Source organism: Phacochoerus africanus, chromosome 1 (assembly GCF_016906955.1).
Source record: "Phacochoerus africanus isolate WHEZ1 chromosome 1, ROS_Pafr_v1, whole genome shotgun sequence".
Classification (NCBI taxonomy): domain Eukaryota; kingdom Metazoa; phylum Chordata; class Mammalia; order Artiodactyla; family Suidae; genus Phacochoerus; species Phacochoerus africanus.
The window spans coordinates 254352892-254424980 of NC_062544.1; positions in this window are offsets into that span (position 1 = coordinate 254352892).

Below are 72089 nucleotides of genomic sequence, written 5' to 3' on the forward strand. Positions count from 1 at the left end.
AAATACACACAAATACACACATACACACATGTCAGGCAAACAAATTTAAGGAGCACTTTTCCCAGAGTTGTTTGCTTTTTTTTTTTTAAGGTACTTTGACTAAGAAATTTAAAGATTTAAAGATGAGGTTTTGAAAGGAATTCACAACAAATCTGAGATCAGTTTGAGATTTAAAGCTATATGTAATTAGAAAATAATTTGAGTGGCTGATAAGCTGTGTGCCATATTGTGTTGCCTGAAAACTATTTGCCTGATGTAGTAGTTACCAGCTGCATTGGCTATAAGATAACCTTCCTGCTCTAAGAGAATGTAAAAAGATTGGGGAAAACTTTGCTTCACCCTAGTTACTCACTAGGTATAAGGCAGTATAAATTATATTGAAATTATGAGTCAAAGTATAAAATAAGAAAAATACAGTATTTTCACCAGTAGTTCTCGAGGAAGTGAAGGGTTTTGGGATGATTAAGTCTCCTCATCATCTTAAAAAGGTTTCAAATATAGAGTGTGATGTCATGTTCAGTTAGTTATACATTCAATTGCATTTTGGGGAGGAAACGTTAAAATATGTAGTAAAATAAATATCTCCAGCATAGTTTAGTTTTTAATCTTGATTTATCATTTAAAGTCTCTTCCCACAACCTCCCTTATTCTTGGAGTCTAAAAACGTGTAACCCAGGCACACTGTTTTCAACTCATGAGACTTGCTAATTCTCAGGGGGTAGAGGAGGAGAATCTGCAGGTAGTGCCTGTGAGTAAAATAGAAAAAAATACCCATGAAGGGTAGCAAAATGTGCCACTCTTGGCACAAGGATTATTTTGTGCTTGCTCTTTTGAGGGAGAACAGATGTAGAAGGAACTCTGAAAAGAGAGCAGAAGAAGTTCTCTCATGGCACATTAGGTTAAGAATCTGGCTTTGTTCCTGAAGCAGCTTAGGTCTCTGCTATGGCGTGAGTTCAATCCCTGGCCCAGAGACTTCCACATGCTGCAGGTGCAGCCAAGAATTTTTTTTTAAAAAATGAGTCGAAGTCAACTTTTTTGTAAGGGGGATTTACAGTTATGGAGGAGACTTCCATTCTAACCGAGAAGAGGACAGCTCTAAATCATAAGATCTTTTTTCATGAAGAAACCTCCTCTTAACTCAGCAAAAATAACCTTACACATACCTTAACAAAAAAACCTTACATTTCCTGATAACCTTCTCATAACTTACCTCCCCACCCCTTTCTTTCATCTTTAGCTGGATATGGTATTTAAGCCAGTGGCTTGGCTACCTCAGAGAGTTTCTCTTCTTCCCAGAGTATCTCTCATTTATTCAGGAAGTACACATGTTAATAAATTTCTGTTTGTTTTTCTCTTCCTAATCTGTTTTTTTATCACGGGCTCTCAGCTAATAACACAGAAGGGTAGAGGGAAAATTATTTTTCTCTCATACAATAGTAAGATAATACAGTAGATAAAAGTCTCTTCTCAAAGAAAATGCATGTAGAACTTATTAGAAGAAAGCATTTATGTTATATAAATATAAGAAGAGGCACTAACCTGGTATGAAAGTTTCAGAAAAGGTCGAGCTAGCAATATGCTGTACATTGGGAGAATACCTGGTCTATAAAGATACTGAACATGTATTTTTAAGGTCAAAAAAAGTTTTGTTTTGTTTTTCCCATAAAGGTGGAGGAGCTCCTTGGTGGTCTAGTGGTTAAGGATCATGCATTGTCACTGCTCTGGCCTAGGTCACTGCTGTGGAGTGGGTTTGATCCGTGGCCTTGGAACTTGCATGTCACAGGCATGGCCAAAACCAAGAAATAACAATAATAACAAAAGATGGAGAAATAGCCTACTACTTTAAATACATTATGCACAATTATGGATAACAGGGAAATTAAAACAACACATCCAGTGTTTTGCTAAGTCATTCCTATCATGTAGGGTAATATTCAGATGCAAAAAGTAGACCAAAATTAATAAGAGGTAAATTAAGGAGTTCCTATTCTGGCTCAGCGGTAACAAACTTGCCTAGTGTCCATGGGGATGCAGGTTTGATCCCTGGTCTTGCTCATTGGGTTAAGGATTTGGCGTTGCTGTGAGCTGTGGTATACCACAGATGAGGTTCAGATCTGGCGTTGCTGTAGCGATGGTGTAGGCCAGCAGCTACAGCTCACATTTGACCTCTGGCCTGGGAATTTGTATATGCTCAGGGTGCAGCCCTAAAAAGCCAAAAAAAAAAAAAAGATAAATTAAGAAAATCATTAGAATTTTCTAGCCATCCAAAATAATTTCAGTTCTTTAAGATTAAATTTAATATAACTTAAGATATGAAAAGAAACTGCTGATATAATAAAAGAAGTAAACTATTGCTCACCTATAAGATTCAAAAATTTTAAGAGGGCATAACCTTACATTTATTTGCTTTAAACTCTCTTTTTTATAAATGAGAGAATTGAGGCATTGTAAATTAGGTCCACTGACATAGATCAGCCTACTGGGTAAATGCAAATCAGAAGTAGAATCCGGCATAGGCCAGCAGCAACAGCTCCAATTGGACCCCTAGCCTGGGAACCTCCATATGCCACGGGTGTGCCCCTAAAAGGACAAAAAAAAAAAGAAGTAGAATCCCCATCTCCAGACCATCAGTACACTGTTTTTAAGTGACATTATAACCTCTGAATAATAAATCAAATGACCACCTTTTGCCCAGGACCCATCTTTCAAATGGCTTGCTCTCTAATATTATAAGAAACTCTAGACTTAACATCTGTGTTGCCTTGGACCTATATATTAAGTGCTTTATATACCTCAGAATAAAATTTCATGAAAAGTCTGAAATATAAGTATTATTAACTTCACTTTATGACAAGAAAATGAGGCACATCATGATTAAATTTCTAGCCTAGTGTCACATAGAAGAAGAGTTGGAATTCTTCATGTATAAAAATAGTATTCTGTTCCTACTTTCTAATATGATTCCTTCACTTGACTTCATTTGATAAAATAAAATTCCTCTGTCAGCATGTCAACCAGCAATGCATGTGTAGATTTTTCCCATCTGCTGGTTTTCTTTTTAAATGTATAGTGTAGATCAGTGCATCTCAAAATTTATAGTGCCTATGAATCTCCTAGGAATCTTACTAGAATGCAGATTGTGATTCAGATGCGGCCTGAGATGCTCCAATTATAACACACTCCTAAGTGATGCTGATGCTGCTGGTGTACAACCCATGCTTTAAGAAACTATTCATTAATGCTGCTGTAACATCATGGTCTGTGGACCCCTAGCAGTCTGGGAACTATTCCTCTTTGGCAGTAAGATAAAAAACTTGTACAAGAATGTAAATCAATGTCCATCTTCTTTCATGAAGAATTTGTTAAGAAGAGAATGACAGGTGAACTAAACGGTGTGCTTAATGACATGGTGGATTTACATTCTCATGACTCAAGCATTTTACCTTATATAAAACATGGGATGTATAACAAACTCACTGACAAGCTACTTTAAAAAGCACATATATTGAGAGTTGATAGGGGAAGAGAATTTTGAATGTGGAGGATGAAGAATAAAATAAGCTTGTGGGTTTTTTGTTTGTTTGTTTGTTTTTTGTCTTTTTAGGGCTGTACCCACGGCATGTGGAGGTTGCCAGCCTAGGGGTCGAATTGGAGCTGTAGCCACTGGCCTACACCACAGCCACCGCAATGCAGGATCCGAGCCACTTCTGCGACCTACACCACACCTCACAGCAATGCCAGATCCTTAACTCACTGAGCAAGGCCAGGGATCAAACCTGTGTCCTCATGGATGCTAGTCAGATTTGTTTCTGCTGAGCTGAGCCACGATGGGAACTCTTAAAAAAAAATTTTTTTTTTCCAGATAAGTAGAAATAGCAAAAGCTGTGCTGTGAAGGGCCATAAAAACCGGTTACCTTGAGAGAGGACCACCAAAGAAAGGGAAAAAAAAGAGTTGGGAAAAGAAAAATAGTTGGATGGCAGACAAACTCTGCCTATAAAGTCAGTTTACTGTTGGCTATGGTAAAATGTTCTTCTCACCAGTCTAGCATTAGAATCTAGGAAATGGTGGTAGCAGCTCTCAGGTCAGACTGAACATTAGAACTGATCTTGAGAGCTTTAAAAATGACCTCCTTAGAGACTGTGATTCAAATGGTTTGTATCCAATTGCTTGATGATTAGAAATTTTAAAGCTCCTCGGGGGATCTTAATATATATCAAAGGTAAATATATAGGCAATATGGATAATTAGGCCTCAAGACTGACTTGTGAACCCATACGTTATTTGTAGTGTTTCCAAGGAAACAAGTGTTATCCAGTATTTAATATCATCAATTCTCCACAGAATTAAAAAGATATTAAACAGAGTGTGGGAGGATATAGCAAGAGAGGAGTGATTATAGGATACAACATGGATTCAGTGAGTACTTGTTGGGGCAAACTAGCTTTATTTACTTTTCTGGTGGTCATTTCATATAAGAAAATGGAATTAGCATGATAGTAATACTACTTGATCTTTCTTTTAGCACTTGATATAAAAGTGCTTTCATGTATATTATTATGTGTGATATTCACTAAAACTCTAATATTGGGCATATAATACATTATTAACTTATTAAGACTGAATTCCTGGGATAGTGAGGGCATTGCCTGCATTTATACAGGTAGGATTTATAAGCTCTCTTATAAATCTCAGATGAAGAAAAGCATTGATAAAGTCTTCCATTACAACTTTTGGGCAAGATGGAAAGATATGAGCTAGCATATAAAGCAAATAGGTGGATTTGTAGATTATTAAATAAATATATTTAAAGTGTTGATTAATATCAACCTTGATAATGTTCTATGGTGAGAAGTTCAGTCTGTCCTGTTGTATATGTTTAATTATTTATTATTAATGAATGCAATAAAGATATAGAAGTTATGGTTATCAATTAAAGCTAAACTTGACAGCCAGTATTCTGCATACCAAAATCCATAGTTAAAATCCTGACAGACTGGAAAAAGAGGTCAAAAATAGAAGAATAAGATTTTACATGCAAATGAAATTCTGTATTAGGTTCAGAAGTATCAGGCACATTTAAAGAGAACATATTAAGTGTCTTCAAATATTTCAAGTATTTTTATGAAGAGAAGTTTGATATAGTTCACATAGATCTCCATGACAGAAATAGGAGGGTGAACGGAAGATCAAGGTAGTTTGTAGCAGAACGTAAAAGGATTTTTGTCAGGAAAAAACATTTTTAGAAGCATTTTCCATATAAGGACCTGGTGTTCTGCCATATTATTCCATGTAATCCTTAGAGCACCACTACTGGAAGGTATAATAAGCCCATACCATAGTGAGGAAATTGAAATTATGTAGGTTATTACACTTTTGTAATAAGCCACTCATATAACAATAAACTCAAATTGGGATTCAAGTCTACCTGCTTCACTTTGCTAGAAAAAAATATCAAAATAATAAATATTTTGTTATGAGAATTATTCAAACTGAGTCCAGAGAGAAATCCTGTAAATAGGCAATTAAATTGCCTATTTGTTGTTGTTGTTGTAATTGTTGTAATTTCCGATACTCTTTAATTGTTGTAATTTCTGATAATCTTCCTCTTTTTTTAGGAATTACTTCCTCCTCAGTCACATAATTATCATGGGGATTTGAAAGTTTTAATATAATATGACCTGTTCCCTAGCAAGGTGAGATGCTTCCCACCTCACATGAGGCATAGTTATTTGACTGATCAAAGGGTGCGTGGGCATAGGTTTTACACAGGGCAAGGAATAGTTTCCAGGAGATTTCTAAGCTTCAAGAATATTATTATTCTTAGAAGGTGTTCAAACTAGCAAATCTAAAGCTCAGAGACTGACTGGTAAAGCCCAGGTTTTCTTTCTAGTTAAAGCTATCCTAGAGTTAAAGAAGAGGGAAAGGGAGAGCTCAGTGCATATAAGAACCTAGTTCAGTATTTCTGAGGCTGAGCTACATTCTGGTCATTGCTTCTTGACTGACACTTTGTCTTTGGCTTCAGTAGTTTGAGTTGGATTTCTCACCACTACAATGCAGGGTCTCCAGTCATTTTCTGCCAAGAATTCCAAGTAAATAAAACTTAAGATACAGAAATGACATTTGAGGGTTAATTCTTTGCATATATGTCATGATATTGATATAAATTATAATTTAATTCTTTCACAAAAACTATTACTTCATGATGTAAGCTTGGCATTTATCTCACCTTATTTTTCCTTGTACAAGTGAGATTGTGTACATGTAATTGTTTAATTTCTCCAGTCAAGTTGCCTTAGTAATAATGGTGTTGGGATATGGAAACCCAGGTTACCAATAAGGTGTATGTTACTTCACTGTGTGTGTGTTTGTGTGTTTGTAAAATGAGCGTTGTAATTTTAGTTCCTTGTGCTGCTCTATAAAATTAAACTTACATTCCTATTAAAAATATAATTGCAGCTGAAAGATTTTTTAATTAGAACATTTACAGCTATAATTCCAACATTTTATACTGGGGGCTTCAACATTAGCACTGCAGTTAATGTATTTAATGAGTTATTTTATATAAAGCTAATTAAAAATTTAGGCTGCTAGTATAATCTCTGGTCCATTTTACTCTCAACATCTCATACCGTATTCAGAATGGTGAATTAAATTATGATAAAATAGTTTGCATTGTGTCTATAACCATTAACCTTTTAGTGAGGTTTTCTAAACAGAGCCATGTAACAGAGGGTCAATTATTTGATAAGAAAGCCCTCTGATGGTTTTTATTCAATAATCTTATAAACATCACTCTTTGATATATATCTAGACTGACTTTTGGGATACATTTATTATGCCAATAAATTGACACTTTCGATCACCTTTCCTTAATGCCAAGAGAGGGTGGGGATATTAATCTTGTGATTGACTGTCATATACCTGAAAAATTTGAAAGAAATTACTTCTTACCTATGAAAGGTTGTCATATGTTTTTATGATTTGTTATTTTTGGTAAAGTTACTGTGCAGCATTTAATGTTTTGAGAAATGAAACAAAATGACAATATTTGAAATATATTTATAAATATGAGTATATGCATCTATAAATAAAATTATTAATCAAAATATTTACAATTTTTAAAGTTTTTTCTGAAAATATGGTCTTAACAATCATCATCAACACTTACTTTTCGTTTGGTGATTACACCACATTTTCTTGGTGGTCATAGTCTTTCCTAATTGTTTAATTTCTGATAGCACTGGGGACATGAGGGAGAGAATTATATTAGCAAGCAAAACAAAATCTAAACTAATCTGACTATTTCTCTTTAGAACAACAATCTCAAGTAGAATAATATTCAAATTTAAAGAGCTTAAAAATGAGCACTTCTCTTTATAAAATTCAAAATCCTGCACTTTTTTTTAGTTCCCATCGTGGCACAGCAGAAATGAATCCGACTAGGAACCATGAGGTTGCAGGTTCGATCCCTGGCCCCGCTCAGTGAGTTAAGGAGCCGGCGTTGCCATGAGCTGTGGTGTATGTCACAGATGGGGCTCGGATCTGGCATTGATGTGACTGTGGCATAAGCCGGCAGCTATCACTCCGAGTAGACCACTAGCCTGGGAATCTCCACATGCTGTGGGTGCGGCCCTAAAAAGACAAAAAACAAAAACAATTAAAAAAAAAATCCTTCACTTTTAGAGATACGATTGTGTTCAAATTTTCCCACCATTCTGTGAATTTTCCAATGACATTGAATATAGTATTTTTGCATCTCTGTATCTACTTATCTATGATTAAGTAGGTGTGGATTTATGTCTATGATATATCAACAATTTTGTAATTAATAAAAAACATTAGAGGAGTGTATTTCAAATACTAAAACCAGCTAAATTAGTGTTATTTTATTTGTGGCTTAGCCATAGCCTGAATGTTTGTATTCCTCCAAAATTCACATGTTAAAACCTAATCTTCAACGTGATGATATTTGGAGATGGAGTCTTTGGAAGGTGATTAGGTCATAAGAGTGGAGTCCTCATGAATAGGGTTCATGCTTTTATGAAAGAGATGCCAGAGAACTCTCCTTGCTCTTCCCCACATGAGGATACAATGAGAGGTAGGCAGTCTGCAGCCTGGAAGAGCCCATCCATGCTGTCACCAGAGCTCATCCATGCTGTCACCCTGATTGTAGACTTCCAGCTCCCAGAACAGGGAGAAATAAACTTCTGTTGTGTATATAAGCCACCCAGTTTATAGTATTTTGTTATAAAATTCTTAACAAGTTTACATATTTTGACATTTTAATAATGCACATAACCATGTGTAAATTATTTTAGAATTAGAATTCCTTTCAAATGTTTAAAAAAACTAGGAGTTCCCACTGTGCTATAGTGGTTTAAGAACCTGGTGTAGTGTATCTACAGCTCCTTGGGTCATTGCTGAGGTATGGATTTGATCTCCCATCCAATGTGGTGGGTTATGGATCTTGCATCGCCACAGCTGTGGTGTAGGTTGCAACTGTGGCTCAGATTTGATCCTTGGTCTGGGAAGTTCCGTAGGCCACAGATTTAGCCAAAGAACAAAAACAAAAACAAATATGTCTGTGTGTGTATATATATAAAATGAATTTCCAGAAATCTTTTTTTTTTTCTTTAGGGCCACACCTGTGGCATATGGAAGTTCCCAGGCTAGAGGTAGAATATGAGCTGTAGCTGCTGGCCTATACCCACAGCCCCAGTCACAGCAATGTGGGATCTGAGCCACATCTTCGACCTACACCAGAGCTCATAGCAGTGCCAATCCTTAACCCACTGAGCAAGGCCAGAGATAGAATCTGCATCTTTATGGATCCTAGTTGGATTCATTTCTGCTATGCCACAATGGGAACTCCCTCCAGAAATCTTTATGAGAAATTTCTGGTGATACAGAAGATCGGCATAGAAGTTGAAGCATGTAGGGTATTTTTGTGTTACCTCTTTACATTAAAGACAGAAAAATATTTCATTTTTAAACATGAGAAAAATATACATTTTGAAAATCTAAGTTGGAGAATATGTATATTTTGATTTTTTCACTAGTTTTATTGAGATGTAATTGCATAAAACATTTATTACTTGTAGATGTGCAATGTGATGATTTGATATACATATATATTGTGAAATGATTGCCACAAGTTCAATTAACATCCATCACCTCACATAGTTAAACACTTTTGTGTATTATGACTTTTAAGATTTACTCTCAGCAACTTTGAAATATACAATACAGTATTTTTAACTGTATTCATTTTGTTGTAAATAAAATCTCCATAATTTGTTTATTTTAAAACTAGAAGTTTGTACCTTTGGCTCCTTTAACCCATTTTCCTCTCTCTACTTTCCCCCATCTCAGGCAACCACAAAAATGACCTCTGTTTTTATGAGTTTTTTAAAAAATATATTCCATATAAGTTAGATTATACAGTACTTGTTTTTCTCTGTCTGATTGCTTTCACTTAGCATAACGCCCTTAAAGAGCCACCCCTGTTGTCGCAAATGGTAGGATTTCTTTCTTATTCATGGCTGACTAATCTATGACAATTTCTTTATCCACTCGTCCTTGAATGTACACTTAGGTTCTTTCCGGGTCTTGGCTATTGTACATAATGTCATAATGAACTTGGGAATGCAAATATCTCTTTGGGTAGTGATTTTTTTTTTCCTTCAGATGTATACCCAGAAGTGGAATTTCTGGATCATATGGTATTTCTATTTTTAATTTTTTAAGGAAACTCCATACTTTTTTCCATTGTGACTGTAAAAATTTACATTCCTACCAGCATGAAAGGGTTCCCTATTCTCCACATCCTCATTAGTGTTTGTTTTCATGTTTTTGATAATCGCCATTCTAATAAGTGTCAGGTAATATTTTACTGAGGTTTTCATTTTCATTTCCCTAATGATTAGTGATGTTGAGCACTTTTTCATGTACTTATTGGTCAGCTATATATTTTCTTTAGAAAAAATACGCATTCCTGATCTTTGCCTATTTAAAAATTTGGATTATCTAGGGTTTTTTTGTTTGTTTGTTTGTTTTTTGTTTGGGGTTGGGTTATTTTTGGGGGTGGGTTCTATTGAGTTGTATAAGTTCCTTCCATATTTTGGATTTTAACTCCTTATCAGATTTGTGGTTTACAAATATTTTATCCTATTCTGCAAATTGTCTTTTCATTTTGTTGATCGTTTCTTTTCCTGAGTAGTGGATTTCTACTTTCACATAGTCTCACTTATTTATTTTTGATATTGTTTCTTTTGCTTTAGATATCATATCCAAAAAAATCATTGCCAAGACCCATATCACAAACTTTATCCCTATTTTCTTCCAGGAGTCTATGGTTTCAGGTCTTAACATTTAAGTCTTTAAACCTGAAATTTCAAGTTAATTTTTGTGAGTATTATTTTGAATGTGATTATCTAGTTTTCCTAACATCATTTATTAAAAAAAACTGTATTTTCTCCATTAAGTATTCTTGGCTTGCCTGTCAAATATTAATTGATCATATATACATGAGTTTATTTGTCTCTCTATTCTGTTCTGTTGGTCTGTATGTCTATATTTTAAGCTAGTATCATACTTTTTTGACTACCATAGCTTTGGAATGAAGATGTGTGATGCCTCCGGCTTTGTTATTTTTTCTCAAAATTTTTTTTTTGTTATTGGGAGTCTTTTGTGGTTCTATGCACATTTTAGGAATGTTTTTCTTTTCTGTAAAAATGCCATGGGAATTTTGATAGGTATTGCATTGAAGCTATAGATAGCATTGGGTAATATGGGCATTTTAAAATATTAATTCTTCCAACTTACAAACATAGGATATATCTCCACTTATTTGTGTCTTTTTCTTCAATTTCTTTCATCAATGTGTCAGAGTTTTCAATGCAAAGATCTTTCACATCCTTGGTTAAATTTATTACTAAGAGTTTTTTTATAGTTTGTAAATAGAATTATTTTCTTTACTTTTTTGAGATAATTCACTGTTGGATAGAAATACTACTGCTTTTGGGTGTGTTGATTTTGTGTCCTTCAACTGTACTGGATTTGTTGATTAAGATCCAATAGTTTATTGATAGATTAGGATTTTCTACATATAAAAATCATGTCAGCTGCAAATAGAGAAAACAATTTTCTTTTCAAATCTTGATGACTTTTATTTTTTTTTCTTGCCTGACTGCTCTAGCTAAGACATTTAATACTGTGGTGGTATGAGAGGGCACCCTCGTGTTGTTCCTGACCTTAGAGGAAAAAGTTTTAACCTTTAACTATTGAGTACGGTGTTAGTTGTAGGCTTGTCATATATGGAGTTTATTATGTTGAGATACATTTCTTATACACTTGATTTATCCAGACTTTTCATCATGAATGGATATTGAGTTGTGTAGAACGCTCTTTCTGCATCTATTGAAATGATCACATGATTTTTATTTTTCATTCCCTTAATGTGATGTATCATATTTATTGATTTGAGTACATTGAACCATCTTTACATCCCAAGGATGAATTCCACTTGATCCAGCTTCCAGTATGCTGCTGAATTATATTTGCTGGTATTTTTATTAAGAACCAAGAATGCTGGCTTATAAATTTCTTTTCTTATAGTTCCCTTATCTGTCTTTGGTATCAGAACAATACTAGCCTCATAAAATGGGTTTCGGATTGAGAGTGTTCCCTCCTCTTCAATTTTTTGGAGGGAGAATTCATGAAGGATTGATGTTAATTCTTCTTTAAATGTTTGGTAAAATTCACCAGTGATGCCATCTGGTCCTGAGCTTTTCTTTGTCAGGAGGCTTTTAATAATGATTCAGTCTCCTTACTCGTTATTATTCTGTTCAGATTTTCTGTTTCTTTCTGATTCAGTTTTCGTGGGTTGAATGTTTCTAAAAATTTATGCATTTATTCTAGATCGTCCTGGAAGAAATCTAAGTTTTCTAGACTGTCTACACTGACTAGCACATCTGCATGTACTCCTAGGAAATAACATGTTGAAGGTTTACATTGAAGTAACTTTTAAACATTACATTATACTTAATATGTTACTGGCTATTAAGAAGGGGTCAGTTAAATAAATTATGGATCATCATAAAGTAGAATTTAGGTACCTGTATAAAAATAAAAGAAGTTTATATTAATAAAAATACATGTTATTAAATGGAAAATATCAAGGTGCAGAACAGTGTGATAGTATATGATATTTCTTATGAAATAAGAGGGATTAAGGCATATATCTTTTGTCACTTGTGTAAATATAGATATTGAGGAATAAAGACAAAAATAATAGTAATCCTTATTATAGTGTATTTGTATGTTAGAGATGAGAATGAGATAGATTTTTTTCATTGTATAAAAATTATATATAAATATATATCATATGTAATATATACAAAGAACATGCGATATGTACATACATATGTATATATCACATATGTATGGTATACATATACACATGCTACAAGTCTCCTCTTACACCAACCCCTGAAAATTAAGTTGAAGAAATTTACCTGCGTTATATGAAAATAAGTCATTTACTCTTTTTCTAAATAATTACCTCTACATTAAAGCAATATCTATGGAGTCAGTCTGGCATATTCTGTCCAAGTGGTTAAATTCTAGCTTTGTTGTCTTCATTTTCCTGACCTAATGCCAGTATTTGGACAGTGGTTCTTGATAATAAAAAGATTGCCCTGGGCTGGAGTCGTAGGTGTGCGCACAGGCAGACTATTATGGACTCATTCCAGGAACACTAGGGAAAAATCCATCTGCATAACAGGAAGTAAGACTGGATATCTATATTTGTACATTTATACAGGATATGTATATTCTCAATGGCCCCATATTTTTTCCAGTGTTCAGTATATTTTTGTACACTTCATGAGCTATTAAGGAATATATTTGAACTTGATTCTAAAGGCCTATAAAACAAGGGCACAGAGCCCTTGATAATAATTTATTTCTACAATGTTATAATGCTTTTCAATTATAAGAAACCAGCATCTCTATTTTTGCTTCAAAAAGGAAAATTATATATAGTCATTATATGTGTGAAATTTGTGAAAGATGCCCCAAATAATGATGTCCTATAATGCAACCACAGTGATGCATTTGACATCAAGAGAATAGTAATGCCGAGTTCTCACAGAAATGTCCCTTGAGCAATATGCAATCCTTGATAGCATGCTCAGCACATTATATAATTTTTTTCTTTTATGACATTTTATATAAAGAAAATGTTCTATTGTCAAGTGCTTTTTAGTAATTGCTATCATAACAATAACACCAAATAAGCTGGGCTATTTTATAATCCACAAAACACCTTCATTTGTATTATCTCATTTGTTTCTTATAGAGGTTAATAGCATTTTAAAGAAGTCCAAACTAAGTTTAGGAATGTCTGTTTCTTGTTCAAAGCCAAATATCTAGTAAATATAGATGTAGAGGCAAACTTAAATTTTTATGACATCTTATTTTGTACTCTCTTCATGATATTTTTTAGGTATTTCAAAAAATCATGTGTTCCAAAATAGTCTAAATCTCTCACCAAGGTATTAGATGTCTCACTAGGGTGGCATATATCTTAAATTGTAACAACTTGTCTTACTATGTAAGGGAAATTTTGAAACCTATCATATTTGTCAATAAGAGTATTAATATTTTATTATTATTATTATTTTAAGAAAGAAACTCCAATCCTGCCCTACAGTAGCCTGTGCCTGTAAATATACATAAACGTTTCAAGCACCTGAACATATAACATCATGAAGTAGGTTTTTCAAATTATATATCCCTTAGGAATTCTGGATGTCTTCCCCATTGTCCACCTTAATGTAGCCAAGGGCATATTGACAAGGAAGGGCCCCCAGAAAGCACAGCCAGAGCGTGCTTCAGAGCAGGAGTTTATGTCATGCCTGCACAGCTGTATTTGAAGAAAGGTATGCACTAGTAATTTCTGTAAATGTCTTCTAAATGGGATTGTTAGTTGCATATATATTATTTTATGCACACAACTATATTTTCATTATTAGTTAAAAGCAGAGGATTCATTGATTAGCTTCAGATCAATGGACAATGAGATGTTGTCAACCATCTTGACAGAAACACACACACAAGAAGCAAACATTCTGTGCTTTGAGAAGGTTCGGAACTGCATGAAATTTTGAGTCTGGGGGTGGAGCAAGAAGGCGGAGGAGTAAGAAGTAGTGCGTGTCACCTTCTCCCACAAACACATCCAAAAAACACATCTACATGTAAAACAACTCGCACAGAACATAAACTGAATGCTGGCAGAAGAACTTAAATCTCCAAAAAGGGCAAGAAATTATTGATATAACTAGGTAGAACAAAAGAAAAAAAGAGAGACAGAGAAAAGGAATCAGGATGGGACTAGCATTCCTGAGAGGGAGCTGTGAAGGAGAAAAGAAACCCATCTCCTGGGAAGCCACCTAACTGATGGAAAGATCAGCCGAGTCGGAGGGACCTCAAAGTCACAGATAAAAACACAGCAGCAGGACTGAGAAAAGCAAAGCAGAGTGAGAACCACAGACATGGTGCCTCTTGCATGATCTTCAGGTGGCATGGACAGAATGCGGCCATCAGAGGCCCCCGCAGACCACACAAGAAGCACCCTGTCCCACTTAGCCTATTCAGGTAGTGCTGCACGAGCTGCTCCTAGTTGTTGGGTCTTGGGAAGGGACAGTTACCAAGTGTCTGGGCACCACCCAGAGCAATTGGCAGTGGCAGCTGCAGGACAGGTGTATTCCCAGGGGGTGAGAGCAACAGCATATGGTGCTTAGTTGCAGTGTCCTCTTTTTTTCTTTTTTGCCAATGCCTGAGGTAACTGAGGTCGCAGGTGGAGCCCACTCACAGGCCCCCAGTGGTGGTGAGCCACGCCTCCCTCTGGCCTCCGAAATGATCGCTGTGGTCTGTCCCTGCCACCTATAGGTGGTGCAAGAGGCACCATGTCCCACTTAGCCCCCTGATGCCCTTAGCCCACATAAGAGGTGCCTGGCCACTGGTAGCCTACACAAGAAGGGACCAGGCTTTCGTAAATGAGCAAGAGGATTCTTGCCACCTGTAGCCTGTACCAGAGCCACCCCGCACTCTGAGAGCCTGTGGGCACATGTATACTCTGGTGCAGGGAATTTCCTATGGCAGTCTGTCCCTCCTCCTCTCGCCCTCCTCAACAATGGGGACTTTCCTCTCCTGCAGGTCCGGACCTTCTCCTGTGTTCCCTCTGCCATGGTGTTCCATTCCCTAACCCATAGTGTACTGCTCACCTGCCAATAGCACACTGCTCCTTAGCCCCTTAGGCTGTCTCCACATTGCCAACCCCATTCCTCTCCAACGGACAAGACAGGAAAGCAGGAGTTGCAATACTCATAGCAGACAAAATAGACTTTAAAACAAAGGCCATAAAGAAAGACAAAGAAGGATACTGTTTAATGGCTAAAGGACCCATTCAAGAAGAAGATATTACAATTGTCAATATATATGACCCTAATATAGGAGCACTCAGATACCTAGAACAAATACTAACAGACATAGAAGGAGAAATTACTGGGAATACAATCACAATGGGAGACTTTAACACCCCAATCACATCAATGGACAGATCCTCTAGACAGAAGATCAATAAGGCAAAAATGATCCTAAATGAAACAAGGGAAAAATTAGATATAACTGACATTTTCAGGACACTACATCCAAAAAAATAAGACATTCTTATTTTTTGACATTCTTCTCAAGTGCACATGAAATATTCTCAAGAATCGATCACATCCTTTGGCAGAAAGCTAACCTCAACGAATTTAAGAGTATAGAAATGATTTTAAGTATCTTCTCCGACCACAATGGCATGAAAGTCAAAATCAACTGCAGTGAAAGAAATGAGAAAAAACTAACTACATGGAGCCTAAACACCATGCTTCTAAACAAAAACAAACAAACAAAAAAAAAAAACAAAAAAAAACAATGGGTCAATGAGGAAATCAAGAAGAAAATTAGAAAATACCTTGAGAAAAGTGATGATGCAGACAGAACCACTCAAAATCTATGGATGCCACAAAAGCACTGCTCAGAGGGAAATTCATATCAACACAGGCCTTCCTCAAAAAAGAAGAAAAATCTCAAATTGACAACTTAACCCACCACAGAACTGAATTAGAAAAAGAAGAACAAACAAAACCTAAAGTCAGCAGAAGGAAGGAAATCATAAAGATCTGAGAGAAATCAATAAAAGAGAGGTTCAAAAAACAATAGAAAATAATCGATAAATCCAAGAGCTGGTTCTTTGAACAAAATTGACAAACTTCTGGCTAGACTCGCCAAGAAAAGGAGAGAAAAAAACCAGATACTACAGAAATACAAAAAAACATAAGCGATACTATGAACAATTGTATGCCAACAAATTTGACAACTTGGAAGAAATGGACAACTTTCTAGAGATTAACGGCGTTCCAAAAATGAATTAAGAAGGAATAGATCAACTGAACAGACTGAGCACTAGAAATGAAATTGAATATATCATAAAAACACCCCCTACAAATAAAAGTGCAGGACCAGATGGCTTCGAAGGAGAATTCTACCAAACATACACAGAGGAACTTATAGCCCTCCTCCTTAAAACTTTCCAAAAGGCTGAAGAAGAAGGAACACTCCCAAAGACAGTCTATGATGCCACCATCACCCTAATTCGAAAACCAAAGACACCACCAAAAAAGAAAACTATCGGCCAATGTCTCTGATGGCTATAGACGCAAATATCCTGAACAAAATTTTAGCCAACCAAATCCAACAACATATAAAAAAGGTCATACACCACGACCAGTTGGGATTCATCCCAGGCTCACAAGGGTGCTTCAACATGCACAAATCAATCAACGTCATACACCACATTAACAGAAAAGTCAGATACCACATGATCATCTCAATAGATGCAGAAAAAGCATTTGACCAAGTCCAACATGATCAAAACTCCTACCAAAGCGGCTATAGAGGGAACATTCCTGAACATAATCAAAGCCATTTCTGACAAAATTTCTGAAAGCCTTCCCATTAAAATCTGGAACCAGACAAGGGTGCCCACTCTCACCACTCTTATTCAACATAGTACTAGAAGCCCTAGCCACAGCAATCAGACAAACAAAAGAAATTACAGGCATCCAAACAGGAAGAGAAAAGGTAAAACTCTCACTGTAAGCAGATGACATGATACCCTATACAGAAAACCCTGAGGACTCAACCCCAAAACAACTTGAACTGATCAACACATTCAGCACAGTAGCAGGATATAAGATTAACATTGAAAAATCAGTCGCATTTCTGTATACTAACAATGAAGCATTAGAAAAGGGATACAAAAATGCAATACCTTTTAAAATTGCACCCCAAAATATCAAATACCTGGGAATATACCTGACAAAGGAGGTGAAATATTGTAAAAATGTCTATACTCCCCAAAGCAATTTACAGATTCAGTGCAATCCCTTTCAAATTAGCCATGACATTTTTCACAGAACTAGAACAAACTATCCAAAAATTTATATGGAACCACAAAAGACCTATAATTGCCAAAGCAATTCTGAGGAACAGAACCAAGCAGGAGGCATCCCTCTCCCAGGCTTCAGCAAATAGTACAAAGCCACAACCATCAAGACAGTGTGGTGCTGGTACCAACACAGACATACAGACCAATGGAAGAGAATAGAAAACCCAGAAATAAGCCCAGAGAGCTATGGTCAATTGATCTTTGACAAAGGAGGTCAGAACATAAATGGGGAAAAGACGGTCTTTTCAGCAAGGATTGCTGGGAAACCTGGACAGCTGCATGGAAAGCAATGAAACTAGAAGACACCCTCACACCTGTACACAAAAATAACCTCAGAATGGCCGAAAGACTTAAATGTAAGACAAGACACCATCAAACTCCTGGAAAAGATAGGCAAGACATTCTCTGACATCAGCCTTACAAGTGTTTTCTCATGTCAATCTCCCAGAACAACAGAAATAAAAGCAAAAATGAACCAATGGGACCTCATCAAACTGACAAGCTCTCGCACAGCAAAGGAAACCAAAAGGAAAACAAAAAGACAACTTACAGAATGGGGGAAAATAGTTTCAAATGATGCAACTGACAAGGGCTTAATCTCTAAAATCTACAAACGACTTATACAACTCAACAACAAAGCCAACACCCCAATGGAAAAATGGGCAAAAGGCCTGAATGGACATTTCTCCAAGGAAGATATACAGATGGCCAACAAGCACATGGGAAAATGCTCAACATCCCTGATTATTAGAGAAATGCAAATCGAAACTACCATGAGATAACACCCCACACCAGTCAGAATGGCTGTCATTAATAAGTGCACAAATAGCAAGTGCTGGAGGGGGTGTGGAGAAAAGGGAACCCTCCAGAACTGTTGGTGGGAATGTAAGCTGGTACAACCACTATGGAGAACAGTTTGGAGGTACCTTAGAAAACTATACATAGAGCTACCATATGACCCATCAACCCCACTCTTGGGCATATATCCGGACAAAACTTTCCTTAAAAAAGACACATGCACTTGCATGTTCATTGCAGCACTATTCACAATAGCCAAGACATGGAAACAACCCAAATGTCCATCGACAGATGATTGGATTAGGACGATGTCATATATATGCACAACGGACTCCTCCTCAGCCATGAAAAAGAATGAAATAATGCCATTTTCAGCAACATGGATGGAACTAGAGACTCTCATCCTGAGTGAAGTAAGTCAGAATGAGAACGACAAACACCATATGATATCACTTATATCTGGAATCTAATATAAGGCACAAATGAACCTTTCCACAGAAAAGCAAATCATGGACTTGGAGAATAGACTTGTGGTTGCCAAGGCCTGTGGGAGGGAGCGGAGTGGATTGGGAACTTGGGATTAATAGATGCAGGCTATTGGCTTTGGAATGCATTAGCAATGAGATCCCGCTATGTAGCACTGAGAGCTAAGTCTAGTCACTTATGATGGAGCATGATAATGTGAGAAAAAAGAGTATACATGTATGTGTACCTCGGTCACCATGCCGTACAGTAGAAAATTTACAGAACACGGTAAACCAGCATAATGGAAAAAACATAAAAATCATTATATTAAAAAAATTTTTTGAGTCTGCCTCTTTTGTAAAAATACTGATTTCTTTCTTCCTGTCGTGGCTCAGTTGTCATTGAACCTGACTAGTAACCATGAAGTTGCGGATTTGATCTCTGGTATCGCTCAGTGGGTTAAGGGTCTGGTGTTTCCGTCAGCTGTGGTGTAGGTCACAGACGTGGCTCAGATCCTATGTTGTTGTTGCTGTTGCGGAGGCAGGCAGCTACAGCTCCAGTTTGACCCCTAGCCTGTGAACCTCCATATGCATGGGTGGCCCCCCCCAAAAAAAGACTGACTCTTTCAATATTTGGGAATCGGTATCCCCCTTAATAACTAGTTTTCCAAACAGATGGACTGTGAAGGGATTAAAGTTACTTACATAGAATCAGAAATGTGTATTATTGAAATATGAAGTGTCCTCAAACATAAACACACACACAAAGTCTCAGACTCCCTTGCAAATAATTATAGTAATGTGAGAAAATTCTTATCAAAGATATTTAAGGAAGAGTTGGTAGCAGAAGTTTATAGGAAATCATTTTTCATCTTTCTTCATTTGTTCTATATCCTGGTGTAATTTGAACATTAGAAGTGTTCTTGGACAATGAAGCTACTGTGAGTACCAGTCAAGCAGTAAAGGCGGCAGGACAGAAAAAAGGACTAGGCATCCCTCAACTACTTTAGCAGCCCTGCTACCTATAGAGAAGCATCTCTTGGTGATGCAACTGCCATTTCTAGTCACTTTTTTAAGCACCTGAACATGGTATCCGACTAATACAAGAAAGATTGGTACTGTTTGTTAGTTTATTAGCCAATCAGTACAATGCCATATTCTCCTTGTTGCTTTCCTAAAGTCTTAGCTCAGTTGAATATTGAGACAGAAGAAATGTATCAGCAGGAAATAAGAGTTAAACAAGTTTAAGAGGTCAAGAACTAGGATTTGAGATAAGAAAATGGAAGATAGGTTTTATTGAAAAGCAAACTGAAAATAAAATAAATGAATAAAATAATGAGTAGGTGCCAGACCTTTCAAATGCAAATAAAGTTACAGTCTGAGGACAGGACATATATGAGATAACACATAAATTTTGCTGATATGACAAGTGTATACAAAGTCATTTTTTGTGATATTGTGTTATTTAAGCAAAGTGATAAAGTGGTGATCATATTACCCAGCAATTAATAACTTTCAATAAATAGTATTACATATTTATTAACTAAAAATGACATTGGTCTTAAAATGGCAAAGATTTTCCAATTTTACATCAATATAAATGGAAAAATAACACTTATTTTAATATTTTATCTAAATATTAAATTTGTGTCATAATGAGTACATTTTTAAGTTTCTAAGATAGGAAATATTGTTGCTATTCAAATATTTAGCATTTCATCCTCAAGATTTACTCAGCTTTCTTTCAACAGCAATTCAGTATGCAGAGAAAACTGTCCAATAATAGAATGTGGAAATTTTCTTAACTTATGGTGACATGTTCTATAATCTTACTGTTAAATAATTGTATTTTTTACATTGGAAATGATTAAAAGATGAGCTAAAATTTCTAAACTGTGCAGTAATTACTAAAGTTACTAAACTATGCTGAGGCATTTATGTGAACTTAATAGGTGACATTTGCATTTCAACTATGTGTAAAAGGATGTTCAAATTAGTAACTATTACTAGCATAATTGGCCATCACTTAAAAGAAAAAAAAAAGGTTTTGGGGAGAGAAATCCTTATGGATGGAAAACAATAAATAATTGAAGACTACTAAAGAATTTTTGTTTATAGTCAGAAAGGAAACCTAGTTAGACATGTGAGAAGAGTGAAAATTCAAGAATGAAGGACATTTGGTATACAAAAAAAGAATAGATTACCTGTATTTCTCCATTAACAAAGTCTAAGAAAAATAGACTGATAAATTTTTATGACAAATGTACTAAAAATTATAATTCCTAGCTAATTAATTCAAATAAAATAGGCAAACAGCCTCTAATTTTGAGAGTGAGCAACTTTCTTAGGGGTCAGACCACAATTTGGCATCCTTCTTCAATGAAAAAGGCTGGTACCTGTCACTTAAGATGAGGCCTGTCTACCTGCATTTCTCACACAGTTCACAGAACTTAAGTAGTTTAGTACCTCATCACTAAATAAAAATCAATGATCAAACCAACAGATACTCCAATAAATTCTTCCACATAAAAGACAGATAATAAGACAAACAATTTGAGAAAATGCAGGAGCAGTGGAGAATTTTAACACATGTATAGTGAACGTCTGTAAAAAATCTAACAAAAGTTATTCCATCATCTGTGGAAAAAAATTAGTATACATCAGACATTTTATTCTTATTTTGGAAATTGAGGTTATTAAATGCTTTGGAAATTTTAGAAATTATAGAGGTTATTAAAAATAACAAGCCCATAGAAAAGCTAGAAGATAAAAAAAGGGAAGAAAAGGATTCCAGAAATAAAACTAAAATATAAACAAATGGAATGGGAGAGAAAATAAAGAACAAAAAAGATACCAATTTGGTAAAGCATACATCCAATTAATAGGAGATTTTGAAAAGCCACATAATAATACATAAGGAAATTTATTAATATTGAAATGCATTAATTTTCAAAGCCCAATGACTAAAATAAATACTTAGCTCTATGTATTAAAATAAACCAGATATAATTATGAATAAAGCACTTTATACTTGTAAAATTTCAAAAACCTGAATATTAAAAGATAATCAATGAAAGAGTAAAACAGGGCAAGCCATAAGGAGAGGGAAAAAAAGAGCTCCAACACAAATCTTATCCTTATACATTTTTGATCATTTGTAATATAAAGAAATTTATAGTTATTCAGAGTTTCAAGAATTTTAAATATTTTACTGAATTGTCTTGTTATTTTAACATTGCTCCGCTTCCACATTCTCTGTGTACCGCAAGAATGACATTGTGATCTGTATCTTCTAGACCCTCCTGCCAGCAGAAATCTGGGTTAGATGCTTCTAATGAGAGGCTGTTATACAACTTTTGGAGAGAGGATTCCTAGACAGATGGAAGGACAGAGAGTCCAAGGCTTGCTGTGAATTCCCTGTGAGCCACCCCCAAATCATCCAGGGAACAAATTCCTGCACTTCAGGTGTCTAGAAAGCTAAGAGCAGTTTTTACTTCTTGATACCGGAAAATCTAGATTACTTCAGTTTTCCTGATGGAGCTCTATTTATTTCCTATGTCCAAATCATAGAAAAATTAAAGGAAGAAAGAGAGAGAAGGGAAGCAGAAGAGGTTAAGTGAAAAGAAGAAAGTAAATAGATAGTTTGTAATTTGTATTGAAATATATTCAACCCCCCCATAAAGAAAATTGTGGCAAAGCAACACATGCAACAGTCAAGGTTGATTACTCCAAAGAGAGAGAATTGGAATGGGTTAAGATAACAAAAAAAATAAGGTGAGATTAATACATTTTTATTTATGCATATTTATACTGCTTGATTTATTGTAAAGATCATTAATGCTCTTTTAATTGTATAATTCAAATTCAAATGGGATTTTTTTAAAGTTTTATTTAAGTAGAGTTTGTTTACAATGTTGTGATAATTTCTGCTGTACAACAAAGTGATTCAGTTATACATACACACATGTACATATACATATACACTCCCTTACTGTCCCTAGGATAGCATAACTTGTTTCTTCATATTTCTCTTTCATCTTCATTTCACTCCAGAGTTCTTCCTGATTGCAGAATTGAGTAGAGCATGTAGTTAAATAGCACAATGGCAATGTTTCTAATGACCTTTCTATAAGAGAGTGATAAACTGGATTTAAAGAATATCAACAATAAGTGTTTGAGTAGCAGTGGGAAGCAGGATTAAGTTATTTGGTTTACTTAAATTAGGCTATCTACTTGGGAAGCTTTAAACAGTGGTTGTATGAGTTGCAAAACAACAACATTAACAAAACACTGCATTTTTTTTTCTGCATACCTGCAGTGTCCCATGGAGACAGCAACAAAGACAAGAAGTAAACTCAGTGTCTTATTTATGTACGTTAAAAAATGCTTCCATGATGCACTTCACTGCTATGTAGATCAGCTTGTAAGATTTTGGACTATTTTAAATGTGACACACAAATAGGAAATGTTAGTTGCTCTGATAAGGTTTAATCAAATTATTTCCTAGGAGGTATATTTTTTACTATTATGAATGAGCATGTTGACATAAGGTGTGATAGGAGCATGTGTGTTACGCCTCTGCTTGTGCTGGCAGCACATTATGTTCAAATCATGTTTTTGAATTTCATTTACAGATAAAGCACGGTGAGTAATTGTAACATGAAGTGGTAATCTACTGCTGATATATAAAATAGAGACACAAATTAAAAACATCATTCAACTGAAATTTTAGATGGTATTGCAGAAGGCTGGATTTAAAATGCACAAAGACCATTCACTTGAAAAAATTTTGCATTTACATAATTGTATGAAATTCCATATCTAATAAATGGCAAGGATTTATACTTATAATTGATTAATATATCATTATAGCTATATATATATGTATATAGACATATGAACACACACATATATAAGTAAAATTAAATTTTGATCCAAAAATTTAATTATCCATAGCAGGTGATTTATGCTTCTAATTTACATTATGCCTTAAGTGGCATTTGACAAAAACATTATTGCAATATGCTATTTGTGCTCTTCTTGATCTTTTGTATAGATTTTTAAAAAATTTGTGGTAAATTTAATTAAATGTAAATTTTAGAAAGGAGGTTTTTAATGTTAACATTGAATAAACAGATTTTGTAAAGAGTTGCATAACTACAATTCATCTGGTTCAGTGATTCCCAGACCTAGTCTATCATAAATACACTTTTAGAAAATATCCTGATCTCCCTTTGTTTGATTTAATCTGATCTTCTGGGCTAGGAAATCTGTTATTTACTTAATTTTTTAGTAACTTGTCAGGCGACTTTGGTGATTCTTTTTTCACATTTCTGATAGAATCCAGTTCCTCTTGTGGATAGCCTGGAGATCTAGAGAGTTAAGACAAAAATGCAACTGGAGATTAGAGCCCTGTTTGATAGTCTCCTACCTTGCTTAGCATCTTGGCCATTGTGTTTTCCTGTTGCAAAGAGTATTCACAGAAGTGGAGGGGGTATAATTTTTAGAAGTAAAAATAAGCATTTAGATCACAGGGTATTCGCCTTGAGAGATGCCGCAATTTCTTTTAGCAACCCTTGGAATCTCTTAGCATCGAAGCATCTGAATTCTTCCTTTACCCAGTGTAGTCAATATTACCTTGTTATAAAAAGACAGAAGAAAATTAATGAAAAAGTAAGTCAATCTCTGATTTTCTTTTGAATTTTTATTACTATTGCAGGCAGCTTCTAAAATTTCCATCTATTTTTTAAGCTTCCCAATCTCTCATTGCTTAGTGCAGTTTCTATTGAAGCAGAATTTAAAACCAGATCACATGGAGATCAAATATTCTGTAAATATTAACATCTACAGTAGTAGAGATATCTGGTGATATCAAAACTTAATTACTCAAAAGATATATGTAGCATGTGTAATTGTGTCAGAGAATGTATGACACACAACAAATGAAGAAAATGTTTGTACTTTGGACATTGAGATATGACCTTGGGTGCTATAATTAACCTCTATTTCTGTTTTCTTTCTTTCTTTCTTCCTTTCTTTCTTTCTTTCTTTCTTTCTTTCTTTCTTTCTTTCTTTCTTTCTTTCTTTCTTTCTTTCTTTCTTTCTTTCTTTTTGGCTTTTCAGGGCCACACCCACTGCATATGGAAATTCCCAGACTAGAGGTCCAATTGGAGCTACAGCTGCTGGCCTGCACCACAGCCACAGCCAACTGGGGATCTGAGCTGTGTCTGTGACCTATACCACAGCTCATGGCAACGCCAGGTCCTTAATCCACTGAGCGAGGCCAAGGATGGAAGCTGCAACCTCATGGTTCCTAGTTGATTCATTTCCACTGTGCCATGGCAGGAACTCCTCTCTATTTTCTTAGAATTAGAGTAGAAGTGTGATAATACATAAATCGTAGAGTTGTTGTGACAAGTGGCAAGCATGGGATTGCAGTGCTCAGACCTCCTTCATTAAAAGGCTGTAAGGAGCAGCAGAGTTTTCCCCAGATGCCACTCTCTAGATCCATCAGTGCATTTGCATCAAAGCCATTCTTCTCTCAGGGTGCTTCCAGTCAATGCCTGACCTTGGCAGGGGCTCTAGTGCTCACTCGTTCCTGAAGCATTTATGGCTTCACTAACTGGTAACTTCCTTGGGGACTATCATTAACCCTGTTAATCTTTCTTAGCACTTTGCTGCAGTCTGAGACTGTCCCTGCACCATCATCCTTCCTGCCTTCCCTCCTCTCACAGATGCCATACCTGTTTTGGAGTCTGAAGACTCCTCTTATGTACTCCTGCTTCCTCATCTTTATCATACATAGAACATTTCCCATCAAAAATGTCTTTCACATCTCATTCTGTCTTGATGCCTGTGGCTTGGAGGACACCAATTAAGACTTGAGAATAAATAATGTATGCATACAGCATTCTAAATATTTTCCCAATATTCAATTATTTATTCACGGGGGATATAATATACAACATGATGACCATAGTTAATAATACTGTACTGCATATTTGAAAGTTGCTAAGAGAGTAGATATTACAAGTTCTTATTACAGGAATTAAAATTTTTGGAACTATGTAATGTAATGAGTATTAACTTATTGTGGTGATCATTTTCCAATATATACAAATATCAAATCATTATGTTGGAGTTCCCATTGTGGCTCAGTGGAAATGAATCTGACTAGCATCCATGAGGATGCAGGTTCAATCCCTGGCCTCTCTCAGTGGGTTAGGGATCTGGTGTTGCTGTGAGCTGTGGTATAGATCACAGACACAGCTCAGATCCTGAGTTGCTGTGGCTGTGGCATAGGCCAGCAACTACAGCTCTGATTCAAACCCTAGCCTGGGAACCTCCATATGCCATGGGTGTGGCCCCAAAAAATAAAGACAAAAAATCAAATCATATTTTACAGCAGAAACTAAAATAATGTTTTATACCAATTATACCTCAATTAAAAAATGAGTAACGGTTTTGAATAATACCATGACTAATTTTATTAGATATGTATGAGATAAACTCAACGGAAATATTTGTATAAGACAGACAAACTCAACAGAAGTATAACTATTATCGTTAAATACGAGAAAAAATGCCATTCCTAGCTATTTAACCACCAGTATTATTCTGACAATTTAGTTTCCAAGTTCTTGGCATAAAGAATAAGTAGTGAATTTATTTACTGAAACAAAAGCAATTATTTCAGAGTTACTTTAATTTCCTATAAAACCTTAAAATGTGTTGAGGAAAAACAACCTGTAGAGCAAATGCAGCATTATAACTTTATAGCTTTCCAGGTACTGTATCTAGAGGCTCTGGTTTATTTAGCTTGGTAGAGCGTTAATTGAAAATTTAGCAACATGGGTTTAATTCACATTAGGCTCTGTGTCATGGTGTGCAGCAATCAATCAGCCAAAAGACTGGTTGCTTTGAAGAATTTTCTTTCATTTCAGGTGGGAGAAAGGAGGGAGAAATGCACAGAGTTAAACAGTTATGTTTATAAAGTTAAAACATACATCTTCTTATAGCCAAAAGCTGAACACAGTGTTATTTATAAAGATTATTTGTCCAAAAATGTTATTAGAATTATCAACAATTTCCTGAAAATGATTTTGACAATTTTTATAATTCATATTAATTTATTGACATTTTCTGAAAGTTCTATGAAATAGTTATTGAATTTTCTTATGTAAAATATCCATATGAAAGGAAAATAGTTTATAATTCATCCCAGAGCATTTTCCTATCTCTCTTTTAGAATTTGATTACTGAGTTTTCAGCAAGACACTTAATTTTTCTGGGCTAAAGTAAGTTGGAAAAATTAGGTTTGAATACTAGCATACCACTTAGTAAACTCTGCAGTCTTAGGATTTTTCCTAACCTAAATTCATATATTAAATGATAATATTATACATTTTGTATTTATAATTATGGATGTTTATATTCATTTTTATATTACCTGAAAATGATATTGGTATACATTTTCCTATTTGTGCATTACTTTCTAGTCTTCTATGCCACCTATTATGAAACTGGTGGTTAATCCATCTAAAGCTGTTTCTAGACTAAAACTCACTTGACTTAGAGTAATTAATCTTGTGGTCTTTAGACTCATTACTCAAACTGATAGGGCCTTCAGCAGGTTAGAAAATAGGGAATTGTGCTGAGTGGCCAGAAATGAAGGATTTGGGCCAATTTCTTGTTTCACAAGTCTTTATAGTCTCCTTGGTGCTTTGATACTCTCCTCAGTGCTCTCTGAGGCATTATGTGCCCTCAGCTAGTGGAGAACCCAATCAAGTCTCCAGGTAATTGGCTGTAGTCTCCTTCTGCTACATCAGCAGCCATAGGGAGATGCCAAAGCTGGACCTTGAGGAAGCAAATTAAAATAACATTGTTTCTATAATTATCCACACACCAGACACTCCACTGGGCAAACTCATACCGAATATTCAGCAGCAGCAGAAGAAAAAAAAAGGAAAACAAATTACTGTGAGAGGAAGAGGAAAGGTGAATCAAAGTTGAGAAAGAATGAGGGGAACACTTCCCTTTGGTTATTTCCAATTCAAGAATCAGAAGGCGTTCCCACCAGCATGAACACCATCACTTACACTGTCAGGTCTGCAGATTCCCAGGCTTCTATAATGTACCCCTTTACTTTTGAACTCATCCTGTAAAGAAAAATTTTATAAAAATCAATTATTTGGTTTGTTAAAATCTATTCATATTATTCTAATTTTGATAAAGGAACATGGGATTTTTGCATAAAAAATGTTGAGGTGTCATGAGAGAATAGTGCTGTCTCTATCCAGTCTTTATTAATCTTTTTGATGAGTTTAGAAGAAAAACTCTAATTCATGTTTAATAGTTGGGAAAAGTTGGGGCTTAAAATGTTTGTATAGTTTGCCCAAACGTATGCATTTAGTAAGAGCATTATTGGATTAAAATCCCAGCACCTTTCCACTTTAATACTTCTTTTCAAAAATTCCAAAAATTTATCCTAATTACTCCAAAAAAAAAGGAAAATTCCTATTTTAAAGCTATAGAAGTTTAGTCTGAAGGTTAAAAAAAAGTCTCTTACCTTCTTTTGTCTTACACTTCCTATGTTTCCTCCTCTGATTTATATTCTTCTTCTTATAGAGAAGCAAACATACAAGGTTTTACTTATCTTCCTACCACCAAAACTACTAGTCTATGTGCTGTTATCACACGCCTTAGCTTCCAATCTATATTAATAATAAATATCATACTTCCAGTTTCATTGATTTACATGCAGCTATCCAATTTTCCCAGCACCACTTGCTGAAGAGACTGTCTTTTTCCAATTTTATATTCTTGCCTCCTTTGTCAAAGATTAATTGACCATAAGTATCTGGGTTTATTTCTGGCTCTCTATTCTGTTCCCATTGGTCTGTAGTCTGTTTTTGTACCAGTAACACACTGACTTGATTACTGTAGTTTTGTGGTATTGTCGGAAGTCTGGGAGAGTTATGCCTCCTGCTTGTTTTTTGTTTTTTGTTTTCCCCCTCAGGATTGCTTTGGCGATTCTGGGTCTTTTGTGGTTCCATATAAATTTTTGAATTGTTCTTGTTCTCTGGAAAATATCATGAGTAATTTAATGGGGATTATATTAAATCTGTAGATTGCTTTGGGTAGTATAGCCATTTTAACAATATTTTTCCAGTCAAGGAGCTTGGGATATCTTTGCATTTCTTTGAATCCTCTTTAATTTCCTTGATTAATGTTTTATAGTTCTCAGCATATAAGTCTTTCACCTCCATAGTCAGGTTTATTCCTAAGTATTTAATTTTTTTGTGGTGTGATTTTAAAAGGTATTGTATCTCTATATTCCTTTTCTAATATTTCATTGTTAGTATACAGAAATGCAACCAGTTTGTGAATATTAATCTTGTATCCTGCTACCTTTCTAAATTCATTGATCATTTGGAGTAGTTTTTGTGTGGATTCCTTAGGGTTTTCTATATATAGTATCATGTCATCTGCATTTGGTGACAATGTTACCTCTTCTCTTCTTTGGATACCTTTTAGTTCTTTTGTTTGTCTGATTTCTGTGAGGAGGAATTCCAATACTATGTTAAATAACAGTGGTGAGAGTGGGCATCTTTGTACTGTTCCAGATTTTAATCGGAAGGCTTCCAGCTTTTCTCCACTGAATAATATATGTGAGTTTGTCATAAATGGCTTTAATTATGTTAAGGTATGTTCCCTTTAATTTTGTTAAGATATGTTCCCACTTTGGTAAGAGTTTTTTTTTAATCACAAATAGACATTGGATTTTGTCAAATGCTTTTTCTACATCTATTGAGATGATCATGTGGAACTTGAACTCCAGTTTACAGCTCTGGCGTGTCCCATGTTAAACAAATAAAACAAAACATAACAACCAACCATCCAAAAGGCAAACATAAATATAAGCACTACATAGTTGTCCCTCTCTCTCTAGAGCAGTTTTGTTACCGACCATGATCTTGACCTCTTTAGGCAGTAGCGATTGCTGAGAGGTTTGACAGGAAACTCAGGCAAGTTTTATTGGGCTCCTGCTGCAGCAGAGGGGAGTGAAAACAAGCAACAGATTCTCTTGCTGGGTCATTCCCTGAAAGAGGGAAAGCTGGTTCCTTATGGGGTGAGAGTATAGGTGGGTCCAGGAATTAGGTCAGATGGGTGGCTTAGGTAGTGTGCCCACCTTTTTTGTGGTGTTGTGTGCAGGGGTCATGCACAGTACCCTGCTTTTGCTTCTGACACCTTGATATTGCACAGAGCTCTTCAGAAGTGGCCACTTGTCTTTTAGTTTTTTGTATCTTGTTGTCCATAATTTGCTCTAACTGCTTATGCATGCAGGTATTTTTAATCCCTTATAGTTTTTTTGTATTTCGTTACCCAGGAAATGTTTTTCCATGTGTAAGCACTGCAGCCACTGCAGCCAGGAGTCCCAGGTCCCAGCCCATCTGAGTTTCTATGTTCCTTTCAAAACTAAACAGATAGACAAACAGATAGATAGATAGATAGATAGATAGATAGATAGATAGATAGATCATCATCTTCTTCATTTACATATTTCACATTCACTACATTTGGGCTCCATTTCCCTAAATTCCAATGAGAATGCTCCTGTGAAAGTCACCAGTGAATTTCACCTTGCCTAACTCAATTACCTTTTCTCTGTACTTGGTGTCTTAGCATACACAGTTGATCAACTATCCTTGATATACTCTTCTATTTCCTTCCATGATGCCATTCTCTTCCATTTTCTGAGTACTTTATAGTCACCTGCTTCTCAAACTCTTTTGCTAGCTTCTCATTTTCCGTAGGTTAAAGTAGTTCAGATCTCTCTCAGGGGTTTCCTTTATGTTTCTACCAGATTGATGACTTTTATAAAAGCTATTGATCTGATAATGACTTAACACAAACTTATTTATCTGGTTGCTCCTTAACATTTACATAGAGATGTCTAAGAAGCATCTCACATATATTTGGCAATAATCACTCATTTTATAGTCTATTTCATTTCATTAAAGTTATTAGCATCCATCCAAATTTAAGCCAGAACTCTAGGTGTTATCTTTGATTCTTTGCCTTACTCTCTAACTTCTGATCTGTCAGTCAGTTCTGTCTATTCTACCTCTAAATATCCCAAGTTGGCCTACTTTTTCCTATTTCATAATTATCACTTACCTATCAGGGTCCTAAAAAGGAAAAGAAATCCACTTAAATGGTGAGTAATGCCTGTCAAGATCAAGTCACCTATCTCTAATCCAGACTCTTGCAATCACTTGCCAAGTGGTCTAACTACTTGAGTTATGTAATAATGTCGATGTAATCCATTCTCCAAATAGTAGTCAAAGAAATCCTTGTAAAAAACTAATCAGAACACATCACACTCCTTTTTAAAATCCTTAGCTTATTATGCAAAATATTTACACTGCCTTACCAAGGCCCACAGTACCTTGTTCCTGCTTCTCTTTTTAAATTCCTGTGATAGACTGCATTGCTATTCATTAATATATTATTCCTTGATATCTTTGCCTTGTAGCTCACTCAATTTGGACATTGACACCTTATCTTCCTTTGAGCAATGGGAAGTGAGTGGATACAGTATACACCAAATATAATCAAAATGTGTAAACCAAGTGCTAGCATGAAAATGCTTGGTTCCTGGTAGTTTTGACCTCCATCGTGAGAAAACATGCCCTAGAAAGTTTTGGGTGTAAGACTGAAAATGGAGCCAAGATGAACCTGGCCTGGATTCTGGAGCCAAGTGTAGACAAGCCCAGGAGTTGTAAGATTTTTTTTTTATAAGGGATAAAATATTAATTGTACATTACTGATATATTAAATTCTTTAATACCAAACATTATGGCAGCAAAAATGTTACAAAACTAATCTTGGCCACCCTTCTCTGAATTCATATGTTCTAACACAAACTTTTTACTTTCTCTAACCTCTATGCTGACAGAGAGCTACATATGGAGACTGGTTCTTGCGCCTGGCAAAGAAAGAAGTCAGAGCCATGTATGCTTAGGAAAAGCAATAAATGAAAGTGTATTAAGGGGAGTATACTTGTGAGAAAATGCAAGTGGACTCACCAGATGAGACTAGTGGCCTGGAATGTGGGGTTAAAGTGGCTTTTATTTGTTGTCAGTTGCAAGTCTCTGGGTGTTGCACCTCTCTTACAGGTGGGGCATTTAGTCCCTCTCAGACATGGCGGCTCCTGATCTTATTTATTTGGTGATAGTTTCCAGGATTCATTGGGAAAAACACATGTGGGCAAAAAACACAATACTAATTTTATTAAAATGGTTGTATAATGGAAGAGTAACATTCACAGGGCAGAGCAAGATGGCGGAAGAGTATGAGGTCCTGCTCACCTTCTCCCACAAATACATCAAAAAAGCACATCAGAACATCAACAGAATGCTGGCAGAAGAACTTAAACCTCCAAAAAGAGCAAGGAACAACTGGAATAACTGGGTAGAACAAAAGAAAAAAAGAGAGAAAGGGAGAAAAGGAATCTGGACAGGACTAGCATTCCTGAGAGGGAGCTGTGAAGGAGAAAAGGAACCCACATCCTCGGAAGCCCACTTAACTGACAGAAAGATTAGCCTAGTCTGAGGGACCTTAAAGTCACTGAGAAAAGTACAGCAGCTCGACTGAGGACAGCAAAGCAGAGTGAGACCTGCGCAGATCATCTGAACCACCTGCCAGGATACCACAGCCTGAGATACTTGGGTGGGGGCTGGGCACTGAGAATTAGGCCCCAGAGTTCAGTCCTGGGGAGAGAACTGGGGCTGGCTGTGTGGGAACAGCCTGAGGGGCTAAGGAGCTTGCTCGGTGGGTTGGGGAGTGGTATGTCACGGGTTGGGGAGGGGAATGCCAAGACAGAGGGGACCCAGGAGAAGGTCTGGACCTGCAGGAGAGGCAAGCCACCACTGTTGGGGAAGGTGAGAGGAGAAGGGCCGGATCACCATAGGAAACTCCCTGCACTGGAGCATGCACATGCCGTGGGATCTCAGATGGCAGGGCGGCTCTGGAACAGGCTACGGGTGGTGAAAAACCTCTTGCTCATTTAGGGGAGACTGGGCACTTCTTGTGCAGGCTACCAGTGTCTAGGCATCGCTTATGTGGCCTAAGGGCATTGGGGGCTAAGTGCAATGTGGTGTCTCTTGCACCATCAACAGGAGGCAGGGACAGACCACGGCAGTCATCTCAGAGGCCAGAAGGAGGCATGGCTTGCTACCACTGGGGGCCTGTGAATGGGGTCCACCTGAGACCCCGGTCACCTCAGGCATTGGCAAAAAGAAAAAAGAGGACACTGCAACCAAGCACCATACGCTGTTGCTATCACTCCCTTGGGAACACACCCACCCTGAAGCTGCCACTGCCAAATGCTCTGGGAAGTGCCCAGAAACTTGGGCATGGTCCCCTCCCAAACCCTACAACTATAGCAGCTGGTGCAGTGCCTCCTACATTGACTGAGTGAGGCAGGGTGCTTCTTATGTGGCCTGCAGGTGGCAGGGGCAAACCACTGCAGTTATCTCTGACTTCAGAGGTGAGTGTGGCATGCCAGCACAGGGGATACCTGAACAAAAATCATTTGCAGCCCCAACCACCTCAGAAGGCACCGAGAAGTACACTGCGACAGAACACCAGCTGTTGTTGTTCTCACTCCCCTGGGAGCACACCTGCCCTGCTGTTGCCACTGCCAAACACTCTGGCAAGTGCCCAGACATTTGATCAGTGTGCCTTCCCAGGAACCCGCAACTAGGAGCAGCTTGTGCAGTACCTCCTATGGGGATAAGCAGAACAAGGTGCTTTTTGAACAGTCTACAGGATGTGAGGGCAAATCACCAGTTATCTCTGGCTCCAGAGGTGGAAGTAGCTTGCTATGACTAGATATCGGTGAACAGACACAACTTGCAGCCCCATTCACCTTAAGGGCACTACAGAGGAGGACATTGTGATGGAACACCACCTGTTGGTGCTCTTGTACAACTGGGAACACACCCGCCCTGTTGCTGCCACTGCCACGTGCTCCAGCCAATACATGCATGCCTGATCTCACTGGCCAGGATCCTTGAATGAGGAGCAGCCTGTGCAGTACCTCCTATGTGGGCTAAATGAGATGGGTTGCTTCATGCTGTTGCTGCTCTAACTCCCCTGGGAACTCGCACAGCCGGCTGCTGCTACTGCCAAATGCTCTGGTCACTTTGTAGATCTACCTAGAGCTCATTACCACTTCTCAGGGCCCTGCAACTGGGAGTAGCCTATGCTACCTTCCTGCAGGTCCTTGCTGCTGATGAGAGACCAACGACCAGGCACTGACTGCTGGGCCTACCCTTTGCCTCCTCCCTGAAAACAGACTGAGCATCCTGGGGATAACAGCCTGCTCACACTGAAGAAAGAGACAGTAAATATTGAAACTCCCACACCAAAAATAAATAGTACCCCCCACCAAAATACAAAGGGGTATTCTTGCATAGAAGTAGTCTTAAAAAACTATAGTTTGGCTTCCCCAAACTCACAGAAAAATAAAAACACAAACAAGATGTAGAAGCACAGAAACCATTCCCAGGTAAAGCAGCAAGGGAATTCACCTAAAGCAGACCCCAGTGAAACAGACTTCTGCAGTATGACAGACATTGTGTTCAAAAGGGAAACAGTGAAAATACTGAAGGAATTAAGAGAGGGTATGAAGAGTAATGCAGATTCATTTAGAAAGGAACTAGAAAATATAAGGAGGAACCAAGAAAAACTAGAGAATTCATTTGCAGAGTTGCAAACAGAGCTTAAGTCAATAAAGAGGGGAATGAATAATGCAGATGAATGATTTAGTGAAGTGGAAGATAGACTAATGGAAATCACCCAATCAGGACAGCAGACAGAAAACCAAATGAAAAAACATGAAAACAATGTAAGAGATCTATGGGAAAATATAAAGTGGGCCAACCTATGCATAATACGAATTCCAGAAGGAGAAGAAAAAGAAAAGGGGATGGAAAATAAATTTGAAGAAATTTTGGCTGAAAACATTCCAAATCTGAAGGATACTGTATCAAGGTACAGGAAGCACAGAGGGCCCCAAACAAATTGAACCCAAACAGGCTCACACCACACATATTATACTAAAAATGGCAAAAGTTAAAGGTAAAGAGAGGATCCTAAAGGCAGCAAGAAAAAAGCAAAGCATCAATTATAAGGGAACCCCCCTAAGGCTATCAGCTGATTTCTCTACAGAAACGCTAAAGGCTGGAAGGGAGTGGCATGATATACTTAAAGTACCGAAAATAAAAAAAAAAAAAAATTGCAACTTAGAATACTCTATCCAGCAGGAATATCATTTAAAATAGAAGGGGAGGAGTTCCCGTCGTGGCACAGTGGTTAACGAATCCGACTAGGAACCATGAAGTTGCGGGTTCGGTCCCTGCCCTTGCTCAGTGGGTTAAGGATCCGGCGTTGCCGTGAGCTGTGGTGTAGGCTGCAGACGCGGCTTGGATCCCGCGTTGCTGTGGCTCTGGAGTAGGCCGGTGGCTACAGCTCCGATTGGACCCCTAGCCTGGGAACCTCCATATGCCGCAGGAGCGGCCCAAGAAATAGCAACAACAACAACAACAACAACAACAAAAAAAAAAAAAAATAGAAGGGGAAAGAGCTCCCATTGTGGCTCAGTGGTTAACGAACTGGACTAGTAACCATGAGGTTGTGGGTTCAATCCCTAGTCTTGCTCAGTAGTGTAGGTCACAGATGCGGCTCAGATCCCATGTTGCTATGGCTCTGGAATAGGCTGGCATCTACAGCTCCAATTCAATCCCTAGCCTGGGAACCTCTATATGCCATGGGTGCAGCCCTCAAAAGACAAAAGAGAAATAAATAAATTAATTAAATTAAATAATATAGAAGGGAAAGTAAAGAACTTCTCAAACAAACAAAAGCTGAAAGAGTACAGCAATATGAAACTCATTCTAAAAGAAATACTGAAAGGGCTTCTCTAAATTAAAAAACAAACGTAAGAAGAATTAAGATAGAGGAAATCATGATTGGAAAGTAGTCACTTAAATAAGCCAGCATACAGATCCATACATGAACATGTTAAAAAAAAAAAAGAGACAATGAAATCATACAATGTGGGGAAGAAACATAAGAAAATATAGAATCTTTTTTTATTTTAATGATGTGTTTGAGACTATATGACTATCAGGCTAAAGCAAGCAGATATAGGAAGGGGTTAACATCTTTAAAAAACAGGGCAACTGCAAATCAAAACCAAAGATTATATTCATAAAAGCTGAAAAGAAAAGTACTCAAGCAGAAAGTAAATGGAAACCATCAAACCAAAAAAAGAAAAGTATAGTAACAAAGAATCAACTGGAAAACAAGGTTTAAAATGGCAATAAATACATATTTGCCATTAATCACCTTAAATGTCAATGGACTGAATGCCCCAATCAAAAGACACAGAGTGGCAGATTGGATAAAAAAGCAAAAACCTTCAATCTGCTGTCTACAAGAAACTCACCTAAGGGCAAAGGACACATATAGATTGAAAGTGAGGGCATAGAAAAAGATATTTTATGCCAATGGACAAGACAGGAAAGCAGGAGTTGCAATACACATATCAGAAAAAAATAGACTTTAAAATGAAGGCTACAAAGACAAACAGGACACTGTTTAATGGTTAAAGGATCTATTCACAAAGAGGATATTAAAATCATTGATATACATGCCCCTAATATTGGGGCACAGAGGTACCTCCAACAAATACTAACAGACATAAATGGAGAAATTGATGGGAATACAATCATAGTAGGAGACTTTAACACCCCATTCACATCAATAGACTGAACCTCTAGACAGAAAAGCAGTAAGCCAACAGAGATCCTAAATGGCACAATAGAAAACTTAGACTTAACATTTTCAGGACATTACTTCCAAAAAAATCAGAGTACACATTCATCTCAAGCCCACATGGAACATTCTCAAGAACTGATCACATTCTGGGGCACAAAGCTAACCTCAACAAATTTAAGAGTGTAGAAATTATTTCAAGTATCTTCTCTGACCACAATGGCATGAAAATAGAAATCAACCACAGGAAAAGAAATGAGAAAAAATAACTACATGGAGACAATACAGAGCATGATACTAAAGAAACCAATGGGTCAATGAGGAACTCAAGAAGGAAATTAAAAAATACCTTGAGACAAATGATGATGCAGACAGAACCACTCAAAATCTATGGGATGCCACAAAAGCTGTGCTCAAAGGGCAATTCATAGCAATACAATCCTTCCTCAAAAAAGAAGAATAATGTCAAATCAGCAACTTAACCCACCACATAATTGAATTAGAAAAAAGAAGAACAAACAAAGCCTAAAGTCAGCAGAAGCAAGGAAATCATAAAGATCCGAGTGGTAATCAATAAAATAGAGGTTCAAAAAACAATAGAAAAAATCAATAAAACCAAGAGCTGGTTCTTTGAAAAGATAAACAAAATTGACAAACCTCTGCCTAGACTCACCAAGAAGAGGAGAGAAAAAACCCAAATAAACAAAATCAGAAATGACAAGGAGAAGTCACAACAGATACTACAGAAATACAAAAACTCATTTGAGAATACTATGAACAATTGTATGATTACAAATTTGACAACCTAGAAGAAATGGACAATTTTCTAGAGATTAACGGCGTTCCAAAAATGAATTAAGAAGGAATAGATCAACTGAACAGACTGAGCACTAGAAATGAAATTGAATATATCATAAAAACACCGCCTACAAATAAAAGTGCAGGACCAGATGGCTTCGAAGGAGAATTCTACCAAACATACACAGAGGAACTTATAGCCCTCCTCCTTAAAACTTTCCAAAAGGCTGAAGAAGAAGGAACACTCCCAAAGACAGTCTATGATGCCACCATCACCCTAATTCGAAAACCAAAGACACCACCAAAAAAGAAAACTATCGGCCAATGTCTCTGATGGCTATAGACGCAAATATCCTGAACAAAATTTTAGCCAACCAAATCCAACAACATATAAAAAAGGTCATACACCACGACCAGTTGGGATTCATCCCAGGCTCACAAGGGTGCTTCAACATGCACAAATCAATCAACGTCATACACCACATTAACAGAAAAGTCAGATACCACATGATCATCTCAATAGATGCAGAAAAAGCATTTGACCAAGTCCAACATGATCAAAACTCCTACCAAAGTGGCTATAGAGGGAACATTCCTGAACATAATCAAAGCCATTTCTGGCAAAATTTCTGAAAGCCTTCCCATTAAAATCTGGAACCAGACAAGGGTGCCCACTCTCACCACTCGTATTCAACATATTACTAGAAGCCCTAGCCACAGCAATCAGACAAACCAAAGAAATTACAGGCATCCAAACAGGAAGAGAAAAGGTAAAACTCTCACTGTAAGCAGATGACATGATACCCTATACAGAAAACCCTGAGGACTCAACCCCAAAACAACTTGAACTGATCAACACATTCAGCACAGTAGCAGGATATAAGATTAACATTGAAAAATCAGTCGCATTTCTGTATACTAACAATGAAGCATTAGAAAAGGGATACAAAAATGCAATACCTTTTAAAATTGCACCCCAAAATATCAAATACCTGGGAATATACCTGACAAAGGAGGTGAAATATTGTAAAAATGTCTATACTCCCCAAAGCAATTTACAGATTCAGTGCAATCCCTTTCAAATTAGCCATGACATTTTTCACAGAACTAGAACAAACTATCCAAAAATTTATATGGAACCACAAAAGACCTATAATTGCCAAAGCAATTCTGAGGAACAGAACCAAGCAGGAGGCATCCCTCTCCCAGGCTTCAGCAAATAGTACAAAGCCACAACCATCAAGACAGTGTGGTGCTGGTACCAACACAGACATACAGACCAATGGAAGAGAATAGAAAACCCAGAAATAAGCCCAGAGAGCTATGGTCCAATTGATCTTTGACAAAGGAGGTCAGAACATAAATGGGGAAAAGACGGTCTTTTCAGCAAGGATTGCTGGGAAACCTGGACAGCTGCATGGAAAGCAATGAAACTAGAAGACACCCTCACACCTGTACACAAAAATAACCTCAGAATGGCCGAAAGACTTAAATGTAAGACAAGACACCATCAAACTCCTGGAAAAGATAGGCAAGACATTCTCTGACATCAGCCTTACAAGTGTTTTCTCATGTCAATCTCCCAGAACAACAGAAATAAAAGCAAAAATGAACCAATGGGACCTCATCAAACTGACAAGCTCTCGCACAGCAAAGGAAACCAAAAGGAAAACAAAAAGACAACTTACAGAATGGGGGAAAATAGTTTCAAATGATGCAACTGACAAGGGCTTAATCTCTAAAATCTACAAACGACTTATACAACTCAACAACAAAGCCAACACCCCAATGGAAAAATGGGCAAAAGGCCTGAATGGACATTTCTCCAAGGAAGATATACAGATGGCCAACAAGCACATGGGAAAATGCTCAACATCCCTGATTATTAGAGAAATGCAAATCGAAACTACCATGAGATAACACCCCACACCAGTCAGAATGGCTGTCATTAATAAGTGCACAAATAGCAAGTGCTGGAGGGGGTGTGGAGAAAAGGGAACCCTCCAGAACTGTTGGTGGGAATGTAAGCTGGTACAACCACTATGGAGAACAGTTTGGAGGTACCTTAGAAAACTATACATAGAGCTACCATATGACCCATCAACCCCACTCTTGGGCATATATCCGGACAAAACTTTCCTTAAAAAAGACACATGCACTTGCAGCATGTTCATTGCAGCACTATTCACAATAGCCAAGACATGGAAACAACCCAAATGTCCATCGACAGATGATTGGATTAGGACGATGTCATATATATGCACAACGGACTCCTCCTCAGCCATGAAAAAGAATGAAATAATGCCATTTTCAGCAACATGGATGGAACTAGAGACTCTCATCCTGAGTGAAGTAAGTCAGAATGAGAACGACAAACACCATATGATATCACTTATATCTGGAATCTAATATAAGGCACAAATGAAGCTTTCCACAGAAAAGCAAATCATGGACTTGGAGAATAGACTTGTGGTTGCCAAGGCCTGTGGGAGGGAGCGGAGTGGATTGGGAACTTGGGATTAATAGATGCAGGCTATTGGCTTTGGAATGCATTAGCAATGAGATCCCGCTATGTAGCACTGAGAGCTAAGTCTAGTCACTTATGATGGAGCATGATAATGTGAGAAAAAAGAATGTATACATGTATGTGTACCTTGGTCACCATGCTGTACAGTAGAAAATTATAACACTATAAATCAGTCTAATGGAAAAAAATATCATTATATAAACTAAAAGAGTAACATTCAAAGAAGAATTGATTGTATAATGAGAATGTAGTTACCTGGAGATATGCTAAGCTTTGGTGGACACATGCTGGAGAGAGTGTGCTTCTCTTTGTTTTGAGTGACCAGGATGTAGGGTATATTCCACTGCAGGTGTTATACTATGATGTGTGTGTGATTACTATCCCAGAAAACGTGTCTCATCTGGCCACCTTTTTCCCTGCCTCTACTGCCTCCTATACCTACATACTAAGATCCATTACATCCTCTTCTCATGCTCTTTCTTTACTTCACTGATGGCCTTTCCTTCTTCTCATCAAAGAATATGCCTTATGACTGGTAAACAGATGTACATAGTGGATTTATTTGCAATAACCATATGGAAAGCCCCAAGTGTTTAGGGCTTGCTTAATGGATAAGAATACTCTTAAATAATCATAAAGTGAAATATCACTTAATGAAAAAAAGTATTAGTATATTCAACAACATGGTTCAACCTCAAATTAATGATGATGAGTGAAAAATGCCACATGAAAATAGAGCGCATGTTCTATTATTCCATTTATATACAATTCTATAGATGTAAACTAATGCATAGTTACAGAGAGTGTATCAGTTATTCCTTAGGAGTGGTGTGGAAGGGGATGAGATAGATTGAAAGGGGGTATAAGGCAACTTTTCAAATTGATTGAAATGTTAGTTTTCTTAATAGTGTTGAGAGTTTCTTGGGTGTATACATGTGTGTAAACATGTCAAATTTTACACTTTAGATATATGCAGTTTATTTTCTATCACTTATATCTCAATAAAACTTTGGAAATTAATGCATATTTTGTATTCTGTTTCACGTTATATTGCTGTTTCAATACAAAATATTTTTTAGATGACACAATCCACCAATCCTTGTATTTAAATCAGTGAAGAGAATTGTGTTTTCTTTATGTGTGTGAATATTTATTATAAACATGATTCATATTAAAGGAAGTAAATATTCAAATGGCACAAAGGTGAGTAAAATGAAAAATATATTACATAGTAACCCCTTCTCATTCCTACCCTACTGCTCACAAGTAAATCTTATTTATTTATTTATTTATTTATTTATTTATTTATTTATTTATTCATTCATTCATTCATTTCTTTATTTGCTTTTGCTTTTTAGGTCCATACCCATGGCATATGGAAGTTCCCAGGCTACAGGTCATATTGTAGGTACAGTTGCCAGCCTACAGAACAGTCACAGCAATGCAGGATCTGAGCTGCCTCTGCGACGTACAGCACAGGTCACAGCAACGTCAGATCCTTGACCCACTGAGTGAGGCCAGGGTTTGAAAACAATGTCTTCATGGATGCTAGTCAGGTTCATTTCCTCAGAGCCGTGCCAGGAATTCCCTTTATAATTTTTTTCTTTGAATCTAGTCTGGCATTTGTTTTCATCTTTCAAAAACAAAAATCCTCATAGTGTACATTTCATGCTTGTGACCCATTTATTTTGCAGCTGGAAGTTTGTGCATCTCCATCTTCTTCCCCCTCTCCCCTTCACTGTGGCAACCAGATGTTTGTTCTTTGTATCTGTAACTTTGTTTCTGTTTTGTTACAGTTGTTCACTTGTTTTATTTTTTTTAATTCCTCTAATAAGTGAAATCAATCATACTTTATTTGTTTTTCTATGTTTGACTCGATTCACTTGGCCCGTTACCCTCCGAGTCCATTCATGCTGTTGTAAATAGCAAGATTTCATTCTTTGTTTGTGGCTGAGTAATATTCCTGTGTGTATGTATGTGTGTGTGTGTGTACCACATTTTCCTTATCCATTCATCTATCGATGGTTACTTAGGTTGCTTACATATCTTGGTTATTGTAAATAATGCTACACTGAACATAGTGGTGCCTGTATCTTTTCTAACTAGTACGTTAAATTTCTTTGGACAAGTACCTAATAGAATTGCTGAGTCATAAGGTAGTTTCATATTTAATTTTTTGAGGAATCTTCATATTCTTTTCCATAGTGGCTGGACCAATTTACATTCCCACCAACTGTGCACAAGTGTTCCCTTTATCTCCACGTTCTCCTCAGTGGTCTTATTTGTTGATTTTTTGATAATAGCCATTCTGACAGGTGTGAGGCAATATCTCATTGTAGTTTTAATTTGCAATTCCCTGACGGATAGTGATGTTAAGCATCTTTCATGTGCCAGTAGGCCAACTTATGCTGTCTTTGGAATAATGTTTATTCAAATCCTCTCCCCATTTTTTAAATAATTTTTTGAGGTTAAGTTGCATGAATTATTTGTATATTTTGGATATTAGCCACTAATTAGATATATTGTCTGCAAATATATTCTCCTATTCTGCTTTTTAGTTTGATGAAGTCCCATTTGTTTATTTTTACTTTTGTTTCCCTTGCCTGAGGAGACATATCCATAAAAATATTACTAAGACCAATGTTAAAGCGTGCACTTCCTTATTTTTAATTTTATACATTAACAGTTTTATTTTGTTTCCCAGGCTCTTGCTCTTAAGGTACAAACTTTCTTTTGCTGTCTATGTTTCTAAACTTACATTCCCCTCTTCCCATCAGAAGTTCCTTGTTCACTCACTATTGTTCTAATCACTATTCACTGCAAACCACCCTTTTAAAGGTGTACTCCATAATTGCCATCTGTCACTTCGTATTTTTAGCTAATTGAAAGTAGAAACTCCCCACTTTTACACACCTGTCTATGCATTAAGTTTACTTTCCTCTTCCTCTCTTCCTGTGCAAACTTAAGAGCTCTTCCTCCCTAGAGAATCTGGTTCTTACTTCTTTTATAACATCTAATATGCAATGCAAGCGTTTATTTACTTTAAAAAATTTATTATTCTTGATTTACAATGTTCTGTCAATTTCTGCTGTACAGCAAATGACCCACTTATACATTCCTTTTCTCACATTATCATCCATCATGCTCCACCACAAGTGATTTGATATAGTTCCCTGGGCTATACATATACAGCAGGATTTCATTGCTTGTCCACTCCAAATGCAATAGTTTGCATCTACTAATCCCTAACTGCCAGTCCATCCCACTCCCTCCCTCTCCCCCTTGGCAACCACAAGTCTGTTCTCCAAGACCATGAGTTTGTTTCTTTTATGTAGATGGGTTCATTTGTGCCATATATTAGATTCCAGATAAGTGATATCATATGGTATTTGTCTTTCTCTTTCTTCCTTACTTCACTTAGTATGAGAGTCTCTAGTTCCATCCATGTTGCTGCAAATGGCATTATTTTGTACTTTCTACAACTTGGTAGTATTCCATTGTGTACATGTACCACATCTTTTTAATCCATTCATCTATTGATGGACATTTGGGTTGTTTCCATGTCTTGGCTATTGTGAATAGTGCTGCAATGAACATAGGGGTGCAGGTATCTTTTACAATGAAAGTTTTGTCCAGATATTTGCCGAGCAGTAGGATTGCCAGATCATATGATAGTTCTATGTTTAATTTTTTGAGGTACCTCTGCATTGTTTTCCACAGTGGTTTTACCAATTTACAATCCCACCAAGAGTGTAGGAGGGTACCCTTTAATCCACACCATCTCTAGCATTTGTCATGTGTAGACTTTTTAATGATGGCCATTCTGACTGGTGTGAGGTGCTACCTCATTATAGTTTTGATTTGCATTTCTCTAATAATTAGTAATGTTGAGCATTTTTCATGTGCCTGTTGGCCACCTTAGATATGTCTTTGGAGAAATGTCTATTTAAGTCTTCTGCCCATTTTTAAAATGGCTTTTTTTTTTTTGCTTTTGAGTTGTATGAGTTGTTTGTATATTTTGAAATTTAAACCATTTTAGATTATTTTTGTATATGATGTGATGGTGTGTTTCAGTTTCATTGATTTACATTCAGCTGTCCAGTATTCCAGCACCACTTGCTGAAGATACTTTTTTCCCATTTTATACTCTTGCCTCCTGTGCTTTCTTCTAGAAGTTTTGTTACTTCAGGTATTGCATTTAAGTCTTAATCCATTTTCAATTTATTTTGTGCATGGTGTAAGACAGTAGTCCACTTTGATTCTTTTACATGCAATTGTCCAGCTTTCATAAAAGCATATATTGAAGAGGCTATGTTTTCCCTATTATTTAATCTTGCCTCCTTCATACGAGATTGATTGCCCACATAATTCATTAGAGTTCATTTCTGGACTCTACTCTGTACCATTGATATATATGTCTCTCTTTGTGTGAGTATCATATTGTTTTGGTTTCTGTAGTTTTGTAGTATTTCTATTTTTAATAAGTAGGATAGACTGTCTCATTACTTTAAATTTTATTATATTATGTTATTATATATCTCATAATTATAAACATATTTTGTTATATTATTACTTACAATATTGTATACATATATAAATATATAATTTATATAATAAATAATTAAATGATATAATACCTCTATTTTACAGTGATTATTTTTTTCTCCTTACTTTCTCCTCACCATGTTTATTATGAAGTTCCCCTACTATTTCAGTTAACTGTGGCTGCATGTTAAGCCTCTCAATAACTTACTCTTGTGTTGGTAATCAGATCAGATTTGCAGTGTAGGAGGGAATGGTAAAGTGGTGATCTATGGGTAGGAGACTGTGTATTCAGGTGCACTTGATCTCATGTATTTAGCTTGCTTTTGGACAAAGGAACAGTTATATCTAGGCTTAGGGCTGGCCTGTCCAGGAGACTGGACCATGATTTTTTACACCTTATCTGGGTTTCAGAGCAGCAAGAAAGCAGTCTTTAATGAGCATTTGTATTTCAAGCTTTTGCTCTTGTCGCATAGGTCAAAATTGAAAAGGGCAAATCTCAGAGCCACTGTGGGAAGGGATACTACCTGAAATTGTGGATGCAGATAAGTGGGAACAAACCAAGGGTCATAATTACCACAGTCCATTTCTGTCTATCTCTGACCTATTTATTCACAAGTGAAACCAACTTAGAGCTTGTTTATCCTTTAAGGAAAAGATTCTTTATTCAGCTGGGATGAATATGGTTAGCATCTAGCCTCTAGCTGTTGACTCTCACTTCTGCTTTTGATCTGAGATCATGCTCTTCTTGGGATGTCCCAAGCCATTGACTAAGCAAGACTTTGGGTAAAGGCTTAACTATTTCTGTCCAATGCCAGACTTCATTAATAGGTGGTCTTTGCTCAGGAGCTTAGTATAGCAGAGACTTTGTTAGATCTGCATAGTAGTCTGATAGCCACCTTTCCAAAATTTGGGCACCTTCATTTTCTTTTTACAGATGTTTATCCTCACAAACCTTTCACACATTTAAATCCATTTAAACACCTACTTCCCAATGGACCAAATAGATACAGTATCCTGCCTACAGGCAAAATACTCTCATACCTTCTCAAAACCCTGGAAGTCTTATCTAATTATAGAATCAGGATCAAAGTCTATAGGATCTCTTATTCTATATCATGTCTCATGGTGGCTCCTGGGATTCAAAAATTTTGTTAGTTTATTTTTAAATGCAGAGAGATATGAACTATACTACAATGAGACAAGAACAGAATAACTTCAAATGATACCCTCAAATGGGTAAAACTGAAGGCACATAGCAATGATGGGTCCTTCATAATATTTAAATCCCTCTAATTCCTGGCAGTGACTTCTTGGTTTATTTTCTCTTAGTGTTGGAATTATACAGTGTTCTTTGTTTGTTTGTTTGTGTGTTTGTTATTTTTCTTCTGCCTCTCCTTTCTGGGCTCTCAGCTCCACTCTTTGATACATCTTCACTTTTCCAGAAGACTTGGCCATGGCTTGTACCTGAGTTTTTTCAACCATATTTGTGCCCATTGAATGTTTTTAGAGGCCTTTTTAAAATTTGAGCAAAATCAGTCCCTTTAAGTCCAAGTAAGTGGTCCGTTAGCTTGGAACAATTACCCTAAGAATGGTATGTCCTTCTATATACCATTTATAATGCACTCCAATTGATAGCAGTGATTTAGGCAACTTTTTCTAAAACATAACTTCTCTATAAATAGACACTGCTTCTTTTAGTTTTATCTTCTGTGTCCTAGTGATTCTTAGAAATTCTTTTGTCTATTTGCGGGTGTACATTAGTCAACACCTGAAATAATACAGAAGTCTTAATAAAATTTTTTATAGTTATAACACTAATTTTATCTGTTTCCAGACCTTGTGGACTTTCAGAATTTTTTTATTGGGTTGGAAGCCGATAAATCAAAAGTGATTTTATTTTCCAACATAGCAAGCTTTAGCTCCTCCATGTTGCCTCTCCATTTTGCTTATGACATTAACAGTTCTATATCTAGCTTTCTCTCTCTTTCTGTATCTTACCATAGATAGTTAAACTCAAAAAAAAAAACCACTTTACATTTGGATTATAAATCAGCCTTACAAGTTCAGGTATTTTCTGTTTTCCAAGGTACAGCATATGACACTTTCATAAATTATTTTGGAATTGTATATCATGATTCATATTCTTCCATTTTTCGATAGCCAGGTACATGTCATTTTCCAGCCTTTTCCAATAATTCTTCTTCTACTTTCCAGGCTTTACCACTATCTGCTTTAGCATTTTTCTACCAATATCTGTAATTATCTGTATCTTTTTTTCACAAATTAAAAGCTTATTAGGCATGCCCTGGAGATTATAAATTCAGTTCCAGACCATTGCCATGGAGTGAATATTGAATAAAGTGAGTCACATGAAATTTTGGGTTTCCCAGTGCATATATAATTTATTTTTATGATATAGCATAGTCTATTAAATGTGTAATAGCATTATGCCTAAAACATGTACACACTTTAATTAAAACACTTTATTGCTTAAAAATATTAACCATCATCTAGCCTTAGCAAGTCATAAACTTTTTGCAGCAGTAGCATCAAAGATTGCTAATCACAGATCTCCTTAACACATGTAATAATTATGAAAAACTCTGAAATATTATGAGAATTACCAAAATGTGAGACAGAGACACAAAATGAGCAAATGCTCTTGAAAAATGGCCCAAACTTATTCAATGCAGGGTGGCCACAAACATTCAATTTGTAAAAAAGGCAGGATCTTATATGCATAATAAATTGAAACACAATGAAATGAAATATGCCTGTGTTTACAATTGGAATTCTTCAACAAAAGGACAAAGCAAATGAGCCTGAAAGAAGAACTAAACTGTTGTCTAGAATATCCTCAGGCCATTTCAGTACTTCAGTATCTAAGGTGCCTTTGCACCTGGCCAGCATAACAGCAGTGACTCAACATATATAACAGTGCATTAACAGCAGCATAAATTTTCTCTTTAAAACTTGCCCAGAGAAAAGGAAGAGAACAAGAGGAGAGCATAAACTCTGCCTAAGTTTATTTGCATACTGCATGAAATTCTTAATAGCCTGAACCTTTCCCCCTTTTTTTTGGTAGTTGCAGATTGATGTAATAACTATCATTTAGCAAATTTAGCATGCATGATGAATGCTATAGCACTTTGCTACCCATAATGTAAGTGTTAGTTTTTCCTGTGTAACCAATTACCCCCAAAAAGTCAGTTGGCTTAAAACAAAAGCCACTCATTCAGGTTGTGATTTTAAAGAACAGATTCTCTGGAATGGACTGGCCATAGATGAGCTCATTCAAGCTCAGACGTTGGTCACAAATGGTCTTCCTCTAGTGTCTTGTGGTAAGTTGCCTGTCAGCTGGGTCAGTGGACTGGGACCATGTGTTGCTTATCAAACACCAGCTTTCGTGGCTTGTTCATGTCATCAGCTTTCTAAGAGCAATTAAAGCAAAATTAAGCTCCAAAACACAAGCATTTTCATATGTCTGTTTCATATTTGCAGCAGTGCTTTGAACTGAAATGCATTGCATGGTTAAGACTAGAGTCAATGTAGAAGTTACTGTCTAAGTATGTAGATGAAGGGAGGTACGAATGAGTTGGCAGCTTTTCATTTAGCAATATAAGTACAGGATTATCTCACCTTCCCCATTACACTTAATTTTTTTGTTACTGATATCATCATTTTTAGTTCATTATTAAGTTATAACTTACCAGTCTAATGTTTCTCTGATTCTTGATTTTGAACATGAGACAATATTTTTTGTCTTTCTGTGTATGCCTAAGTCTAGGTGAAGTTATCCTGCAGTAATAATCAACATAAACATCTCTGTTAATTAAAAAAAAAGTTTATCTTTCACTTACTTAGAGCATGAGTCAATACATGGGGAAGGGTGAGGAAAAGCTTTTCCTTCATGTTGTTATTAGGGCAAGAGAGTACAGTTCTACCATGTGCCTGGGAGGGGAGTGAAGACTGATATATTAGCAAACATTAAGAATTATCACACTATGAAATGCAAGGAAATTGCAACCTATACATTTTTCTCTAGTTGAATTCCTTGAGTCCAACTTCTGTAATTAGTTATTTATTTTATATTAAGTATTTTGTAGCAGATTATTATTAAGGTGATTATAAATCTTATTTACTACTTCATTGATAGGGAAACTAATTTGGAACATCCAGTCATGTTATTGTAGTTTTTTTAGCCTTTTACTGGACCCATTACTTCACTGATAGAAATTATCTATTTACCCAGTTTATCTTTATAGCTAATACAACCTCCCCAGTAATTGCTCCTGATATTACCACATCTTTCAAAGATCATTTTGTTAAAAATTATGCAAACATGTGTAGAGACTATTGAATATCTTACCTGCCAGATATTTTGTATTCAGCTACAGAATATCCTTGGGTGGATAAATTCCTGATTTGGGGAATTTTCTTCCAGTGAATTGAAAAGAGAAATTTTGAATAGTTGACTATCTAAATCAGTTTTCCTCTACTTTTCCTGATTAAAATAATATCTGAAATTCTTCTTATGTATTCTGTGTTTTCATTCTTACTTCTTCAAAATATTTTTTAAAGTCCATGATGGGTCCCAGAAACTTATGTATTTTTAACAAGCACCCCAGGTAATCTGTCATATTAAAGAAACTGTTGACTAGGTAATTTGGGAGATTTAATTCATTTTTAATAATGCCATTCTTGTACTTAATAAAGAATGAATTTCCTTTCAAATAGCACTGCAAGGTTAAGAGCAGTCTCTTTCTTAGTAAAGGTAAAAGCACTTTGGGATTATGCCTTTCAGAGTTTCTCATGTTGATGAAAGTTGAAAACTAAATTTTTAATATAGTGCACCACAAATAAACTCTGATCATAGCAGGGATGCTCCATAACCAGCCTAGATATGTATTGGAGTGGTACTAATTTAGTTTTTCTTAAGAATATGTGCTTGTCCATGGGATATGTAAAGTTTTTGTATTTGCTTCATGGTACTTTAGTACAAGTATAACTGCTAGTGTTTAAGTGTAGAATCTAAAGCATGTTATGGCCGCTTATTTTGAGAAGTGCAAATTCTAGTTTCAAATAACTTTTCTTAGTCTATAAGATAGTGTAGTGTTTTTTAATTTCTTTAAAAGCAAATCTAAGACATAATGTACAATTTCTGCCTTCCTCAGAAGAGTGCCTCTTGCCAAATCCTGTTACTTTTTATTGAACTGATGTTATTGGTATACTAAATCTTATTAAGTAGGCCATTTTTGGTAAATTTTATGCAAATGTAATATTTACAGAGAAAACTTTACATATTTTAAGTGCAAGGCTTGTTGAATTTTCACACTGTGGAGCAGAACTGCATAATCAGCACCAACACCAAAAATTAGAATATTACCAGTACCCAAAGTTCCCCTCAACCCTCTTCGAGTCAGTACATCTCAAGAAAAAAGCATATATTGTGACTTCTAACACAGTGTGTTAATAAAAATAAAATCATAAGATATTAAATTTAGCAAATTAGTTGAGGAATACTTTGGGAAGAGTTTTATTTAATATAAACCAACTATGATATAAATAACCAGATGAAAAATAACATGAAAGGAAAGCTGACATAAAGGGCAAGTTGAACTTGAAAAGAACAAAAAACCCCACAATATTTCTATTTATTCTCAGAGGGAGGTATATGATGTCAAATGACCAAATTACTTTTGAAAAAGTGGTCCATAGGTTAGGTTATAATAAGTGTGGTCTCATTTTTACAATGCCATTTATTTCCTCAGGGTAGTGCAAAACAAGGACAATTTTTAGCAAAACTAATAATGCTTAAGGAACAAATCCTTCCTGTTCAAGCTGTTAGGGGATACAGATGGCATGGTGCAGATAAACACAATTTTAACCTTGCATTTTTCAAGGTTTTATCAGCTATTATACTCATCTATGCTTTGGGGGAGTTCATTTTCTAGGAGCATAATAGCAAAGATTTTCCTCCCTAATATTCTGGTCCATCTAATAGAGAAATTAGAGTCACCATTAGTCTGAAAAGAGCTTTGCACAGTGAGTCATTTAATGTCTAATAGCTGTAAAGCCTTTTGCCCAGATGGATGATGGGTATACATGTTGGCTAGCTTTCCAAAGTATGACTGATTAAGCTGGAACCTTTTCTGAGTGCTTTTCTTTCTATTTTAAATCTCAGCAGGAAGGTCATGCTTCCAGAGAAGAGTGTCTAATCTTAGTGATTCAGTCCGGATATGGGGATTGAGCAGGCCCAGGGCAAGGTTCTTTGTGATGCTGGTTGAGCATCTAGCCTGTATCCATGCAACACTGTGTTACTTCACTGAAATAGCTTTCAGTTAAAGATATTTTAGCAATATATGTTGATTGGATTTAACTTGTAATGCTCCAGTAAGCATCTCTGCTATTGTTCCTGTTGCTGAAGAATAATTTGGACATCACCATTTCAACTGGGACTGATTTTGTTGCCTCTTATCTTAGTAAGACTTTCTGACTTTGGAAGTAACAGAGATGGGGCTTTCAGAGTGACCTGTCTATACTGGAATGCTAGTTGTTCAATTTGAAAACTTGGGACTGGCTGACGAGTGTAATAAGAGAGACAGCAGACAGTTGCAGTCTTCTCCCTTGGTTTCCCAATGGCAAACGCCTGATTACCAATGACTCAGATGCCCTATAGCATTATGGGAAGCCTTTCAGGATGGTGGCTAAAAGTAAGTGATCTGAAGTTAGACTGTCTGTGTTTGAATCTCAGTGCCAATATCTACTAAATTCATACTGTGGTCATTAATATCCTTACAAATTAATAATAATAACAATATTGTCATAGAATACTATTAAAATAAATGAATTGGTTAATTCGTGTATTTTGTTTACAGTGATGCTTGACATATGTTAAGCCCTGGAAGGTATTTTTCGTATGCTTCTTAATGTTATGTAGGACTCTGTGGTTATATTCGTCTATTTCTGACCTGGGATTGGATCTTGACTTGACTTATCCTTTCATCCTTCTCATGAAATACACCAATTCTACTCTCTGCTAGGTAAAAATTAGTAGATTGTCCATAGCATATTTCTCTATTCCCCAAAATAATGCCAGTAAATATACATATATATTTTAAAATATGTTTTGTAAATAAAATGAAAATTCACACAATACATCAGTGTGAAATTGACTTTAACTCATAACGCTCGATTCTCACTATGTGTTTCTGTTAGCAATTCACAGGGGAGACCCTGAACAAAGTATTTGGACGAGAATTCTCTTTAATACAGTTTTAAATTTCTGTGTCTTTTAAGTGATTTTATTAGATTCAATTAATGATTCAAAAATTCTGAATAAAAGTGTGAATGTTTATCACAAGCTTGAAAACTGCACTCTTTACATGCTACACTACAAAAAAATTTCAATTATAGAAGGCAAACTTGATTACTATCCATGATTTGCTTCCAGACCACTGCCTTTTCTAGCCAAAAAGAAGAGATAAACAATAACAACAAAAAACAAGCTCAGGACAAGAAATTCTGCCAATAATGAGATGGTGAGGAATTCGCATACAACATTACCAGCTATACTCTATTGCAGCCAGTGGAGTCACAAAACTGCATTTTGCTGCTGTAGTGTCTAAGAAATAAAGTTTTCAGCTGTGTAGCTATATTCTAACCTTAAACTGAGGTGAGATTGTGAAGAATAGAATCTATTATTGAAAGTCAAAATTATACCACGGTTCGTAAACGTATTTCAACTATTTTAACAGAACATACTATATGCTGGGGCCAGCTCAGCAGGATGGAGTTGGAGAACAGGTGCTGTGGACCTTAAGGAAAAATAGTTAACATAAAACAAGACACAGAGACATTTATCTTAAGTAAAGGTGGGAGCCAGGGAACTCAAGGTCTCAGGGACCAAGAGCGCGGGGGACTCAAGGTCTCCGGGATCAAGAGCGCCCTGCCTCAAAAAACCACACTGCTTTTATTCTCAGATCAAGTGAGGAGTGGCTATGGGTGGATGATACAGGGTTTGTTTAAAGCCACTTAGGTGGTAAAGAGTTAAGCTCTTACTCTGACCTCTAGGCACATAACAGTTAAGTCACTTATGCCTTTAGGTCTTTGTTCTTAAGCTTAAGTCATTTACCAGCACTGTGACTGTTTTTCAAAGCAGGAAGATGGGATAAAGTAAGTCAAGAAGATGGGATAAAGTAAAGAAGGACAAGATGGAGTTTTCAAGGAAACATGTCTTGCAACATCTCCCCCTTTTTGTTTTTGTGGGAAGACAAAAATAGGTCTTGCAACTTTTTTCATTTCTTCTTGAATTATTCTCTTAGAACACAGTCCAAGTTCAGTCTCAGAGTTCAAGTTAAGTCTCACGTGGAACTCCTCGGGCTTCTGCTGTGCATAGACTGACCAACTTCCATGGGTGGCCAGAGCAGGGCTTAGCACTCTGATGATGGTGAAGGGAGTCTCTGGAACTTGACCATGAAGAGATTCTTGAGGTGCTGTACAGCCTCCCCGGTGTCCATGTCAGCAGCAGATGCAACCTTCTTCACTCTGATGTGATGGATCCATGGGGCAATACCCGCAACCTTTATAGCAGTTGGGCTTGCTATGCGACCCTCAGTTTACAAATGTTAATAAATAGCCACAAAGAATGTATCAAAGCCCATATCCCTACACTGACTACCTGAGTTAAAAATCTACCTTAATTCCCCCCCTTTGAGTTGGAGACTCTAACTGTGGGAAAAGGGGCGACGACCGCTCTAACTTCTTCCTGCTGAAAAGGGGCGTCGTTAGGGAAAGCAGTTAGGTCACCACTCATGGAATGGTCAAGTGGGCTTTGATAACATTGTTTTGGATACCTCAAAGAAATATTTTCACCAGGAGGAGGAGTTGGACTCTGAAACAATCAGAAAGGTATTGAGAAAAGAAAATGGATTCCCAGTCACAACTCAAAGGTTGTGTAAAGAATTTTGTAACCGGCTTGCCAGAAATATAAATGTGGCAGATTCATGAAGGAGGGGCCCAGGATTGGAGAGGAGGACTGAAAAGTGGCTCTGTATTCCTACATTTAGAGTCACCCAGGGCTGAGTGGTGATAAGAACAGGAGCCATTATGGAAATGTTCCATCAGTCTTGATCCTGGACCTGAGGGGTCAACCACAGAGACCTTCGTCTTCAGGGGCAATCCCTCTTCCAGTGATCTGAGTCTTGGGGCATTCCCATTTAAAGGGTCCCTCTTTTCCTCAGAGGAAACAGACTCCGGGCATAGGTCTCTGCCCTAGTCCTCTCACCTTTGAGACTCCCAGGTTGACTCCCTGTAGCGCCATAACTAGAGCCTCAGCCTTTTCTCAGTCTCTCTTCTTGTTCTCCTTTCATTCTTCCTGGCCCCAATTATAACATACTCTGAGGAGGTGCTCCAGATCCTGATCAGGGCCAAAAGCCAATTTTTGGAGCTTTCTCCATAAATCTGGCACCGGCTGAGCTATGAATTTATCCTTAAAAATTATTTGGCCCTCCATTGTTTCTGGGTTCCTTTCTATGTTTTCTCATTGCCCTTCTGAGTCTTGCTAAGAAAGCTGATGGACTCTCTTGTTAAACCTTCAATAGTTTTTAATGGGTTTTACTCATGAGGCTTTTAATCTCTGTACTATACCAGTAATAAAATGATTCCTATGCCAGTTGTGAGAATACTCACTGTGATGGAAACCAAAGTAAAGAGCGCTAAGACCAAATTATTTGGAGTGAGAGGCTTTCCTTTTCTTAGTAGATTTTCAGCTTCTTGGGTTAGATGTTTGATTTGACCTCAAGTGGGAAGATGAGCCTTTATCATCCTCCTTCTGGGGTCTAGAGTCGAGGGATGCTTCACAAGCTTGCTCATGATATGGTTTGATTCTTCTATATGGCCCTTCTCTAATTGTTCTTGGACAAGATCACTTAAAACCTTTAATTTTTCTGAAGAAAGAGGCCACTGCTCAACCCAAACTGTTTTTTCTGTAGTCCATTTCAGTCGAATAGGTTCAGGAGAAACATAATTATTTTTACAAGCAGTGGCCGCTAATGAAAAGGCCGATATCCCAAACCAGATTTGTCCCTTTTAATCTCAGATTCAATAGGTTCCACTCTCCCTTGATGATGTCTTCCTAATCCCAATCTGGGAATGTAACCCTGTTTCTGCAACATTTTTTGGCTTTGATGACTATATTGATCTACTGGTGGTAAGTAAATTTCTGCATGCCACTGTTGTAATAAATCTCTCCCCCATAGATTGATAGGGAGTTGAGCAACATAAGGTTTCAATCTAGCTGGCTGCCCATCTGGTCCTTCACAATTAAGCCATTGGGTACTCTTTTTGAGACCCTCTGCTTTTCCTAACCCAGTGACTTCAACATCAGCTGGCTGAAGAGGCCAGGTGTCTGGCCAATGTAAATGGCTAATGATTGAAACATCGGCACCAGTATCAATCAATCCTCTAAAAGACTTCCCATTTATGATAACTTGACAAGTGGGTCGTTCCTCTAGGACCTTTTCTGATAAAAACACTCCTGCCCCTCCTGTGGTATTGAATCTCTTCTGTCTAAAATTATTCCTGTCTTTTTTCTTCTGGACTCTAGGTAAAATTAAGATTTGAGCAATCCGATCCCCTTTTTTAATTTTCCAAGGAATCGCAGTGGAAACCATCACTTGTACCTTATCATCCCCGTTATTATCCAATATCCTGGTATGAACTCGAATTCCTTGTTCTGTTAGCTCTGCCCTTCCTATTAGCAATCCTATTGTATCTGATGGTAATGGATTTTCCAATTTGGTTGTAATAGAAGTAGGAGTTTCACTAGGAAGGAGAATTAAATCCTGTACACTAGGGAGATCTACTGTGATGTCGAACTCTGGTGCAGAGCGTAGTTCCAGGTAGTCTGGCTCTTGTTCTGAATGGGGAATGCTTCCTTGGTTGATGGGGCTGGAAGCTTGCCCCGAGGGTAGTTTCCCAACAAGGGGGTTCCATCTTTATGAAAGATGGACCGGCACTGGTTAGCCCAGTGATTTCCTTTATTACATCTTGGACATAGTCTGGGCTGTTTACTATTGTTACTAGAAGGTGCTGAAGCTCCGTGAAAGAAAGGTCGGGCTCGTGGAACAGCGCGACATTGTTTTTTAATATGTCCTGTCTTGCCACAATTAAAACATTTTCCTGAAAATTTGTCTTTAACTTTTAAATTAGCCATTGCTTGGGCTAGCATTGAGGCCTTAAAGGACTCTGTCCCCACTCCCTGACAGGCTTTAATATATTCGGCTATGTTAGCTTTTCCTTTTAAAAATGCTATGGCCTTTTTGCAATCAGTGTTTGCGTTTTCATATGCTAACAATTGAAAAATAGTATCAGACACCTCAGAGTTAGTAACTTGTCGTTTTAATGCCTCTTGTAAACGAGCTAGAAATTCAGTATAAGGTTCCTTAGGGCCTTGTAGGATCTTTTGAAAAGAAATATTTATTTGACCCGTAGATTCAATTTTATCCCATGCCGTTAAGCAACATTGTCTAATCTGTTCAATAGCCAAATCATTCATTCTTAATTGATCTTGAAGATTACTCCAAGGACCAATCCCTAACAATTGTTCCATTGTAATTGGAAGATTTCGAACCTGATTACGATTAGCAGTAATTTGGGCATGATCTTGCCACCAAGACTTAAATTGTAAATATTCACTAGGTGATAGCACAGCACGGGTTAAGCTATGCCAATCAGCAGGAATCATACGATTTCCTTCAGCTACTCCCTGCACGATTCCTTTTGTAAAGGGAGAATTAACACCATAGTTTTGAACGGCCTGTTTTAATTCTTTAAGTATTTTAAAAGGAAAGGGCTCATGAATGAACTCGTAAACTCCATCAGGGTTGGCGGGATCAATGCCTGGAGCCACTGTCTCCCTGACAGTTACTGGAAAGGCTAAGTGTATGGCATCCAAATCGCCTTCCCTTTGAGCCTGTAAAATTCCCTGTTGAATGGATGATAGGTGGTGTTCAGGGATAGCGCTCACTTTCTTTACAACCCTGGAAGTAGAGGCTTGATGAGTCCTCATCACCTTACTCCTAATAGGAGGTGATTGAGAAATATCAGAATCAACAATTGGAGCTGAAGGCTCAGGAGCCAGATACTCTCTATGATAATTTTGTTCAGGGACTGCATATTTAGATTCTTCCAACAAAGGTGTAAACTCCCCTTCTTCCTCTAAGTCCTCTGTGGTCTCTGGAAGTTCTAAAACTGATTTAATTAAGTTCCAAGTACTCCAAATGGACACAGGAATTTGAATGCCCTCATCATGCAATATCCTAAGTTCCATTCCTATCGTTTCCCATATCTTTAAATATAATGTTTCTGATGTAAAAAGCCAATCACAATGTTTCTCAATAGTCTGAAAAAGTTTTGAAAGCTTACTTTCACTTGTTTTTGCACCCCCCTTTTTAAGGAGTTGTCCAAACAAACAAATGTAAGGATTATAGTTTCCCATTTTACCCCGTAAATACCTGAGAGAGGGAACTTATCTGCAAGATTTCTTTAGCGTGGCCACACAAAATTCCTCCCTTCTTCTCAGGGCTCCACAGCACTTCCAGTGAATAAAATTTCCGCTGTAGTCGCGATCCTTCGTTCCTCGTGCCTGCCTGTTTGTGAGCCTGCCCCACGCTGGGCGCCACTTGCCGGGGCCAGCTCAGCAGGATGGAGTTGGAGAACAGGTGCTGTGGACCTTAAGGAAAAATAGTTAACATAAAACAAGACACAGAGACATTTATCTTAAGTAAAGGTGGGAGCCAGGGAACTCAAGGTCTCAGGGACCAAGAGCGCGGGGGACTCAAGGTCTCTGGGATCAAGAGCGCCCTGCCTCAAAAAACCACACTGCTTTTATTCTCAGATCAAGTGAGGAGTGGCTATGGGTGGATGATACAGGGTTTGTTTAAAGCCACTTAGGTGGTAAAGAGTTAAGCTCTTACTCTGACCTCTAGGCACATAACAGTTAAGTCACTTATGCCTTTAGGTCTTTGTTCTTAAGCTTAAGTCATTTACCAGCACTGTGACTGTTTTTCAAAGCAGGAAGATGGGATAAAGTAAGTCAAGAAGATGGGATAAAGTAAAGAAGGACAAGATGGAGTTTTCAAGGAAACATGTCTTGCAACAACTATAGATATATAAAACTGTATAAAACTGACTCAGCTAGTAGGGCAATAAGAGAAATGCAAATAATATACTTTCTTAATATGTTAAACAATATGAATTTCATAGACTATGAGGCAAAAAAAGCTTAAAAGAGTATAAAAAAGTATACTATATATTTTTTTATTTTCAAATGAATTTCAAATGGAATTTTAATATATTAACTACTATACATATCCTTAACCTGCTGTGCCACAGTGGGAACTGCTGCCACAGTACATTTTAAGTGTAAAGTTTTATGATTCTAAGCCTTGTCCCTTTGTAAATGAACAGTTGAAGATGGTATGACCCTAAATTAAAATCTAGCTGAATTTTTGGATATTTCAAGATACCCAGTTATTCATTGACACATATTACAGATAAACATAACTATTTTAATTTTTATATTATATTTGGTGAAAATAAATATCATAGTAAACTATGATAACCTGTATTCATGTGAACTTCATTCAGAAGCTTTTCTATTGGATATTTCACTGAGAATGGAGATCAACTTTTAGTTGTAAGAAAGAAAAAGCATGGTATTTTAGTATAAAATTCTAATATAAACTATTTCTTAATTTTCTTTGTTATTTCTTTGTTGTCTTTGTTCTTCCCTTATTGCCTACTAGCTGAGTCAGTTTTATATATCTGTAGTATATTTCTGTTAAAATAGTTGAAATATATTTATGAACCATGGCATATATTTTTTGCTTTCAATTGAATTTCAAGTGGAATTTTAATATATTTATTACTATATATATTATATATATTTACATATATTTTAAATAACATATAAAATTATATAGGTTTTTAATTCTCATTTGGAAGACAAAAACTAAATTATCAACATTTAATTATTGCAAGGAATATTTGTCATTTTAACAGAAACATGACTCACATTTTGGGTTACTTTCTTAGTATCTTTGTGGAATGTGTTGGATTTTTTTTGTAAATATACAGTGTTTGAAGTAGTAATAAAATGTGTTTCATTTTTTGAAAAGCACCTTGAGTAAGTGTTGTCAATTTTTTATATGTGAGGCGTCAAATCATCAAATGGAATTTCAGTTATCATCTAATCATAATATGCATCTTAGTGAAAATGGATAGTCAATGCTCAATTTAACATGGCTTTACAGCTGATCTCTCATAAAAGTATTATGGCATAGTTCTAATTCTTTCTAAACCTAATATTTATTTTTAGAGATTATTCATTAAGAGCTCTACAGAGTATAGCCTTTCTTTGGCAAAGTGTTATGACTGAAAGAATATCACAAATGAGAAGATTATTAAATGTATATCATTCTTTTTTTCCTGCTATCTACCTTATTCCTTAGTAAGTGAAATCATTAAAACATCATTTACATTTCCCAATTCAGATGCAAATTGTATGTTGGACATATGGTGTGATAGCAAATTTGGCAGTTAGTGCAGAGATGGAGTGTTACGGATTTTAGATTAAGTGCCTGAAATTTGTGTGGAAGGTCAACTAATACTATATTAAGTTTTCTCAAAACAAGTGAATAGTAAAGTCTATTCAGAGATGCTTCTAGAGAAGAAAATTTTAAAAAGGTTATAGAAATGTCTTTCTCCTCATCATTAAAACAGAGATCATTTCTCTGTATATAAAATGTAGGTAATTGGACATTTTTACTGCTAATCTTGATTTTAAAACTTCTTTTGGCAATCTAAGGGAGATTTTACAAATTTTTGTTATAAAGAAGGTATTTTCTATATTAACACATTGGAAGGTAGGTAGAAATTAAAAGCAATTTTGAATAAGCTGGTATAAAAATAAATAAAGGCCTAAAAATCTTTCTTGCATATTAAGTCATCTCCAACTGAATCAGAGTTAAATTGAACATTTTTAAAATAATTTTATACAGTTGTTTCCATTTCCGATAATAAGTCATAACCTTTAAAAAAAATTTTTATTGTTATTTCCCCGATGCATTTTTTTTCCTACTGTATAGCATGGTGACCCAAGTTATACATTCTTTTTTCTCTCATTATCATGCTCCATCATAAGTGACTAGACAGAGTTCTCAGTGCTACACAGCAGGATCTCATTGATAATCCATTCCAAAGGCAATAGTCTGCATCTATTAATCCCAAGCTCCCAATCCATCCTGCTCCTTCCCCCTCCCCCTCCCCCTTGGCAACCACAAGATTATTCTCCAAGTCCATAATTTGCTTTTGCGGCTTGGATCCACAGCATTGCTGTGGCTATGGTGTAGGCTGGCAACAGAAGCTCTAATTCGACCCCTAGCCTGGGAACCTCCATATGCCGTGGTGCAGCCCTAGAAAGGACAAAAAGACCAAAAAAAAAAAGTATATAAAGTATATAAATTTTAAATATTTGTTGTTAAGTATTTGTTGATAAAATATACATATATAGTTGATGTTTATATATTTACTTTCCTTCCATCAAATTTGATACATTCAAATTATTAATTCAAACAGATTATTTAGATATTATTTTGGATTCCTGGATTCCAGAATGAAGCTATGATAGGAAAAAAAAAAATCCCAGGCAACTGTGATAGGAAAAATACTATGGTAGATTGTTTTGATTTTAGAAATAAATCCCTACCTGATTCCTTCTATTTTTTCATTATTCCATACTACCTTTTAATCAGAATGTTTATGCACTTTCCTGTCTGCTCTCCCTACTTGGACGTCTAACACACATTCCATGTCTCAGACTTTCTGTCCCCCAACTTCATAGTAGGTATTAAAATATCTTTCTGTGAGAATTTATTATTTGAGATACCATCTCATGAACATTCACAAAATAACAGTTTAGAAATTTTCTATAAAGTCATTATCTTAGTCCTAATGAATGGTTCAAAGAGTGGAAATTTCTTTTTCTGGGCAGGATGGTGGGAGAGCTTTGGTTGAAGGGACTTCTTCGGGGTTTCTTTGATTATATATCTTTAACCATCAAATGTTCTTCCTTTGCCAGACTAGATAAAAACTTTATCTTTTAACTTGTAAGTTATATCAAATAGAATATTTTATGACTGAAATTTGGCATAGAAGGTGCTGTCAATCATCTGCATTGGGAAGTTGTGAACATCTTTCACTGATTGGAAGAAAACAACAGGGGAAGAATATGAAACCACAAGAGATTATTACATGTATAGAATTTGAAAAATAGCTTTTTTCTGTTATATCCGTGAATGAACGTTTTTCAGCACATGACCATAATACCTTTATTGAAATCCTCAGAATGTAGACAGAAGGCAAAATAGCAAATGCTGGTGAGGCCTAAGTCTGCTGTCATGACCAATTACCTGGTCTTCTCACTGATCATTATAGTTTCTCACTGTCTTCCACATCTTAACTATAGCTTGACATCCTTGATAAGAAAACTTCTAAGGCATAGTGGTTTACTAAATTGCATTGTTCCTTAGGTGTGCTTTTACTACAAAATGAAAAAATGACTTTTCATAAATTATTCTGATAATGATTATCATTTATAGGTAACACCTTTATGTATTCAGATGGAAATTTAATAGTTTTATAAGCCTAATTTTAAGAAGTCAAGAATAAAAATTTAAAATAAATATTACATTTGTTATGCAGTTATGTTTTTCATTAGCATTCAAAGGAAAGAATGAACCAAGTATTTTAGAGTAGTATGCTATTTCAGTGTGTGCAACTGGGGCTGCAGATTATTTTTTGCAACTGCTTTTAAAGGTATAGTGATATGAATTGATTTCTTTTGGCACCAGTACAGGAAAAAAAGTCTTGTTCAGGAAGATAATGTGATAGTCTATGGGTATATGAGAAAGCTGGAGTCTGGAAAAATAGAGTAAAACAGAGAAATTATAAATTTCTTTGAAATCAAAAGAAGGACATAGAGCAAAGATCCAAAAGTGAAGAGAGAATGAGGTTGTCTTTGGTGTGACAAAAATAAGAAAGTGAAAAATTAACAGTGGTAGGAGGGCTGAATTAACTTTAAGAAATAGTGAAGCTTATAATTAAAATTTAAGTTGCTAATTTTTCTATTGTTATTATCTTGCTAAACCTTCAGTGAAGTCTGATATACATAGAGAAAACTTGAGTGAAACTGTATGTTTGTGCATATGGGTCTGTGTTGGCTTATATGGGAATATAGAAGTATTTATGGATGTATTAAATAAATAGGTTACATGATTCTTTTGTTTATATCTAGCAATAAAAAAAAACTAGGAGAAAAATGGTTAATGCAATGTCGTAAGTTTACAGATGCATGAATTTGAAGGTTGTTAATGAGCTTGGAGGTCACCCAAGTGGCATAAGACCCTTAGATTTTTGTGGAAATTTTAGGGTACTATACGGTTATTCACAAGCAAGGAGGCTTAAGGCAATTATATCAAGATGTTAATGGACATAGTGACCTCAGTTGACACGAAAGTGTTTGCTTAATCCAGTCAGCAATGTACTTGCACTTTGTTGTTTTTCCATTTAAAACTTATTGACTTTAAATCCCTTAAAACTATCAAAGGAAATTTACACATGTAATTAAAAGAGAAAACTTTACATATATGGGAAGAAATGTTTCTGTTAAAGCAGCTTCATCTCTCTAACAGTTTTCTGGTAGCATCTTTAGGATTCTCTAGGTATAGTATTATGTCATTTTCAAATAGTGATAGTTTTACTTCTTCCTTTCCAATTTGGATTTCCTTTATCTCTTTTACTTCTCTAATTGCTATGGCTAGAACTTCCAAAACCATGTTGGATAGTAGTGGTGAGAGCAGATATCCTTGTAATGTTCCTGATGTCAGTGGGAATTCTTTCAGGTTTTCACCATTGAGAATGATGTTAGGGAGTTCCCGTCATGGCACAGTGGTTAATGAATCCGACTAGGAACCATGAGGTTGTGGGTTCGGTCCCTGCCCTTGCTCAGTGGGTTAACAATCCGGCATTGCCATGAGCTGTGGTGTTGGTTGCAGACATGGCTCGGATCCCGCGTTGCTGTGGCTGTGGCATAGGCCAGTGGCTACACCTCCGATTGGACCCCTAGCCTGGGAACCTCCATATGCCACAGGAGCAGCCCAAAGAAATAGCAAAAAGACAAAAAAAAAAGAGAATGATGTTAGCTATGGGTTTATCAAAGTCGCAGGATACAAAATTAATACACAGAAATCAACGGCATTTCTATATACTAACAATGAAAGATCAGAAGGAGAAACTAGGGAAGCAATCTCGTTTACCATCTCATCCAAAAGAATAAAATACCTAGGAGTAAGCCTACCTAAAGAGGCAAAAGACCTGTACTCTGAAAACTATAAGACACTGATGAAAGAAATCAAAGAGGACACAAACAGATGGAAAGACATACTATGCTCTTGGATTGGAAGAGTCAATATTATCAAAATGACTATACTACCCAAGGCAATCTACAGATTCAGTGCAATCCCTATCAAATTACCAAGGACATATTTCACAGAACTCGAACAGAACATTTTAAAGTTTGTTTGGAAGCACAAAAGACCCAGAATAGCCAAAGACATCCTGAAAAAGAAAAATGGAGCTGGAGGAATCAGGCTCCCGGACTTCAGACTATACTACAAAGCAACAATCATCTAAACCACATGGCACTGGCACAAAGACAGAAATAGAGATCCATGGAACAGGATAGAAAGCCCAGAATTAAGCCAACGCACCTTCAGCCAACTAATCTATGACAAAGGAGGCAAGAATATACAATCGAGAAAAGACAGCCTGTTCAATAAGTGATGCTGGGAAAACTGGATGGCCACATGGAAAAGAATGAAATTAGAACACTCCCTAACACCATACACAAAAATAAACTCCAAATGGATTAAAGACCTAGATATAAGACCAGACACTATAAAACTCTTAGAGGAAAACATAGGCCCAACACTCTCCGACATAAACGACAGCAGCATCTTCTCAGATCCACTTCTTAGAGTAACGACGGTAATAACAAAAATGAACAAATGGGACCTAATCAAACTTAAAAGTTTCTGCACAGCAAAGGAAACCCTAAACAAAACAAAAAGACAAACCCACGGAATGGGGGAAAAATCTTTGCAAATGGAGTGCCTGTCAAGGGATTAATCTCCAAAACTTACAAACACTTCCTGCAGCTCAAGATCAAAAACGCAAACAACCCCATCAAAAAAGATCTAAACAGACAGTTCTCCAAAGAAGACATAGGGATGGCCAAAAAAACGCATGAAAAGATGTCCAACATCATTCATCATTAGAGAAATGCAAATCAGAACCACTATGAGGTACCACTTTACACCAGCCAGAACGGCCATCATCAAAAAGTCTACAAACAGGTAAGTGCTGGAGAGGGTGTGGAGAAAAAAGGAACCCTCATACACTGTTGGCGGGAATGTAAATTGATGCAACCACTGTGGAGAACAGTACGGAGATTCCTCAGAAAAGTAAACATAGAACTACCATTTGATCCAGCAGTCCCACTCCTGGCCATCTAGCCAGAGACAACCATGACTCGCAAAGACACATGTACTCCGATGTTCATTGCAGCGCTATTTTCAATAGCCAAGTCATGGAAACAACCTAAATGTCCATCAACAGAGGAGTGGATCAAGAAGATGTGGTACATACACACTATGGAATATTACTCAGCCACTGAAAGGAACAAAATACTGGCATTTTTAGCAACATGGATGGACCTAGAAATTACCATGCTAAGTGAAGTCGGTCATACAGTGAGACACCAACATCAAATGCTTTCACTGACATGTGGAATCTGAAAAAAAGGATAGAATGAACTTCTTTGCAGAACAGATACTGACTCAGGGACTTTGAAAAACTTAGGTTTCCCAAAGGAGATAGTTTGGGGTGGTGGGGGGATGCGCTGGGGTTGTGGGATGGACATCCTATAAAATTGGATTGTGATGATCATTGTACAACTATAAATGTAATAAATTCATTGAGTAATATAAGGAAAATATGATGCACACACACTAATATTATCTATACAAAAAGAAAGAAATCTTAACATCTACCATAACATGGATGGATCGTGAAGGCATCATGCAAATATAATAAGTCAGAGAGAGAAAGGCAAATACCATACGATCCCACTTTATATGTGAAATCTAAAAAGGAACACCCCCCCAACTTGAACTCATACACACAGAGAACTTAGTGGTGGTTATAAGAGGCAGAAAGTAGGCAAAATTGGTGGAAGTGGTCAAAAGGTACAAACTTCAATTTTAAAATAAATGTCATAGGTATGTAATATAAAGCATAATGTCTATAGTTAATTTTATTGTATTGTATATTTGAAAATTACTAAGAGAATAGATCTTAAAATTCTCTTCATAAGAAAAAAATATTTTTGGTGATAGATGTTAACTATATATTGTGGCAATCATTTGGCTGTATATATAGAATCATCATGTTGTGCACCCAAAACTAACATATCGTGTGTCAATTAGATCACAACTAAAAAATGAATGGTATTTCATTCAGGTTGGCAATTACATCCATTAGTTTATTTAATTGTTTTTTCTAACAAAAAATTCTAAAGTTACTTCTAGAAATAATAAAATAACTATTACTTTATCTGTATTCATGCCTTCTATGGATACTCATAATCTGAATTGAAGAGATATAGGGAAGTTTGTTGTAATAGCCTAAAAAACTAAAGAAAATATAAAGTATGAAACAATTCATAATCCCCATAGTAGTATTACCCTTTATATCCTAAATCAAATGAATTTATGCCACGATTAAAGAGTTTGATTTATTTTTTTCATATACTTAAAGCCAAAGGACTGAGTGATAGTGTCTCATGATCAAACATATTTGCAATGAACATAAAAACATCTATATTCACTGATTTATAGTAGAGATCATGTCATTTGCCTTTCCACTTTTGTACCAAAATGTCTTTGCAAAGCAAATGTATCACACAGTATATGCAGTAAAAAGAAAGCTTAACTCTTTAAATCCTCATCTAATTCATGACATGGAAACTGGTGAAAAATTACTGCTAATCTAGAATATAGCTATGCAGTTATTAGGACAGAGAGTCTCCTTCAGGAGGGAAACTCAATGAACATAGAGGTTGGAAAGCCATGCTCAGGTATGCTTATAGACTGATATCAAGAGTGTTCAAATGAGAGAGGACAAGATGGCGGAGGAGTAGGGGGACACGCTCACCCTCTCCCACAAACACAACAAAAAAAAAGCACATCTACAGAATAAATGACTCGCACAGAACAGCAACCAATCGCTGGCAGAAGAACCTAAACTCCAATAACGGCAAGAAGTTCGTGACATTATGGGGAAGAACGGGAGAAAAGAGGAGAGTGAGAGAAGGTGAATCCGAGCGGGACGGGCACTCCCGAAAGGGAACTGAAAGGGATCCCGCACCCTGGAAAGTCACCTACACGGGGGAAAGATCAAACGAACCGGAGGAATCTCCAGATGCACAGAAGAGTGTAGCAGTAAGTTGGAGTACGGAAAAGCCGATCAAGAACCGAACGGACCATCTGAACTATGGGCACAGTCACCAAAAATTGAGATGCCTGGGTGGGGGCTGGGCACCGAGTCCTTGGCTCCAGAGGTTAGTCCCCGGGCTGGGGGGGCGGGGCGGAGCGGAAACTGCTTGGGAGGTCTAGAAACCTTTTGACGGGGCAGAGACTGCCTGGGAGACTAGAAAACAAAGCTGTCGCAGAGGAAGGGAGCAATACTCTAGGGGCGGGGAAGTGGAAAGCCGCATCAGAGGGAACCTGGGAAAAGAGCCTGGTCTGCGCCCGTGCTGGGGAGGGGAGAGAAGAAGGGGTGGGTCCCCAGAGAATACCCCCCATGCCACAGCAAGCTTACAGGCCCGCTAGCTAGCTGAAAGCTGTGCTTCCCAGTGCATCCCCTCCCCCCACCCACGCCACCCCCTATGCGCTCCCGAACCTGGGGCTGCCTGCCATCCAGGAGGGCTGGCCTCAACAATTGCCTGAAGCCTACCACCGCAGGGGCTGTCCTTGCACAGGCCTGCTTGCCCTTTGGAGGGGCTACACTTCCGCAGAGTAGCACCAAACACCACCAGCACCTGAGAAAAGGCCTGCGGCCCAGAAAAGCTAGAACAAGCCTAGCCAGGCAGTGAATAGATCTGCCTAATTCCTGGACGGTTTTTCTGAGTCGGGCTGCCCTGGGGAGGAGCCTCTTGGGTTTCCAACGGCCCTGCTACCCGCCCAAGCCCCCAGGGGGTGCCCTGGTGCATCAGTTGCATAGGACTGCCAGCTCCAGGCAGGACCCTCTACAGCCCAGAAAAGCTGCAACAAGCCTGGCCAAGCCGGGAAAAGATCTCAGACGGTCTTTCTGAGTCGGGCTGCCCTGGGGAGGAGCCTCTTGGGTTTCCAGTGGCCCTGCTACCCGCCCAATCCCCTAGAGGGTGCCCCACTGCCGCGGAATAGCTGCTCAGCACCACCAGCCCCCTAGAAGAGCCCCTGCACCCCAGAAAAGCTGCAACAAGTTTGGCCAGACTGTGAAAAGATCTGCCTACAATCTCAGGCCATCCTTCTGAGTTGGGCTGCCCTAGGGAAGAGCCTCCTAGGTTCTCAGTGACCCAGATAGCTGCTCCAGCCCCCAGGGGTGCGGCACTCCTGAGGAACAGCTGCCCAACACCACCAACCCCCTGCAAGAACCCACAGCCTAAAAACACCAGAGCAAGCTCTGCATGACCAGTGAAATCTGCTACCATCGTGCTGTGGACCTCCCAGTCCTGTCTGCACTCAGGAAGCCCTCCTTTGCTTCAAAGAAACACTGTTAGCCCCATCAACACTCCAGAAAAGCCACACTGCCTCAAAAAAGATCGACCAACAATGCCAGCCCTCAGGAAATATTCCACGGCAGTGACAAGGCAAACACTTCCTGATAACGGAGAGTACAACTCCCTCAGGAGAAAGAAAACAACAAGCAAGATGAAGAAGCAGAGAAACCACCCCCAGTCAAACCAACAGGAGAACTCACCTAAAACAGTCAACAATGAAACAGATCTCGGCAGTCTGACAGACCTGGAGTTCAAAAGAGAAATAGTGAAAATACTGAAGGAATTAAGAGAAGATATGAACAGTAATGCAGATACCCTCAGAAAGGAACTAGAAAATATAAGGAGGAGCCAAGAAAAACTAGAACATTCATTTGCAGAGATGCAAACTGAACTAAGGGCAGTAAAAACCAGAATGACTAATGCAGAAGAACGAATCAGTGATATGGAAGATAGAAGAATGGAAATCACCCAATCCGGTCAGCAGACAGAAAACCGAATCAAAAAACTGGAAAGCAATATAAGAGACCTATGGGATAATATAAAGCGGGCCAATCTACGCATAATAGGAATTCCAGAAGGAGTAGAAAAAGATAAGGGGACGGAAAATATATTTGAAGAAATTATCACTGGAAACTTCCCAAATCTAAAGGATGCTGGGTTCAAGATACAAGAAGCACAGAGGGCCCCAAACAAACTGAACCCAAATAGACCCACAGCAAGACACATCATAATAAAAATGGCAAAAGTTAGTGATAAAGAGAGGATCCTAAAGGCAGCAAGAGAAAAGCAGAATGTTACCTACAAGGGAACCCCCATAAGAATTTCAGCTGACTTCTCTACAGAAACACTACAGGCCAGGAGGGAATGGCAAGAGATATTTAAAGTGCTCAAAGGAAAAAATATGCAACCTAGAATACTCTATCCAGCAAGAATATCATTTAAAATAGAAGGGGAAATAAAAATTTTTTCCAACAAACAAAAACTTAAAGAATACTGCAACACAAAACCCAGGTTCAAGGAAATATTGAAAGGGCTTCTCTAAACCAAAAAGAAAGGAAGGAAAGGGAAGAAAAAAGAAAAAGAAGAAGAGGAAGAACTAGGACTGAGGAAACCGCAATCAGAGAGCAGTCACTCAAATAAGCCAGCATAGAGGTTTAATCATGAACAGGCCTCAAACAAAATAAAATTAAAAAGAAAAAAAATAAAAAAGGGTCATCAAAACCATAAAATGTGGGCAAGGGATGTTAGGAAGTAATAACCCTTTTTGTTTGTTTGTATGTTTCTCTTCTTAATTTTAATATAGTAATGAAGTGTTTGAACTTACAGGACCATCAGGCTAAAACACACAATTATGGGAAGGGGTTAGCATACTTAAAAAACAGGGCAACCACAAGCCAAAACCAAATATTGCATTTGCAAAAAAAGGAAAAAAAAATACACTCAAGCAGACAATAACAGGAGACCATCCAACCAAAAAAAAAAAAAAAAAAGAAGAAGAAAGGAAGAATGGAGAACCATAGAATCAACTGGAACACAAGGTTCAAATGGCAATAAATAATCATCTATCAATTATCACCTTAAATGTCAATGGACTGAACGCCCCAATCAAAAGACACAGAGTGGCTGAGTGGATACAAAGGCAAAAACCTTCAATATGCTGCCTACAAGAAACTCACCTTAGGACAAAGGATACATATAGATTGAAAGTGAAAGGGTGGGGAAAAATATTTCACGCCAATAGACATGACAGAAAAGCAGGAGTCGCAACGCTCATATGAGACAAAATAGACTTTAAAACAAAAGACATAAAGAAAGACAAAGAAGGACACTACTTAATGATTAAGGGATCCATCCAAGGAGAGGATGTTACTATCATCAACATATATGCCCCAAATACAGGAGCACCCAGATACATACAACAAATATTAACAGACATAAAGGGAGATATTGATGAGAAGACAATCATAGTAGGAGACCTTAATACCCCCCTCACATCAATGGACAGATCCTCTAGACAGAAAACCAATAAAGCAACAGAGAGCCTAAAGGAAACAATAGAAAAGTTAGACTTCATTGATATCTTCAGGACACTACATCCAAAAAAATCAGAATACACATTCTTCTCAAATGCTCATGGAACATTCTCAAGAATCGACCACATATTGAGACACAAAGCTCATCTCAATAAATTTAGGAGCCTAGAAATTATCTCAAGTATCTTCTCTGACCACAATGCCATGAAATTAGAAATCAACCATGGGAAAAGGAAAGAGAAAAAACCTACTGCAGGGAGACTAAACAACATGCTACTCAAAAAACAATGGGTCAAGGAGGAAATCAAGAAGGAAATTAAAAACTACCTTGAAACAAATGATAATGAAGACACAACCTCTCAAAATCTATGGGATGCTGCGAAAGCAGTGCTCAGAGGGAAATTTATAGCAATACAGGCCTTTCTCAAAAAAGAAGAAAGATCCCAAATGGACAACTTAACCCTCCACCTAAATGAAGTAGAAAAAGAAGAACAAAAAAGGCCTAAAGTCAGCAGAAGGAAGGAAATTATAGAGATCAAAGAAGAAATCCATAAAATAGAGACTCAAAAAACAATAGAGAAAATTAACAAAACCAAGAGCTGGTTCTTTGAAAAGGTGAACAAAATTGACAAACCCCTGGCCAGACTCACTAAAAAGAGGAGAGAAAGAACCCAAATAACCAAAATTATAAATGAAAAAGGAGAAATCACAACAGATACAGCAGAAATACAAAAAACCATAAGAGAATACTATGAACAACTATATGGCAACAAGTTTGACAATCTGGAAGAAATGGACAATTTTCTAGAATCTTACAGCTTGCCAAAACCGAATCAAGTCAAAGCAGACCAACTGAACAGACCGATCACTAGAAATGAAATTGAAGAGGTCATAAAATCACTCCCTACAAATAAAAGTCCAGGACCAGATGGCTTCACAGGTGAATTTTATCAAACATATCAAGAGGAATTGGTGCCCATCCTCCTGAAACTCTTTCAAAAGGTGGAAGAAGAAGGAATACTCCCAAAGACATTCTATGATGCCAACATCACCCTCATTCCAAAACCAGACAGAGATACCACCAAAAAAGAAAACTATCACCCAATATCATTGATGAATATAGATGCAAAAATCCTCAACAAAATCTTAGCCAACCGAATCCAACAACATACCAAAAAAATTATACACCATGACCAGGTGGGGTTCATCCCAGGTTCACAAGGGTGGTTCAACATACGCAAATCAATCAGCATCATACACCACATTAACAAAAAAAAAAGTCAAAAATCATATGATCATCTCAATAGACGCAGAAAAAGCATCTGACAAAGTCCAACATCCATTCATGATCAAGACCCTCGCCAAAGTGGGTATAGAGGGAACATTCCTGAATATAATCAAAGCCATTTATGAGAAACCCACAGCAAATATAATCCTCAATGGGGAAAAACTGAAAGCCTTCTCACTCCAATCTGGAACAAGACAGGGATGCCCACTCTCACCACTGCTCTTCAACATCGTTTTGGAAGTCCTAGCCACAGCAATTAGACAAACCAAAGAAATAAAAGGCATCCATATAGGAAGAGAAGAGATCAAACTGTCACTGTATGCAGATGACATGATACTATACATAGAAAACCCTAAGGACTCAACCCCAAAACTACTTGAACTGATTCATAAATTCAGCAAAGTAGCAGGATATAAGATTAACATTCAGAAGTCAGTCGCATTTCTGTATACCAGCAATGAAACATTAGAAAAGGAATACAAAGATATAATACCTTTTAAAATTGCACCTCACAAAATCAAATACTTCGGAATACACCTGACCAAGGAGGTAAAGGACCTATATGCCGAGAACTATAAAACTTTAATCAAAAAAATCAAAGCAGATGTAAAGAAATGGAAAGATATTCCATGTTCCTGGATTGGGAAAATCAATATTGTAAAAATGGCCAGACTACCCATAGCAATCTACAGATTCAATGCAATCCCTATCCAATGACCCATGACATTTTTCACAGAACTAGAACAAACAATCCAAACATTTATATGGGACAACAAAAGACCCAGAATCGCCAAAGCAATCCTGAGAAACAAAAACCAAGCAGGAGGCATCACTCTCCCAGACTTCAAGAAATATTACAAAACCACAGTCATCAAAACAGACAGACAGACCAATGGAACAGAATAGAGAACCCAGAAATAAACCCTGACACCTATGGTCAATTAATCTTTGACAAGGGAGGCAGGAATGTAAAATGGGAAAAAGAAAGTCTATTCAGCAAGCATTGCTGGGAAACCTGGACAGCTGCATGCAAAGCAATGAAACTAGAACACACCCTCACACCATGCACACAAATAAACTCCAAATGGCTGAAAGACTTAAATATACGACAGGACACCATCCAACTCCTAGAAGAAAACATAGGCAAAACACTCTCTGACATCAACCTCATGAATATTTTCTCAGGTCAGTCTCCCAAAGCAATAGAAATTAGAGCAAAAATAAACCATTGGGACCTCATCAAACTGACAAGCTTTTGCACAGCAAAGGAAACCCAAAAGAAAACAAAAAGA